This window comes from Rosa chinensis, chromosome 3 (genome assembly GCF_002994745.2).
Source record: "Rosa chinensis cultivar Old Blush chromosome 3, RchiOBHm-V2, whole genome shotgun sequence".
NCBI lineage: Eukaryota > Viridiplantae > Streptophyta > Magnoliopsida > Rosales > Rosaceae > Rosa > Rosa chinensis.
This window is the reverse complement of record NC_037090.1, coordinates 16,627,543-16,695,439: the sequence shown is the minus strand read 5'-3', so window position 1 is coordinate 16,695,439 and position 67,897 is coordinate 16,627,543. Positions and strand designations below refer to the sequence as shown.

General features: G+C 38.1%; 3 protein-coding genes, 1 long non-coding RNA gene and 1 other non-coding gene across 7 annotated transcripts; 3 read left to right on the top strand and 2 right to left on the bottom strand.

Annotated features, from left to right (window-relative positions):
* The first annotated feature begins 14,484 nt into the window (after positions 1–14,484).
* TRNAH-GUG lies at positions 14,485–14,556 on the top strand. Its single transcript has one exon. It is a non-coding gene; the product is annotated as a tRNA-His (tRNA).
* Positions 14,557–23,162: 8,606 nt separating this feature from the next.
* Positions 23,163–24,365, top strand: LOC112193037 (aquaporin TIP1-1). The gene is made up of 2 exons (XM_024333047.2): positions 23,163–23,660; positions 23,751–24,365. The coding sequence occupies exons 1-2, from the start codon at positions 23,277–23,279 to the stop codon at positions 24,126–24,128; spliced, it is 762 nt and encodes a 253-aa protein (XP_024188815.1). The 5' UTR covers positions 23,163–23,276; the 3' UTR covers positions 24,129–24,365.
* A 15,660-nt stretch (positions 24,366–40,025) lies between these two features.
* On the top strand, positions 40,026–43,102 carry LOC112193810 (E3 ubiquitin-protein ligase RZFP34). 2 transcript variants are annotated; one of them, XM_024334054.2, is made up of 13 exons: positions 40,026–40,183; positions 40,273–40,393; positions 40,491–40,578; positions 40,729–40,788; positions 41,202–41,234; positions 41,328–41,405; positions 41,525–41,568; positions 41,758–41,798; positions 41,888–41,970; positions 42,066–42,157; positions 42,287–42,356; positions 42,444–42,485; positions 42,573–43,102. In XM_024334054.2, exons 2-13 carry the CDS (start codon positions 40,296–40,298, stop codon positions 42,723–42,725), a joined length of 882 nt encoding a protein of 293 aa, XP_024189822.1. In that variant the 5' UTR covers positions 40,026–40,183; positions 40,273–40,295; the 3' UTR covers positions 42,726–43,102. The 2 variants fall into 2 exon arrangements, with proteins under 2 accessions (XP_024189822.1, XP_040373205.1); XM_040517271.1 differs by having other exon boundaries at positions 40,044–40,183; positions 40,280–40,393.
* A 3,993-nt stretch (positions 43,103–47,095) lies between these two features.
* On the bottom strand, positions 47,096–50,879 carry LOC112194192 (alpha carbonic anhydrase 4). The gene is made up of 7 exons (XM_040517221.1): positions 50,567–50,879; positions 50,239–50,456; positions 49,819–49,925; positions 49,622–49,727; positions 47,825–48,025; positions 47,661–47,714; positions 47,096–47,530 (listed from the first exon to the last, which is right to left on the bottom strand). The coding sequence occupies exons 1-7, from the start codon at positions 50,658–50,660 to the stop codon at positions 47,456–47,458; spliced, it is 855 nt and encodes a 284-aa protein (XP_040373155.1). The 5' UTR covers positions 50,661–50,879; the 3' UTR covers positions 47,096–47,455.
* A 15,002-nt stretch (positions 50,880–65,881) lies between these two features.
* On the bottom strand, positions 65,882–67,607 carry LOC112194830. 2 transcript variants are annotated; one of them, XR_005808830.1, is made up of 5 exons: positions 67,135–67,607; positions 66,566–66,716; positions 66,346–66,433; positions 66,098–66,182; positions 65,882–66,009 (listed from the first exon to the last, which is right to left on the bottom strand). It is a non-coding gene; the product is annotated as an uncharacterized LOC112194830 (long non-coding RNA). The 2 variants fall into 2 exon arrangements; XR_002934162.2 differs by lacking the exon at positions 66,566–66,716 and having other exon boundaries at positions 66,346–66,565.
* Positions 67,608–67,897: the final 290 nt, after the last annotated feature.

Here is a 67,897-nt window from a genome sequence, read left to right as displayed (position 1 = left end):
AGGACAGTAATTTGGGATTAATTTGTCAGGTACGAGAATGTGAAATTGGGGGTTAGGGTTTCTGTTTCTCAATTTGAATTTAGGTTACTGATGATTGTTGACCGTTATCTTCTATGTTTAATCATAGATTGGAGATATTGTTAAAAGCAAGACGGTGAGCATCGCGGAGCCGCAGTTCGCGACAGCAAAAACGTCAAGGTACCCGGTCTCATTAGTGGACAACCACACCATTGCTCAGAACATAAGATGAGCCCTTGTCAAATTGAACTGTGGTAACACCTAAATCGCATCTATAGTCTTGTAACTTTTTTTTCCCCTTCAATATGATTTAATTGGTTATTTCTAAATTTCAATTGTTTATTTTTCTTCTCAACCGGGACGCAAATTGAAAACCCAGTTAACTAATGTGTTTTGTTTTGATTTATTTAGAGTGTTCAATGATGGTTCTGATTATATTGGGCATAAGTTCTCTAAATTTTTTCTTTCTGTTTTGGTTTCTTCTTATAATTAATCCCTTTTGTGTTCTTGTTATGCTTACACCTTCAAGGAACACGTACTAGTGAGTCAATAGAGAATAATTTTTTCTACAACACATTCTAAAACTTCTTATAATTGGGTATTGTACAGTTTTGTTGCTATTGGTTGATTATCAAGTTGCTGGAAGGTTCAAGGATAACTACGTTGGCTTTCTCTCTCCCTCCCTCCCTCACTTCTTATTTTATGTTCTCTTAGTTGATTTGTTGGTTTCAAATCAGTAGTTATTTACTGATTTGTAGGATTTAGAGTTTTGGCTGTATATTCTTCACTCTTTTGATATATTGGTTATGTGAATGAGGCAATGATTATCCTTCACAATACATGTTCATTGATGCATGAATGTTATTGCTGGAATGTTCCAATGTCTTATTTAGAAGCAACTTTCATTTGGTTTTCATTGAATCACTAGTATCATGTTGCTTCCTTAAAAGAGTATTAGTTTTCTTAACTAATTTGATAATATGTCTGACGATTGCCTTTGATGTTTGCTTTATTTGACTAGTTAGCTGAAGTGATTCATCTTTTATATAAACATTTTCTAATGTATTTAATTGATTCATATGACAGCTACAAAATAATATAAGCAAGGAGCATTTAAATTTGTAAATGGCTCAGCAATCTCTTGGTACAAACTAAGTCAACAAATTGATGAAGGAAAATTTTCTGCTGACAAGCTTGGTTTCATATTGCTGGGAAAAGTTTAGGTGGATATTGCCATGAAATAGAAGCCCTGTTATTTGGCCGATAAGCTAGCAGCCTGGCACCTGCAGGTAAGAATGTTATATACACTTAAGTTATGATAAAATATATATGTTGTATGGAGTTTGAGATAAGCTTTGTTTTGTTTTTTTTTCTTTGACAGTTTTGAGATATCTTGCAAGCTTTGGATACTGCTTTGGAGAAGAATAGATTAGTTTAGTTATATAGACTTTTTCTTTCTCAGTAGGATGTGTTTATAGTGGAAAAGTACAAAAAGATTCTTTTTTTCTCTACCTGTGACATAATCTTTAACTAACAGTACAGGGAACATGTTATTCTTCTAATACAGAGAAACTTATTGTTGATTTGCAGGGTTAAGTGAACAAAACTGAATTTGATGCAAGGGGGGAGTTTCAGCAGTACATAAGGTAGAAAGACAGCAATCTATCCATTTCTTTACAACAGTTTCTTCCTTTCTCTTCTTTCACCTGTTTATCAGGTATCATGTTTCTGATTGTTCTTCAAGGCTACATGACTAAAGAACATGTACTTCAGAACTGTTGATGTCCTGGCATCAAGGCTTTACTTCTATTACTCTCTTAGCTATGAATATACTGGTGATCTCGCAGAAATTAGTGGGTGAGTTGTATCTTATGATTCTTTTTTATGTGCAAATGTCTCGATGTTAAGAACAAGGTCTAATTCAGTTTGTTTTGCTGAGAAAGTTGTCTAAATGTGGGTGGTGTTTTGTGCAAGATCATTATGTCTACTATGTTGGTCGTACTTCACTGATTTGATTGTTTTGTTAATTGGTCTGGATATTACGTTATTAGCTGTTTATCGATTTGGGTGATGAGGAGTAGTTTTTATTTGATTTCAGCAAACCATTTGCTTATTTTTTTGAGTTGATTTTCTTTACTCCGTCAAAGAACAAGTTTTGGCAAATTGTATTTCCTTTAGTGTGAAATCTAAGCTTTTGTTTTAATTAATTTAGTTCTTTGAATTTGTTTGCTTCTTGGTTGGTTATATATGCAATTGTTGTTTGTTTTCTTTTCTTTGATGTCCTTGTTCTAAATTGACGTTTGAGGAAAAGTTGGGTATAAAGTTGTTTATTTGTTCTAGTTAGAATTAATAGTGATTAGCTGTAGTATTTTTGATTGTTTAGCACGCACCATCTTGTAAAGCTATTTTGGGACAGGTTGTCGATTATACATTTGAAAAGTAGTTTAATTCACCATTCTGACTTAGACAAAAGAGAAGTAGAGAACCTGTTATTTCTTTCCCTTTATTTGATCTTTATGTTCTGCTTGTGGTCTTGCAATTATCTATGTTGAGAGCTTTTTGAGAATATACATTCCTGTTATATTTGTGAACCGTGTTAGTCTTATTAGAAGCTTCAGTTCGTTAATGTCACTTACATCGGATTCGTTCTTTTCTTCCTGATTTGTTGTTGGGTCTTAAGGGTCTCGGCTTATGGCTTCAGGTGGTTAGTAGTGAAATCAGATCTCTGAAATGCGATACTTTTGTGTACTTGTTCATCTGTAAGGAGTAGTAAATAGTTTCAGTCTTGATTAGTTTTAGTCTTGCTTTTGTAAAATATAACTACTTTTGCGTGATTTGTTGTGTATGTGGTGAGAAGACTGCTCCATGCATGGTTGGTATTTTGTATTCTACATATTGATAAGCCCCTTCTTGACACAGGGGACAAAAACCAAGTTTGTCTTTGCAAGCCCAGCCAAATCTGCAGAGATCCTTTTCACGTTAGTATAGTTTATGTCTATCTGACATTGCATGATTTGATCAATAGGGGTTTCTGTAGAGTATATCCCCTTTTATAGAGTTGGTTGATTTGAAGTTAAAATTTCACATGATGTTGTAGGTATATTTCTGTTGAGCATGTTCCTCTAAAATAAGGAGGTTTGAGTGTGGATTACTGTGAGTGGCTGAGTGCAACCCAGAATTCACCATTGCTGATCCAGTCACTAAAGTAACCATCAAACTTGGGACAAAGAAGACTCTGGAAATTATAATTTATGAGGTTAGATTGCTTCTTCTTTGTTGTTATATTATATTTGATATATACTATCTATTTGCATTCTGAGCACAAAATTTATAGTCCACGACTTGGGGCCTGTTTGGCAATACTTTCAGGCTTTTAGTGATGGTAAAAAAAAGCTTTCAAATACTCTTCAGAGCTTTTTGGAGTGGTTTGAAAGTTGGAAGAAATAGCTTATAGTGCCTTCATATACAAAATGATTGATTGTTTCATTAAGAAATGTTCACGGTGCATTTACATGAAGCGCCTGCACTTTATAAAAAAAATTATGTCAGTGAGAGAAGGCACTTTTATAAAAGCACTGCCAAACAATCCCACTCATGCATGTCTGATGATGAATCAAAGCTTACATTATTGAATTGGATGTCAATAAATTGCAGAAGTGCACCATCATATGGGAACTCTGTAGTTGGGTGGGATGTGAGCTATGGAGCTGAATTTGTTCATGTTCCTGACTCTATACTGATCATTCAAACAGAAAGATGACTCCATCTGATGAACCATTAAAAGGGATTTCACAGTTTGTTGGAGCTTCAACAGGAACTTGGAATCTTAAAATCCCTGTCAAAGACACAATAAGTGATGGTCATGGTCACAATTCTCCTCCTCCGAGAGCTTAACTTCTTATGTAAAAATATGAGTCTGGTTTAAACACCACTTCTGTAATATGTAAAGTTATAACATTTTCAATTAATGTTTCTTACCTTATGATTATGACTGTTTTACATACAAAATTTCAATGCAAACCCGCAGCATCACGCGAGGGCTATTGGTTAGATTTCTCATTTGATGGTTTGCAATGTTTGTATTTCATGGCGTACTCTCTAATTCAGGAATGAGATGTTCAAATGATCGCACAACATATTAATTTTTATGGCTGCCCGTTGTCTGAATGGCCAAAAATGGGATAGAAACACATTGCAATCATTCATATCACACATCGGTTTTTAACAAAACAGTGTCTTTTAATTTATACTCAGACAACATGACCAATTGAACTCTGTTGTCCTAAAGTTAATCACACAACAGATATAGTCTAAGAACTGAAGTTTGAAGAGCAATCAGACAACAGACAAAATAAAAAAATGTTGTCTGACATGCTTAACATACAACTGTTCCAAACTGGCACTGTTGTCTGAAGACGCCCCTCAACTGCTGCGCAGCTGCTCACTTGGCATCTTCCGAGCCATCTGCCGTGCTATCACACAACAGTTATAACACATACCTGTTGTCTGTGTGTTTATCACACAACTGTGTTCCACCGTTGTCTGATTTTTCATCAGACAACGGCTCACTCTACAACGGTGGGTCTTCGAATCACACAACGGTTTTCTGCCGTTGTCTGATAACAAAATTGGTGTAGTGCTCTCTCAAATTTCCCCGCTGGCAGACCACCTCCACAAATCTTGCCAGTCAAGCTCACCTCTCGAGAGATACCCAATCAATACCGCAAGCCACACTAATACACCTGCTTGTCGTCGGCCGGATCCAGATCTGGAAACAAATCCACTCCAATCCAAACCACCGAGAAACAAGAAGGGAATCACCGTGCCCTTCCATCTCGAAACGAAATCACTCCACCCATCTGTGTCCATCCGCCTGGGAGCCCGAACCCACCTCTGCAAACATCGCCGAGCGACCATCCTCCGAACAGAGACCAGCGCCACACTATCCATGGCATGCCGCCACCATGATCTGGCCTCTGGCCCGTGCTCCAAGCCTGCGCCACCGTCGAATCCTCCTCCATGCCTGCACCTCTGCCTGAAAGTAGAGAAGAAGCATGCAAAGCCCCGACCAATGAAGAGAAGACAAAACCCCCATCTCTCGTCCGGCAACACCTGCCATACTTCACTGAGGCGGGAAGCCACGGTCGACGAGGAGGCTCTGCCGGATAAGCGTCAAACTCTCCTTCGCTCTTGCAAAACCCTAGCTTTCTCTCCTGTTTTTTCGGTCTCTATTTGTTGTTGAATAATTGTACCTTTATATTTGATATGCACGCTAGTAAGAAAATAAAATTATAAACGAGCAAAACTATAAACAATCATGGTGACCCGTTTATATAATTTAAATGGTCATCGAATTCAACCCAACATGACTTGTTTATTAAACGGGTTAGATGGGTCATCACGGGTTGCCCGTCCAATATATATGTTGCATGAGTTTGGGTTTGTATTTGTATTTTTTGACATGATTATTAAATGGATTAGCTTTGAGTCTATTTACTATGACTCGTACGTTTAATACCTTGACACTACTTACACGAACCCGGCACAACATGACTCCTTGACGATCCTAATTAGTAGTAGCCTTCTTCACTGTATGTCCGTATCTATAAAATCTTCATGTTTTAACCACATAGCTTCTAGTTTAAGAAGTTTTCTTCTATGTTGAGTTTGTGAATGTAAAGAAAGAACAATAGGAGCATATATGGTCAGAATGAAAAGAATGGTAAGTTATTTAGAGTACGTTTCTGAAGGATACATATGGATCTAGTTAAAATTAGCAACTACGATCCATATAGTCATTCATAAATACGAGAATGAGGTTCTTGGTTGTTACACTAAGGCCTCATTTGGTTCGCGGAAAGGAAATCCGATGGGAAAGGAAAACGAACTTCCCACTAACTTTCATTTCCGCTGTTTGGAAACTTTGGGAAAGTAAGGAGGAAATATGTGTTTGTTTCCATTCTAGTGTTTGGTTTGTGTAAGGAAAGGAAACAAAACCATACTAACACTATAGGAGAAAATGAATCAGACGACGGGCTAAAGCCTGTTGTCTGATTGAAAATGAGGTTGTTGTCTAGTAGCCTGTCGTCTGATTGAATTCAATCAGACGACAGGCTTTTTATGTTGTCTGCTTACTCATTCATACAACGCCTATATGTAAATATGTGTTGTCTGAATTTATGCAATTTTTATTAATTTGGTTAAACTGTTGTAGAGTATAGAATCACACAACAGCTTGCTACTTCGGTGTTGAGTAAATTTATTTTGGGACGACAATGCTTTGATGGGTATGTTGTCTGTGATTACCTCAGACTACACTCGCTATTTCTTTTTGTTGTCTGAATTGCATTTATGATAACAATTTGCGGGATGTATATGTTGTCTGAAATGCAATTAAGATAACAGGTGATAGATGCATGTGTTGTTTTGAATGAACCTCATACTACACTTGGTATGCCTTTATGTTGTCCGAATTGCATTTATGATAACAATTTGCTAGATATATATGTTGTCTGAAATGCGTTTAAGATAACATGTGATAGATTCATGTGTTGTTTTGCATGAACCTCAGACTACACTTGGTATGCCTTTATGTTGTCTGAATTGCATTTATGATAACAATTTGCTGGATGTATATGTTGTCTGAAATGTATTTAAGATAACAATGTGTTTGATGCATATGTTGTATGAATGAACCTTAGACTACCCTTACTATTTGCTTCTATTGTTTTAATTGAATCTTAGTCAACAAATTATTGAATTGCACACAATATATGTTGTATGACTTCCTTTTGGACAATACACAAACTGTCATTGTCATATATATTACTTCCATCAGTGAACAAAGTATACCCCATATACATATATAAAATTTTCAAATAAAAGTATATACTCAATCCAACCTAGATGTCATCTTTCTATATGAAAACTATTACCAAATTGGCACTACGCCTTATGAAGTCATATCTTGAACTTATGAAGCTTATCCTTGAATCGTGGGGTGGGATTATGTATTGTTTCCATTGCTGTGCAATCTTGGTAGCCCATGTGAAGTCTGCTTTGGTTCGTAAATCGATGGGAGAGCTCATGTATTAGAGAAGGAATACTACATAAACTGTAAAGGCAAATTAGAAACAAGTGAGAGCTGTGACAAACTTAGCAGAAAGAAGTATCGATTCCTTGTTAACTGATATAACCAAATTCATACAAAGAGCAACTCCAGACAAGAAAAGAAAGTACAAAGAATGAAAGCATACTTGTCCATCTTGCATCCCTTTCTCAATATCAACAGTGATAAAATATCCTTCCCTCTCACTACCTCTGACATTGTTTGCACACCTGAATAGCATAACAAAATATTTATTTGGGCTGACATAGTCACTGGTGGACATGAAACCAGGAGGATATGCAAATCCCACCATACTCCCTTGTTGGATTAAACCCTTCAAATCTGCTGAAAACACAGTTAAGATCAAAACATGTTCAATGAATGGTTACCAGCATAGTCTCACTTGGTTAGCCAAGTATCCTAAAAAATCTGGCATAAGCCCTTTAATATGTGCAGCTGAATCTGAATTCAATTTTCGAGAGAGGAGTTGAGGGGATGCCTACCATGCAAATGCAACATCTTATCGGAGCTAGAAGAACTAGGCTATTCACCCGTTGATTAAGTGGTGAAGTGTGTTCAACTTCCACCATCACCCTGCAAATTACGAAAAAAAGAAACTATTCTAAGCAGCTCCTTTAATTTTAGTTTGACTGCAGATATATGTGGACATAATAAACTGCTATTATATGTATATATAAAACTGATACTCAAGTTGTACTAATTGCCATATGCATCCATAACCAATAAACAATACAATTATAAGCTACGAAATTAAATGCTTTACCTCAATTCTCTGAGAAACTTGTGATTGAAGAACTCCTGAAACAACAGTCACTAAACTGCATTGAACGTTTGGTGTACTGTTAGCTATTTAAAGATATAGTATCTCTTTATCTTCCTGAGTATTAGAGTCTACTGTGAAATCAAGTTTAGTTTTCACTATAGGCAGGAATATGCTAAACGGAAAACAAAAGTTCAAGAGATGCAATTGCTATTGGTTTCACAGCCAGACTTTTGGCTGATCAACTTAGAATAGATAAAAAGGAAAAAAAAAGGGTGGAAAGAACAGGCTATTTGAGATAAAATATGGAAACGACTTTTACAACCACTTAACGTTATCTAGCAAAGATATGAGTAGATTCATGTCATACCATCAGCATGAGTAAGACGGGTAATTCCTCCAATTGCTTCTTTTGCTTTGCGCGGAACAGCTAGGGAGTTAAAATGGTACTGTCTTGTAGCACTAACACCCAATGATCCTGGAATTGCATATAAAACAAAGAGGTATGAGAACATAGATTTTTTAATGTGCAATTGAAATTGCAATTAACTCCTTTTTCAGGTACCATGGCCAAGGAATGATCATATTACCCATGTTTCCACAAATTAAATGTATATTTGCATCTTTGGTTAAATGAACATTACTTCCTCTGCAGGGTGAACTGGTGATTTAGTTTCCAAGAGCTTTGAACTCTTCAAGCGGCCTTGAGGATTTGTAATTTCTGTCGAAGTCATTGAAATGACTGGGGAGCTAGAGAAAGATATATGCACCTTTTATGAAGAACAATATAGATAAGGAACTTGTGTCCAACATTGCAACCTGAGATGGAAACATCAAATTTAGAATCCTTCTGATTGGTAAAAGCATAAGTTATGGCCAACGTACAAACTATTAAAAACAATGAACAAATGATACTTACATGACCGCATTCAAATCCCACTGCAAGTTTACCTCCATGCTTCACAAACTGAAGTGCTTGAACTCAGGAATTAATAAGCCCGAAAACAGCTCTGCATTGAGGTCCTTTTCCTTGAGACAAACTGAGGTCTAATAATCAAGTTATACCACTTTAAATTTAATAAAATAGAGGCTCTAGAAAAACTATTTCAAGATCAGCATAATATGATCTGGTCATAGAAAGTCAAGGACATTAACAAATACCTTCACATTTGGTTTCAGTTACAAAGAGGAATTTTACCCCATCTGAGCACCCTTTGAGGTTATAAATACGGACCTATACATGTTGGTAGAAAGAAAATCAGCATGGTAAAACTTAGAAGTGAAATTTAGTAGTCAATAGTGAAAGATATCTGACCAAACCAGATTCACTGCCAACAGCCAAGTTTAAAGAGAAGATGCAGAAATCCATTCTCGATACCGGAGAACTTAAACCAGCAACTTTTATACCTTGCACCTGCCAATTAGATGGAGATAATTTGGTATCAAATATGTCTACGTCATAGTAAAGACAAGTTTTATGTTCTTTCCTTTCCTTTTTATACAAGAATAGTACAGCAAATCAATCTCCAAACCACACAAGCTTTTCAAGTTCTGAGATGCTTTAGTATCAGCACATCAATTTCCAAACCACAAGAAGATGACATGGTCACATGCCAAATTAGTAAAGAACAAGGTTTCTTGAGCTTGAACCCAGGTAACATAAATCAATATTCTTGAACTAGAAAAATGCAGAGCATAGTAGAAACTATTTACAAGTAGAGAATCAAGATGTCAAAGTCATGCCATCATGTCCAGCATAAAACAGCACTTTGCCATGGGTACTAAAATTTGAAGCTTGGAAAATATAACCAACCTACATAAAAATCACCCTAAACCCTCCATCTCTTCGTCTTTGTAGTCCAAACCTCCGATGAACCCTGTTAGAAACCAAAACCATAATTAAAATCCTAGTAATCATCAATCAGCTTTAAGCCCTAATAAATCGAACCAATCAACCCCAGATTTCCTTAAATTAATTCTAGGGTTCCTGAAACCCAGAAAAAAAAAATGGATTGTTCTCGAGCCCAATTAGAAAGTAAAGAATCCATAAAAACCATTCTATAAACCTAAAAGAAATGCCAATATTATAAAACCCAATCATATCGGAGATTCGGAGAACCCAATCAAGACCCGATGAAATTAAAAACAAAGAAGTTCTCTAAATCTGAAAGAGAAGCAGAACTTACAGGGAGGGGAGAGAGAGAGAGAGAGAGATGAGCTGAAAAAGTGAAGAGTCGCGACCAACGGAGAGAGAACCCGTGGTGACCAGAGAGACTGACGGCGCTTAGAGACAGCTATACTTCGCCGGAATTGATCCTGAGCTTACCGACAGCTTTCGAAAATCTTTAATGATACTGAGAGGGAGGATGAGAGCAAGGGTGAGCTTGAGAGGATGAAAGGGATTTGAGGGTGGATTGAGGGATTGAGGTTCATGAGTGAGAGCGTGCGAGGGTGAGAGTGACTAAGTGTGAGAGAGAATTGTTTTTTCAAGATCTAGGGTTGAAAATAGCTAAGGGAAAGGGCATTTTAAAACAAAACGAGAGGGAAAGGCCGAGTCTTTTTTTCAAAGGGAGGGAATACTTTACATTGGGGTTTTCAGGATTTTCAACCCAAATTAATTTGTTTTTTTTTTTTTTTGGATTTGTCAGACAACATATGTCATTGTATATGTTGTCCCAAATTTTGTAAATTTCAATTTTGAGCCTGTGTTGGCTGAGGGGCAGAGAAATGACTAGTTTAACACGTATGTCGTCTGACGTACTCAGACGACATATAAATTCAATATGTTGTCTGTTATGTGTTGTCTGATTCACTTTCTCCTATAGTGTAATATTCCATTTTTATCCTCATATATAATTACAAAATGTCATAAACTTTTTAAATAAAATTGTCAATAATAATTTTCAACAAGGATATGAATGTACTTATACCATGTAATTAATACAGGGAAAGTGGAAGGGAAAATGAATCCTTTGGAGGATGAGAGGATTCACTTTCCCCCATATTTTCCCTTCTTAAAGGAAAGTTGTTCCTTTCCTTGTACACACCAAACATAGGAAATGAATAACTTTCCTTTCCCAAGCCCTTAATTCTGTGAACCAAACGAGCCTAAGTGAAAGAGTCACCAAAAGCAGGCAACGAGATCAATGCACAATCATTCAAAAAGATAATAAAATCAATCATAAACCTAGACACTTTCTAGATTCCTCCATTGTATTTTATTTAGGTTAAGGATGCAATTGAAATCACCTAGAATCATCCAAGGTTCATTAGAAGGTTTTAAGCATCTTAATTAGGTCATTCCGGATCATAAGTTGTTGATTGTTTCGAGAGCTCATATAAAGAAAAGCTGCAAATCAGGGACTTATTAGTCTGTGAATCAGTAATGAAGCAATGAATAAAATGAGCATGCTTAGATAGAATAATTTCCAGGATATTAAACTTGTTCACATTCCAAAAAATGATTAAACCACCAGAGAGTCCATTTGAAGGAATACAAACAGAATTATCAAAAGGGAACGAAAGAGGCTGAACTAAGAAAGTCATCCTTAGAGTAGCCTCTACAATTGCATGCAGCTAATCTCATGGAGACACATCATGTTCAGAAGGATCATTGGTATCGTTTAGAAGAGCCAGGTTCATTTGCAGGATCAATGGATCATCCAAGTCATCTCTGCCTCTCTTACGTGGGCTGCGGTATGCATTGATATTAAAAGCGGCCAGCTCTCAACATCCTCTTGAGAGGGAAGCATAGAATCAGCAGATAGAGCAGGTTGGAAATTCTCATCTTCATTCTCCAAACCACCATCGGAAGGGTTTTGAGTCTCATTGATCACTCTCAAAACAGTTCCCTACGAATCATTCAGAACGAATTTTTCATGGTCTTGTGCATCAGGGACAACATTGTCATGGAGGCTTCTTGAAAATTTATATTGTGTCTTTTTTTTTTTTTTGTGGGTTATTTATTGTCTATTGTCTTAAAACCCAGTTAAGATCGAATAGATAAGTGGTCAAAAACGAGATATAGAATCAATAGCTTTTCGTAGATCGAAGACCTACAAGTAAAAACACTATGAACGAAATGCAACATGCAATTTGTCTAATTCTAACAAAGACGCAGGGAGGTATGGTCGAGAAGGGTCATTGACCATTTTGAAGATTTGAAAACAAACAAACAAGTTTCTCATGCTTCAGGCTATGTATGCAAATACTTTGATTCATTTGACCCTTCTAAACAATGAACTTTGGTGTCCAATGACTTACAACGGTAATAGTAAATTATCTTTAATTCACCAATTAGATCTCAGCACCTCTAGAATCATTCTAATATAGCTCTATTACTCTAGAACAATAATCATGATCTTTCTAAACCATTAATATTCCCTTTTCTTTTAGTAAACGATCCATTCAGCAAATCAAATTATTGGTTAAGTGATAAATTTTAATGTCTAGCTGCCTAATTTCTTTTAGTATATACTTGAACCATAAAACTCCCTAAATTACTACTTAAATATTTGGGCAAATAGATAAGTTTTCTTTAATGTAAAACTTATTTAAGTTTAACCATCCTTATCAACATTTATAGCTGCGCTACTGTATAATAATATTATATAAATTTACGTGATAATTTATAACTCACGTAACTCACATGAGTAATGAGTCACACATCCCATTGAGTTTTCGGAAAAATAAATTTACAGTTTTACACCGGAGAAGTCGGGACTCAGGACAAGATCAAAAAGTCGGGACTCAGGACAAGATAAATGGAATCCTACCCATACGGCTATAGTTCCCTATCATATCATATGTACTCTGCAATAATGCATACTCGATCCTGGGTTTGTATAGCAAATGGCGGGAAACTTTGGCATTGGCGGCAATTTTATACGCAATACTGTACCCGCTTTATCTGATTTTAACTTCTTCACTGCAATCAAAATTGACTAGTTTGACTCGCAGATGGCACGTCCGATGGTCCCCATAAAGCCCTGTCAGGTCCCACCAATTACATACTGTCTCACACCCCACTCCTGAACCCTTGATCGGGACAACTGTCGACAAAAGGGCTCTTGCCAGCCTAACCCTGCATCATGCTTCACGTGCCCCCACCTGCACGTACTCGATCGCTCTAATGCTCCTCCCTCCCCATCCAAAATCTGAGGTATAATGAATTTCAAATAATTACATTATACTCAAGTTACAATTTTCGATATTAAGTTACATCAAACATCATTCATCTGGTATATGCTACTGTCGAGTCAATTCTTGTTTTGTTCCGACCAAAAAAAAAAAATTTTGAGTTGTTGTATATGCAAGTTTCAATAATGGTAGGTCTTATTGTCGAGAATCTTTGAACCGGTAAAGTTCTATTTAAGAGAAAGCTTACTTGTTTTTTTTTAAAACTATTTTATGCACGTGCAAATGACCCAACACTTATAAGATGATCTCAACGTTTGATATTTATAATTAATATTTTTATTAATAAACTAATAGTGTATTTAATATAATCTAACCATCCATTTATGTCGGTGCACTGAATTTTCCCCCTGTTTTTTTACCTCGCGTCACTTTGGCAGCACTGGTGGAACTATTAAAGCTACTCCAACAGCTTTCTTATCATTTCTATATTGTAGGGAAGTAAGAGTTAAAGTTTTGGCCTCATTTTCTTCTCAAACGCTAATAGATTTCTTATTTTACAGCAATCTCTAAAATCTTTATATTATTCCTTAAAATTTTAGAAATTGCTATAAATTTAGGGAATTTTTTTTTTCCATATCCCTAAAATTGGGATAATTATAGGGAATCTGTTGGAGCAAAAGAGGCTCATTTTAAAAAATATGGAGAAGTTATTAGGGTTGCTCTTAGTTATTTGATAGCATATTCATGCACTTAGTTCATAATATAACACTACTAGGGCAACAACCAATTTAATCAATGTGAAACAAGGCTAATACATATGCATATTACTATATAAAATGCATTATATATCTACAATGTACTCAAGGATTGTTATCCAATATAATCTAAATAGGGTGACATTGTTATATTCACGCAATTTTTAACCAAGTTCGTATCAAACTTTTCATGCGATTGTTTCTGAACTGTTCACTTACGTACATTATTCGAACACCATACCCAAATTTCTTATGGGACAATAAACCAATACATAGAGGAGATTAATAAGATTTTAACCTCTATACCTACTTAATAAGATTTTAACCTCTATACCTACCAGATATTCAATTCCTTCGGACTTGTACTCATATTTTGAAGTGAAATATTACTAATAATTAAGAAATCTAGAAAGAAAGCTAAATGGATGAAGCACTGCATACTCATAATATAAATCATATGCCGCTAATTTATAAAACCTGCATCCTTTTGTTTTTTAAGTGCTGACTTCTGGATGGTTCTATTCATGGATCTCATTGATTGATATCTCGAGTGTTTATTTTCGACATTGAGAGGTCGGTGGTTGGTGGTCCCGCCAGTCTCCACTATCTCGGCCCTTTTATCATTCTGCTCATGCTGGTCCAAGCAGCGTATTAATATGCACAATTTTCAGAGTAAACCATCCGTGGCTGTAGTTTAGTGGTGAGAATTCCACGTTGTGGCCGTGGAGACCTGGGCTCGAATCCCAGCAGCCACATTGTTTTTTATTTTATTTTTTATCTCTTGGCAAATTAATAATGTTCCTTGTTTCGAACTTATTAAATAGATCTGAAATTCAGATTATGTTATGCACTTCTGATCATGAAATTTAAAAAATAGGAATTCAAAAATCCAAATACATCACAGAAAAGTTACAATTATATGTCGCTCTCTTCCTTCATTCCTACTTCATGTTAAAATGTTTGGAAATAAGTTGGTGCTCATAAAATTGCATGTGCTTAGTTTCTTGTTCTTGAATGACTAAAACCAACATAAATATCTTGTCACGTCCTTATATAGTGATTTGAGAATAAACTGCTTTGATAATGAAATTCATATTAGTATGAATTCAAATATTTAAATACGCAAGGAAAACACTATACTAAAAATTATTTGTCGCTCTTTTATTTTCTCTTGGAAAATTAAACTAGTTCCTTATTTCTTTACTATTATATAGATTTGAAATTGAACTTCTATTATGATCATGAAATTTAAAAAGTATGAATTCAAAAATTGGAATACACCATAAAAAAGTTAGAATTATCTGTCACTCTCTCATATCATTCATACTCCATGTTAAAATATTAGGAAACAGGCTGAGGCTCATGAAATCACATGTGCTTTTAGTTCTTTGTTCTTGAATGACTAGAGCTAACATAAATATATTGTCACGTTCTTATATAGTGATTTGAAAATGAATTGCTCTAATTATGAAATCCATACAGCATTAATTCAACAATTTGAATATGTACACGAGAAAAACATCATATTACTTAGAATTATCTTTCGCTCTCTCTTTCATGAGTAGGGCGGCCATAAAATTAGTTCCTTGTTCTTGAATGACTAACAACAACCGCAAACGTATTGTCACGTCCTTCGACCTCGTGAATACTCATGGCCACAGATTGTATAAGTACAGTCATCAATTGAAACCACATCCTTGTTCTTGGTCCCATTTGGATGGAACACATTTTGCATAATTGTATTTGCGTAAGAAATTGAAATTCATAGAGCCAGGGCGGCTGTGCCGGTCACCTCCGATATACGATTACGTGATCAGTCGCCTGTGGTCGGTGATATCTAGGGCCATCACCAAGATTTTTATCATATCTGGATGCAGGTAGAGGAGAAATTTTTCTGTCCTATAGTAGCCAGGTCTACATTAATTGTATGAATTAATATGTGATATTCGAAAGACAAAGGCAAGGCATATGCATATCCTGATATCCCAAAATGATGGTTCAATGGTCGAACTGTCGAAAAGATAACTCGTTACAACTGTTACAAGGCCCACAACTCCTGCCTATTCCTATATTGCTTTGCCAAATATTAAGGTTTAGTTGAACTCTTTGAAGATTTTCTTCTCGATCTTAATTACTTGTGAATCTATGTGAAGAAAAAAGTAGGATAAGGAAAGTATGTTCGAATTTTAGATTTTGAAACTCAAGGTGAATCATGAAAATGAGCATTTATTATAGTAAAATAGAAAGAAAAAAATGGTGAAAGAATTCAAGTACCAAACTTGCTAAAAGCATGTAAGAGACTTCTACTACTAATTACGCTAAATGGTAAGTTATGAATTTTGTAATATTTATCATGTTTAGAACATAGAAATTTTTTCTTCGTACCCATACAAAATGAGGTACGTAGGCATGAGGTGACGACCTCTTAGGTCTTATATCTTGTCTAGCTATGCAAAAAACTCGGCTGAGTTCGAACTCTAACGTGAGGATGCGAGGAATGCTTCCTGTCAGCAAAGTCATTAAGTACTAGACAAATAGTGAAATTTGTCTCATTTTATATATTAATTCTCAGTTAATTAAACTACAAGCTTTCTAGACACAAATATCTTATTAAAATTAGATTCTAGACAATATAGACATGTTAATCTCTTTCCTAAGTAGTAAGTATAGAAGAAGATAATGTTTGGATATATATCTCATCCATTGGAGTCTTCCAGATCGCGTTATCCAAAAAAAAAGTGAACCATAAGTCCATAACAAAAATAATTATAAAAACTGCTTCGATGAACTGTACATTAATTAAATATATATGCAACACGAGCTGCAGACGTACGTTACCTATCAGATCGATAATGTTTTTTTATTTTTTATTAAATACTGGTTACTCTCTATAGTTATAGAATTTCGTCGTTTCAGTGTTTGACCTTTGAATTTCACCTAAAAAGTTCCTGAACTCTCAATTTCCTCCCATTTCGTCCCTGCCGTCAAGCTCCATCCAAATTACCCGTTAAATTGCTGACGTGGCATTCCTCACGCTCTGAAATGTCTAATTTACCCTCACTTAATTTTTTTTAATTAATTTTTTTTCTTCTCTCTCTCTCTTCTGTTTTTCTTTTTTTCTTTTTGCGTTTTCTTCTTCCATCTCTTTCCTCCTCTATTTATCCGAGTCGCGTAGGTCTTTGAGGGGGAGGTGGAGAGAGCCGACTGAGGGTTTGGGAGTATTGGAGGGTTTGGAGTGGAAGATTTCGAGGGTGAGGAAGGAGTCATGGAGAGAGAAGGAGAGGGGGAAAGTGAAGCACTCATTCCAGATGGGTCGAGTGGAGCCGGAGTCGTCGGATTTGGTGGCGAGGAGGAGGTCAGGGTCGACCCAGAAGACTGCATAGGGCTTGAGGTCGTCGTTTTTCCAGTTGACATTCTTCAGGTGCTTGGCGGAGACGATCGTGAGGTCGAGATCGGGAGGCTTCAGTGGCGGAGGGCAAGAGGAGGCAGCTAGGCGCTCTCTTAAAACTTAAAAACCAAATCGACGAAGAATCGAAGATAGGGTTCTTGGGTTTGAAATCAAAACGACGATACACCGTCTCTCTCTCTCTCTCTCTCAGAGGCACGGCAGCACGGGCCCTCTATTCTCAACCTCTCTCCCAGTCGGTGAAATTGTTGATTTGCTGCCTTGCTGGTAAGTCGAATTTCTGGGTTTTAGACTTTTAGTTGATTTGCTGCCTCTCTCATGAATCATGATTCTCACAATCTCACAATGTCTGGGTTTACACTTTTCAGTCGAAGGCTCGAACTCTTCACTCTTGGTTTGCTCTCTTTGACTCTTCCTGAAGCTGTGATTCTGTGAAGCTCGGTGACTCAAGCTTAGAGAAATTTTGGGTTCGATTTCTGGGTTCAAACTCGGTGATTCTTCAAGCTCAATTTTTGGGTTCGAATTTCTTGAATCTCTTGTTAAGTTTCTCATTCTTAAGTTTTTGATTTTGGGCTATGGTGTTTTTGGGTTCGATTAAGTTGCTGGGTTCGAGCTATTTTGGATGACTTTGCTTACTGTATATGTTTTGAAATATCAATATTTGGCCTCTGTATCTATTTTGGATGTGAATTGAATCAATTGATCATGGTTCTAAAAATCGGCCTAGGCGCCACACTACCGTTCGGATTTTTGTCTAGTCCTTTGAGCTAGGCGCTGGGCCGATTTTCTGCCGCCTAGTCGGGCGGGGTGAAGTCTAGGCGTCCTGGGCGGGTCTTCCTCGGTGCTGGGAGCTAGGCGACTAAGAGCTGCCTACTTTTTTTTTTTTTTTTTTTAACTCATTGATAAACTCAACAAACCGATCGTAGTAAACTAAAAATTGAACCCAAAATCGACTCTATGTTAGTCTTGCAGTGACTGCAGCCGCCATTTCTCCCCCCGCTCTCTCTTTCCGAGTCTCTAGCGCGGCCGCGTGGCCTCCTTTGCTCTCCATCCTCTCCTCGACGATGGTACTTGCCTAATTGGTAAGATCGAGTTTCTGGGTTCGATTGCTCTCCAGCCTCCTTTGCACTCCAGCCTCTCCTCCTTTGCTCTCTTCCATATTCTGGGTTCGATTCTTCAATCTTCAGTCGAAATCTTGCTTGGACGCTTGGTAAGTTGCTGCTTTGTTGGGTATTCAATTATTCTGGGTTGCTTTGGATGAGTGTATGGATATTTGCTTTGCTGCTTTGCTTTACTAATTTGGCAATTGAATTGTATACGTGTTTAGTTGTATAGTTGATTAGTTGCATGGTGTTGGATCGTGGCAACATTGCAGCAAATAATCCAAATAAATATTTGTTATTCTCTTTTGAATTTTTGAACTTGTATCCGGTTTTGGGCATTTGACATTTTGGCATCTGGCACCTGTTTTTCCAATTTTGAAATTGTATCTGATAATGATAGGAATCATGGGATTTTAAGTATTATGTTTTAAGTATTTTCATTATTTTCAAACATTATAATACATTTTATAATTTTTATTTATATAATTATATGTTATAAAAATTATAAATAAATAAAATAAAAAACCGCCTAGGCCCCTGGGCCCTAGTCCCCGGGTTTTCGCCCGACTAGCGCCTAGCGTTTTTTAGAACCTTGCAATTGATTAATTTAATAATTGAATTGCATATGTTTTGGCCTCTATGAATGAGAATTGAATCGATTGATTGATTGAATTGCATATTTGCATCTGTTTTGGCCTATGTGAATGGCCTTTGGAAGTTAAAGTGAAAGTTGATGATGTTGTGGAGGTGGGTTCGAAGGAGGAGGAGAAGTGGAGGAGGTTGAGGGAGAAGGAAGTGAAGATGGAGAGAGCTGGGTTTGTTTTTGGCAGAAGAAGACATAGATAAACAGAGGAGGAGGAAGAAGAGGTTAAAAAAAAAAAACGAGAGAGAGAGAGAAGAAAATAAATAAATAAATAAAGTAAGTGAGGCTAAATTAGACATTTCATCCCGTGAGGAATGCCACGTCAGCAATTTAACGGGCAATTTGGACGGAGCTTGATGGCAGGGACGAAATAGGAGAAAATTGATAGTTTAGAGACTTTTTAAGTGAAATTCGAAGGTCAGGGACTGAAACTACGAAACCCTATAAGTATAGAGAGTAACCAGTATTTAACACTTTTTTTATTTATTAATTTCAGTTTATCCCCCTGAGGTTTGAGGGTGTCATCATTTCACCCCCTCTACTTTCAATTTTAAATTTTTACCCCCTAAACTTTCCAATTTTAGTCTTCCATGTCCAATCTCTCATGCTCCCTCAAAATTAGACGTTAACTCCGATAATGATTCCCACTTTGAGGGCTAAAATGGTCATTTGAAGATAAATTAAAAAAAAAAAAAACCCTAATCCGACGTCGTTTTGACCTCTGCTCCGCCATCACCATTATCCTCGTCTCAACCCCTTCTCCTTCTCTATCTCTCTTTTCTTCTTCTTCTTCCTCCACCGTCACCAAGAGCCTCAGCTTCGACTTCCCCGCCTCCAACTTCTGCAACTCTGGATCATCTACAAGATCCTATTCCGCCAATCGCCGTAGCAAATCTGCCCCGGCCTTGCCTCCACGGGAATCATCCCCACCCCCGCCGTCGTCATCGAAGTCCTCCACCTCTCCTACGACTACCCCTTCTCCGCCGTCAAGTTCTTCCAATGGGCCACTTAGCCCACAAGCACTCCCCCAAGGGCTGGTACCTCATGGTCGACCTCCTTGGTCGCAACCGCCTCTTCGACTCCATGTGGGATGCCATCCGCTCAATGCAAGACGAAGTGAAGGCTCATGTTTTCAGTTCAACGCCTTCAGCTAGTGTTCTTCATGTTTCGATATAGAGTTTCATGTACAAATATGCTTTTGTTTTGTTTAATTTCATTGCATACAACACTAGATCTGTAGCAAATCGTTTTTGTTCTGAAAAACCTGTTATGTGTTGAGCAGCTGTGGCTAAGGAGCTCATCTCTAATCCAGAGGGATCTCATGCCTTGGAGCTTTTGTTGTGGTTGAGTTTGCGATTGCGATTGCTATGTGGTTTTCGATCAAGATTTGAAATCTACGGTGGCTAAAGAAGGTTGGAGTTCATGGAAATCGGTTATTCGGTGTGCGTAATTGTAAATTCTTGAATGGGAAGATAATGAGGAGTTTTATGTGTGATTATTGATGTGGATGTATAAGATCTAGGTTAGGATCGGCTCAGTTGATGGGTCAGAAACCTGGATTGGTCTTTTTCATCTGGCCTTTGCGAAAGAATGTGGAGCTGTGAAAGTATGTGGGCTTTTGGGGTTAGAGAGAGGGAAGAGAGAGAAGAGGAGGGTAAGATCTTCCTTCTCCTGGACGGAGAGTAGTTGTCAGCCGTGGAAGAGTCGACGACCGTCATTCACTTATAGTCCGCCATACTTTCTCTCTAAAAAGGCCGAGGAGAGAGAGAGGGGTCGAATTTGGTCTTGGTTTTTTCTTTTTGTCTTGAAATGACCATTTTAGCCCTCAAAGTGGGACCTATTATCGGAGTTAACGTCTAATTTTGACTAGGCATGAGAGATTGGACACGGAATACTAAAATTGGAAAGCTTAAGGGATAAAAATTTAAAATTTAAAATAGAGGGGCTGAAATGATAACACCCCTAAACCTCAAGAGGGTAAACTGAAATTAATCTTCTTTTTTTTTTCTTTTTTTTTTCCGATAATGTTTACTCTAATAAACTCACTACTTTTATTAGTAATATCTTTTGTACTGACTCTTTACAATGAAATTGGACAATTTTTTCACAAATAAAAATAACATACAACAAATATGATAATATGTGGATAGAGTTATATCTTTTGTACTGACTCTTTACAATGAAATTGGACAATTTTTTCACAAATAAAAATAACATACAACAAATATGATACTATGTGGATAGAGTTATCATCCTTCACTTTTTCCATAATTTCCAACACATGACTTTGGCACTTGAATAGGAAAAAACATAAATAAGTTGAAATTGTTTCAAACATTACAAAACAATAAAAAGAGAAAGATTTCAACCTTTAATCCCGACATTTCCCAATTCCTCATTTCATAGAAAGAGATAGAAATCAAACCCTTCTTCTGCCTGTCCTAGGGTTTCAAGTTCACAGCAGCGGCGCCATCCTTCCGGATTCCGACCTGCATAGCGACGCTTGCCGTCGAGTACCTTCCCCTCACCGTTTCTTCAAGGGTTGCGGTATTAGCTGGCCGGATTTGGTGAAAGTCCGACGAGTGTAACAGATCGAGGTCAAGGTTAGATCGAGACTTTAGTGTAGCAGATCAGCGCTGGGATCACGTGTCAGCGTTCCATCTCTGTTTGGGTTGGTGTGAAGATTCAATCGCTGGGTTTGGATCGGAGTTGATCATCAGTTGGTAGAGCTAGTGATTGGATCAGACTCTTGGTTTCCAGTCTCAGTTTTGGTGGATCATGTCGTGGAAATGAAGGCCGCCATAGATGGTGGCGGTATCATCAACTGCAGTTTGGCAACGGAGGCGTAAGGGTGCTCCTGTCAGCTTCGTTGCCTTGGTTTTGGCCTTAGGGTCTGGGCCCGTTTGGTTGGTTTGGATTCTATTCAGAATTGGGCCATGATGGAGGGTGTCTTGACACATTCAACAATTACTTAGTACTTTATGTTGGCCTGGCCCGAGAGTTTGACCTCCTTGGGTGCTATTGGGCTTTATGGTCTTTAAAGTGTCAGTCGTAATTCAGATCATGGTTATACAAAATTGGTAATTATTTCAAGTTGGACTGGAGAGAGCGGCTTATGGATAAAGAATTTACTCCTATTTGTTTGTTGGGAAGTAGCTTTCTATTTCGTACTACAATTGCGTGATTGGCGGATGGTTGACTAGAAGATGATTTTGCCTCAGAAGACACGGAGTTGTTCTTTGTATATGAGTCTGCTTAAAAAGTGAGCTCCATTTGAATTGTAATGAGTTTGCAGTACTTACATAGGAGCTTGGTTGTTATCCAGCCGTTTTTTTGTTTTTAAGGATATGTAGACTCTGACTTTTTAGCTGCTCATCTAATGCAATGAACCTTCTATTTCAAAAATAAAATAAAAAAAGAGAAAGAAATCATGTAAAGGAAAACAAAAAATCATTGTCTTTCTGTTTGCCACCGTTTGCCTTTATGCCTCCTTAAAAAAGTGGCTTTAAATTGTAGGGAAACTGACCCCATCTCCATTACAATCATACAATTTGCACCTTTAAGTAGTATAAATACACATAATAAGTTAATAAATCTCATTCAGTAGACCTTTATTTGTATCTATTAACTAATATACATAGTGTGTGTGTATATATAACAATTCTACTACATGCCGACAGGAGAGTTTGGCATTTAAAAAGAGAAAATACAACAATTAATTTTTTTTTTTTAAACTCTTTCTCCGAAGCTCCTAGGATTAGACAAACTGAAACGAATTGATCGAAAATTGAGCAAAGATCAAGAGTTGTATCCCTTCCAAAGAAGAAGAAGATCCACCAGGAAGATCAAGAGTTGTATCCCTTCTTCATAAAATTAAAATGCCCTAAAAACCACAGAATTCCATCATTCCGGAGACGAAACAGAGGAAGACAAAATCCAGCAATCCACTGGCACGCTAGGTGTCCCTATCATCGGTGCCACGTGTCCCATCAAGGACACATCCGCGGCGCAGTGCTTCGCTGTATGAACAAAGAGAGATCAGATGGTCGAAGAAACTAAAATTTTCAAAAAATTTCCGAATTTCGAATTATTTCGCTATTTTCACAGCCTGTCCACCAATCAGCTTCTCCATTCCAATCCCTTCTGCCACCGGAAACCGCCTGTAGCCGGTTCCCCATCCCCTGTCAAGTTCAATATATAAGTATCGACCGTGAGAGCAAGACTCACCACACGAAGCCCTCCCTCAGAACCAGTAGTGAAGTAGACACTGTACTACACTCCATTCTCAGCTTCAAACCTCCGCCGTCCGATCTTTAACCCGCCATGCCGATCAGGAATATTGCCGTGGGCCGACCCGAGGATACTTACCACCCTGACGCCCTCAAGGCCGGGCTTGCCGAGTTCATCTCCACTCTCATCTTCGTCTTCGCCGGCGAAGGCTCCGGCATGGCCTTCAACAAACTCACCGACAACGGCTCCACCACTCCCGCTGGACTCGTCGCCGCTGCCCTAGCTCACGCCTTTGGTCTTTTTGTCGCCGTCGCAGTCGCCGCCAACATCTCCGGCGGACACGTCAACCCCGCCGTCACCTTCGGCGCCTTCGTCGGAGGTAACATCTCTCTCCTACGTGGCATCCTCTACTGGGTCGCTCAGCTCCTCGGATCCACCGTCGCTTGCTTGCTTCTCAAGTTCGCCACCAACGGCCAGGTCAGTTTGTTATTACTAAACTTCTCTTCAAGTTAGTTAATACGGTTATTAATTATATGACCTAACTGGTTTTGATTCCGTGCTCCGCAGACCACCTCTGCTTTTGCTCTGTCCTCCGGAGTTGGTGTGTGGAACGCGTTCGTATTCGAGATAGTGATGACGTTCGGGCTGGTGTACACCGTCTACGCCACCGCCGTTGACCCCAAGAGGGGGAACGTGGGAACAATCGCGCCCATCGCGATTGGTTTCATCGTTGGCGCCAATATTTTGGCGGGTGGGGCATTCGACGGAGCCTCCATGAACCCGGCCGTGTCTTTCGGACCGGCTTTGGTGAGCTGGAACTGGGAGAACCACTGGGTCTACTGGGCCGGACCTTTGATCGGCGGCGGTATCGCCGGGCTTGTTTATGAGTTCTTCTTCATCAGCCACAGCGGCCACGAGCCACTGGCCGGCGGTGAATACGCCTAGAAAAAAAAAAAAGAGAGAGAGATTTTTCATGTATGGATATCTTGTGCTTCGATTTTTCATCCCAAGAAATTAAGTTATGATCATCATTGTCATCCTCGACTCCTCGTTGTTTTGCTATGGGAAAGCATTTTGTGTTGTTCCTGGAGCGATTGGGGTTGGAACTGATTTTATTATTATGTATGCTTCGGTTGTATGATTAATTCAACTTTCTTTCAAGTTTTTTTTTGTTACTTTAAATTGAAATGCTCTTGGATCTTCAACTTTTACTTTTCAATAATTAGTGTAGTGTACTGTTGATTAATTGTACCCTAGTTATGGAAAAAGCTAGAACTAGCTGGGGGTCTTGATTTGAATAGTCAGCTGTACTATAGAATTCACTTGTTTTTTGTGTAGGTAAAAAACCTATCTTTTAAATTATGCTAGCACAAGAGACTAATTGAACCATTGTTACCGACAAGAATAGTTCTTGATTTGTTTCTATATTTGTACATTAATTTTTAAATTCTGTGGTTGGCATGTTCCGGATATCTCTAGTGCTTAATTGATCTTGTGGAAAATAGGAGCTTGTGGAAAATAGGAGCCAGGATATTCACTCTAGAATATGATAGAAAATATTATTAATTTGATTTTCTTAAGAATTAGTGAAAAAAATAATCTTATAACCACGTGATTTGGTGATCTAGTAATCTTATAGTCTTATTGCAATCTAGGTCGAAGAACTGAATTAAGATCGTGCTCAGGGGCAAATTGTTCATTAACTAACATACCAGGACCATGCCATTTATATTTTGGTGCATTCGTGTAGGTCGAACCTCTAAAATAGATATAGCACATAAAGCTTTCAAACTAACTAAGAGCATGGATAAAATGTCGACCCATGACTACGAAATTCATGGAGGTCAATTTAAGAAACTCTAACATGAGTTGCATGTTCAATCACGCATATGCAAACATGCGGTCTGGGAAGGAAAAGAGTTTGCAATTGTTTGCGTACGTGATCGACCAGTTCACATGAAAATGAATGTGATGGAAATTCACGACTGATCGAGTAGTGCATATGACATTACCCTACTTTTACCTTTCACATAGAGATTCCTAATAAATTGATCACCAAATCATGAAGTTTCTTGAAGCAGATAAGCACGTGAAAGTTCTGGACCGATATGGAGTAAACTTGCATCATTATATGGAGTACCGGCCCCAATGAACCTTGTCGTCACCTCGCCTTTTTTGGCATATACTGCAGCTGCTTTCGTTTTCGAGTCCTAAAGCTGAAATCTTTCACTCAACAGCACGCCTTTTCGTTTTTAACCACTATTTATTCTGGAGCCTTCCATAGTGCTCCGGACTTCTGATCGATCTAGAGCCAGGAGTTTGTTAGTATTCTCAAGTCATTGGATTAATTTAGAGAAAAATTCAGCTATCCTCCTTAAATTATGTTGCTACAGCTAATTTAATACCTGAATTCTCAAAAATATCAACGTGATACCCAAACACATATTTTGACATTAACGTGATACTTCCGTCCAAAATTTGTGACAGCTCCGTTAAAAATGATCACGTGTCGTACATGTGACTAGATTTTAAGGGCAAAGTCATACTTTTACACCAATTTTGTTATATATAAATATATATATATATATATATATTAAAAAAAAAAAAAGAGAGAGATATGCTTTTCATCTTCAACTTAGACCTGACAACAAAAACTGAAGAACCCCCAAAATTACAACTCTCTCTCTCTCTCAAAATTAAACTGAATAAGCCCCAAAATTTTATTCTTAAATCGGAAACCAAAATCAACTATGGGCGTAAGAGGTCAAAACCCTACAAATCTAAATTTAAATCGCAGAGAGAGACCGTAATCTCCAATTCCCAATCCACGTACAATCGCAGCTCTGTCCATTAAAAAAGGTATCCAACCCAAATCTTCTTCTACTTCCAGATAATTCTTAATTTCAAATTTCCCCAAATTTCCAAACTTAGGGTTTTTGAACTGACTTCGTCGTTGATTGGGGGGAATTAGATAATCCATGGCAAGTTAGAGGAATAGTTACGGAAATCGCTCCCATTCTCAGTCCGATTACTCCGACAACGGCGGAGGAGGCGCCGACGACAAGAGAAGAAACCCCGGCAGGAAAGACAGTAGTTCATCATCGACGTCGAGGACATAGTTTACTAGTACTTCTGCCCGGTGAAGAAAATCATGAGCATAATCAGAAGAGGAGGAGAGATTGTGAAGCAACTTAGGGTCGACACCAAGTCCAAGATTAGAATCGGCGAAACAGTGCCGGGTGCCGATGAGAGAGTCGTGACTATCTACAGCGCCAGTGACGAGACCAATGGGTTTGAGGACAGTCAGAATTTCGAATCTAGGCAGCCCATTTAGCTCCCCAAGACCACCTCTTCATGGGGATAGGAGACCACCTCTTCATGGGGATAGGAGGAGCTAGGGTAGCAGTAAAGTAGGCCTCCTGATGATGATGATGTCAATTTTTCTGGGAAAGTTTCCAGTAGGCCTGGGACTTTAGACCCGAGAACCGAGCCTAGTCAAACTGAAAACGCTGGTACGGTCCAATTCCTTGATACAAAATACCATATTTTGTTAAAAACCGAATAGTTTATTCTCTTTCGGTTCAGTTCTGATTCTTGCTTTTTTTAACTGTTAAGAACCGGTACATGTCGATGAGTATATTAGGACCCTGACCTAAAGTCTGTGGCTTCGACCATTTTCTGAGTTTTCTGCTTTCAAATTTTAGCCGCTTCCCTTTTCTCCTCTTCTCCCACACGTTGATTCAATCATTCAAACATTCAATCATTCACAGATTCAGTTCACACTTCACAGATTCACAGATCCACGATTCTAGACAAAAACAATTCCCAATTCCTCATTTCCTTGTTTTTGATTCAGATAAAAAAAATACCCAATTCCTATCGGACCTATCCTATTCTTCGATTCAATTCTTGTTCATCCCTATTTCAGTTCCCAATCATCAACAGTTGAATACTTAACATGATTCATTGAATCGATGAGTTCGAATTCAAGTCAATCAAGCTCTGCTGCTAGAAATGAGATTGTCCAAAGCAGTCCTGCAGCTCCTGCTGAAGAAATTCAAGCTATAGCCTCACAACGTTCCAACACCAAGAGTCAGAAGAAAGATGCAAAGAGAAAAAGGGCTGAGAAGAAATGTGTAACTTCAAGGGAACGAAGCTGGGTGTGGAATCATTTCACAAAGGAAGACCACCCTCTGATCGAGGTTATCAATGGAAAGGAGGAGGTTGTTGGTCACACCACTTGAGCACAATGTAAGTATTGTCCTACTCATCTTGCAGCTAATTCAACTAGTAATGGTACTAGCTCATTGATGAAACACATAGAGCAGGTATGTATGGGGTATCCGGGGAGGGCTGATTTAGCAAAAAGGCAGAGTGTTTTGGGAAGTGATGGTGTGGATGATCCTACTGCAATAGTTAGGCATTGGAGTAAGGAAGCATGCACTGAAGCTGCAACTCTAATGGTAGTGATGGATGAGCTCCCTTTTAGTGCTGTAGAAAGACCAGAATTCAAATACTTTTGTAGTGTAGCTGTTCTGAAGTGGAAAAATCCATGTAGGAAAGTGATAGTGAAGAATTTCTTGAGGATGTATGCTTCTAACAAGGAAGAGTTGAAGAGGGAATTAGCAGGCCATTGTGTATGTTTGACCACCGATACTTGGACGTCGGTGCAGAACATAAATTACATGGTCTTAACTGCCTATTTCATAGATAATGGGTGGAAAATGCATAAAAGGATCCTTAATTTTTGTGTAATTCCAAATCACCAAGGAATTACAATAGGAAAAATACTTGAGTCTTGTTTGAGAAACTGGAACATAGAAAGGGTTCTCACTATTTTTGTCGATAATGCTTCGGCAAACAAGGTGGCCATGGACTACGTTAGGAAAAAATTGAACAATTCGGAGAAAGGACAGATTTTTGGGGGGAAGTTTTTACATGTCAAATGTTTAGCTCACATAGTTTACATAATTGTGAGGTCTGGTCTTCATTTGCTTGATAAGTCTGTGGCTTCAATTAGGAATGCAGTTTGATATGTAAGGAGTTCATCTGCTAGATTAGATAGTTTCAAGGCCTGTGTTGAAAGTGAAGATGTCGGTTGCAAAAAAATATGTGTCTTGGATGTGCCAACAAGGTGGAATTCCACCTATATTATGTTGGACATTGCATTGGAGCTCAAAGAAGCATTTGTTTTGCTGGCCGACGATGATGACTCTAAGTATAAGAGTTACTTTGATGAAGATGAGGTTGATGATGATGAGCTAGGTGAAGAGGGTGATTATGTAGAGGTGCAAACAAAGTCCAAAGCGTCTACGAAGAGGGTAGGGCCTCCAACAGAATCTAATTGGAACAAGGCAGCAGTATTTGTGAAGTTTTGTAGGGTTTTCTATGAAACAACCTTGAGATTGAGTGCTACAAACCACCCAACTTCACCAAAGGCATTCCAAGACATAGTTGGCATCCATTGTCAAATCGAAGAACTGTTTTGCCAACCTTATAGGCCCGATGGAAGTGAGGCTGAAAGGGTTTTGATTGCAATGTCACAAAAGATGAAGGCCAAAGTATACAAAATACTTTGCATCCATCGATGACATTAACCAACTCTTTTTGGTTGCATTAGTGCTGGATCCAAGGTACAAACTGCTTAATGTCGAAAGAATATGCACAATGATGTTGTGTTTTGAAGCCGAGGAGTGAAGAGGATATCTAATGAAGTTAAAGAACTTGTCATCGCTCTAATAGACTTGTATGCTACCTCCAATGGCTGTTCAACCTCACAAAAAAGCAAAAGTGCATCATCTGTTGTTTCTGGGGTCAGCAGTAGTCGTTACAGTCACAAAAAGGTTTCTGGAAAGGTAGCAGACATGTTAGCAGACTGGGCTAAAGTGCTTGAAGATGGTGATGCTGTTGTGTTGGGAAATGATGTTGACCGATATCTTTTGGATCCTATAGAAAAGCCACCAAAAGGTGAGAAACTTGAATTCAAATTTTTTGGCTTGGTGGAGGTTGAATTGATCAAAATACCCTAACCTGGCAGCTGTAGCTAAAGATGTTCTAGTAGTTCAAGTTAGTACAGTGGCTAATGAGTCTAGTTTCAGCACAGGGAAGAGAGTTATTGACCCACATCGGAGTTCTTTGACTCCCAAATCAGTTGAAGCACTCATTTGCCTCCAAAATTGGCTGAAAAGTGATAGCATTACTAGCTTGGCTTATGTGCCTACTCCCGAGGAAACGACCTGGCTTGAAGATGTTGAAAAAAGTTTGCTTTCGGATTCTTTTCTTTATTTTACAGAAAAGTATGTTGGCTGAATGGATCTAATGCTCCATTTATCTTTGTTTTCAATTTTCAGAACAAGAAAAAGAAGAAGAAGAAAAGAAGAAGAAGAAGGCACAAGAAGCTGCTTCAAAGGCATCAAAGAGTGTGAAAACATCGACAGCTACTGATGCATCAAGATCAGCAAAAAAAAAAAAGATCTCAGGTATGTTCTTTGAGTTACTTATTTCAGATTTTGTTGGTATGCAAATTCAATTCAATCTGGTATTTCATTGTTGAATGTCGAAGGAATCTGGTATGCATTGTAAAGTTGGTATTTCTGTACTTTTGCATGTTTGATTGAATTATGGAAGTGTATGTCTGAATTGTGGTCGAGCTGCTCCAAATCATCTTTGCATTTCTGATTGTTGGAAATTTGCATTTGTGTTGGTAATCTATTGATTTTATCTTTCCTGTTGGAAATGCCAGGATTCATTTGGTATTCTGCTCTATCCAATTTTTAATTTTCTGCCAGTAAGCTTCAGTTGGTAATGTTTTCGTTGATAATGTTCAGTTTATCTAAATTTGTAATTTGCTCTGTCCAAGTTTATAGACTCCCTTTTAGTGCTCATTTCTTTGCCAGTAAGCTTATTTAATTTTGCAATTGCTAAAGCTGGTATGTATGACTTGTCTTTGTGAGTAATAAGTATGCACTAACAAAGTCATGAATTGATGTAGGGTCTAGGACTTGTGAAGTCGTTGGCTGATGAACTGATGAAGAGTTGCAGATTTGAAGAGCAGAACTGCAGAGCTGGAAAATTTGAAGACTTGAAGATGGGATAGACTGAATTAGTGAAATAAGGACTTATTTGACTTGGAGCATTTGGTGACTTTGTTTCGTTTGTTTATTTGTAATTTGTTAGACTTGCGGTACTTGTTGAGTTGTTGCTACTGATTTGATTTGGTGAGTAGTGAGTTTGAATTTGTATAATGCATTAGTGCATATCTGCACTTAGTGAGTTTGCATTAGTGCCTGCATACGTTTTTAGTTCTTTATTGGAATTTAGATTTTCATTGTAAGTTATTAAGTATTTGAGTTTATAACTCCACAGTGCATATGTGCATAATTGCATAGTGTGTATCATTATGACATTTTTTTCCCAAGTTATAGTGAACTAGAAGCAGGAATGTAGAAGCCAAAAGTCTGAAACTTAAGTCTGGAATTGGAATATTGCTTGTTTCTGGGATTTTTTCCAACTTCACCAAGGAACCGTTACAACCGGAAAACCGAACCGAAGGTTCTCCGTTCCGGTTCCAGTCGGTTCCACCCATGTCAAATGCAACAACTGAACCGATGTTCCCTTTCCGGTTCGGGCAAATTTTTACATTTTCAAAACCGGTCCCAGACCTAGTTCCCAGATCATCAAAGAAGATGAAGAAGAAGGAAAAAGAAAAAGAAGAAGAAGAAAAAATGATGAATTAACAAAAGAAAAATGGTAAATTGGTATTTTTCTTTGTTTTTGGTGTTCATGTGCTTGCCACGTCACTTTTTTAACGGAACCATCACAAATTTTTTACAGAAGTATCACGTTGATGTTAAAATATGTCTTTGGGTATCATATTGATACTTTTAAGAGTTCGGGTATCAAATTGTCCTTGACAACATAATTTAGGGAATGTAACTGAATTTTTCTCATTAATTTATTATGCATGACACATCGTAAATAGTTACTAATTTAACTATTTTGACTTTAAAAGTTTAATATTGACAAGAATTATAGAATTTTTGGTTGTAAATAGTTACTAATTTAACTTAACTGTTTCGACTTTAAAAGTTTAATACGATGAGAACTATATAATTTTTAGTTTTATCATCACTATGTCTTATTAAAACCTTAAATGAAGGGAGTATTCATTCGGTAGAGTACTTACCATTGAGCCATTATCGACCAAAACTTTGCTCGCTGGTTTTCCGCTGTTATATATATGATACCCAAGCTAGCCCATTAATTCATTAGTTATAAACAAGGGAAAAAATTCACCAACAGTGTCTGGACACTTTGGTGACTTTCACAATGATACCTGAACTCTGAATGTTATCAATGTGATACCTGGACTCATTTTTTCATATCAACGTCGTACCTACGACCAATTTCAGTCACGGAGCCGTTAAATTTTGCACGTGCAATGCACGTGAGTTACTTAATGAAGACAAAAAGACCAATTTACCCTCAGAAAAAATTCACCAACGGTGTCTGGACACTTAGGGGACATTCAGAATGATACCTGAACTTACAAAGTTATCAATGTGATACCTAGACTCATTTTTTCATATCAACGTCGTACCTACGATCAATTTCCGTCACGGAGTCATTAAATTTTGCACGTACGATGCACGTGAGTCACTTAATGAAGAAAAAAAGACCGATTTACCCTCAAAAGTTTTTTTTTTTCCTTTTCTTTTCTTTCTTTCTTTCTTTATTCTTCTTCTTCTTCTTTTTCGGTTTCTTTATTCTCTCATTCTCTCCTTGCCAACACCACCGCTTTCAGATAACCCACCATCGAATATGCAGGAAGAAAAATGGGGGAGAGCCACAACAACCTCCACCATCGCGCAATGACGTCATCCTCTGCTACTTCTCGATTGGGTTTGGGGATAAGGTCTACTTCTTCCTCTACCGCCAGCGAAATCGTGGAGGCTCGAGGCCACATTTTAAGGGCCACCGGCCGGAAGGACCGCCACAGCAAGGTCTGCACCGCCAAAGTCCCCAGGGACCATCGCGTCCGGCTCGCCGCCCACACCAATTCTACGATGCGCAAAACCGGCTTGGATACTACCGGCCAAGCAAGGCCGTCGATTGGCTCATCAAGAAAGCCAAGGCCTCAATCGATGAGCTCGACGAGCTGCCGCCGTGGAACCCGAACTCAATTTCTGTTCAGACAACATCTTCTCCGACAGTGCCGATATCTGCAGTGCAGGACACGCAAAACGCGAGCCTCCATTTCTCGATGGTGGAGGCCCCGAGTTCTTTGTCTGCTAATCGGCGAGGCGCAATGGTGGGTAGCAACGGAGTGGCAGAGTTGGTGAATCAGAACAACTCTAATTTTCTGCAGGTGAGGATGGTGTGGAGGCGGAAGTTGTTAATATTTGTCTGCCTACAATTGCCTCTTATCGAAGCTGGGCTAGAGGCCGAAGTTGTCAGCTAGACCGATAAAGTTGCAGGTGAGGATGGTGTTGCATGTCGGGAACAACGGAGAGGATGGCGGGGTGGGATTGGAGCTGTGATTTGAGAGTGGAGGGCTGGCGGGGTCTGAGTTCCTGATCAATGGTGTATAAAAGGGGGTCGAAGGAGAGAATGATAGTGGTGGTGGCTAAGTCATCGGCGGCAGCGGCGGGGATGAACTCGGAGTGAGCGGCGAAGCCTCAGTGCACAATTTCAATTTGCTGTAGGATTTGAAGTGGGGGGGGGGGGGGGGGAACCAAAAACATCTGCAGTGCATGAAGGTGGATTGAGACGCAGTGGCTGTGTTTGATCGGAAATCGGCGGTGGGAATCCGACAAGCAAGATGATTTGAATCTTGATGATTCAAATCAGGGGAAGAAGAAACCAAAAAAGAAGAAGAAGAAAGAAAGAAAGAAGAAGAATAAAGAAAGAAAAAAAGACTTTTGAGGGTACATCGTTCCTTTTTGTCTTTATTAAGTTACTCACGTGCAAAATTTAACTGCTCCGTGATGAAAATTGGTCGTATGTACGACGTTGATACAAAAAAATAAGTCTAGGTATCACATTGATAACTTTGTAAGTTCATGTATCATTATGAAAGTCCTCTAAGTGTCCAGACACTGTTGGTTAATTTTTCCCTAAAACAAACTGAGGGCAAAATGTCTTTTTTGCCCTCATTTTTGGGCTCACGTGCTCACAGTTGACGGAGATGTGACCGAAGTTCGCCAGAGGTACGACGATAATACGAAAAGTATAGTTTAGGTATCACATTGATAACATTCAGAGTTTAGGTATTATTGTGAAAGTCACCAAATTGTCCAGACACCGTTGGTGAATTTTTCCCTATAAACAATTATAAAGGACCGAAGTCATAGTTTATAAGTGGCAATCTGTTGACGACAGTTCCTTATCACTTGTAGAACTGCAGGACGTGGTTTGAAGCTGACAGCATTTAATATTTTTGCTACCTTCCAACGCCGAATATTTTCGATTTGAAAGAAGATTTGGGGTCCATTGCTCACCGTCCATGTCTCCATCGCCTTACTGTAACTTTATACAGCAGTGATCATATAGTTCAAAACTATTTTTATATGAATTTGGTGTTTGCACATTTGTTATCAAAATCATTAATGGTAATCAAAATTTTTCACGCAAGCAAAGCAAGGATGTTATCGATCAGTAAATTATTAACGTGAACGATCATCAGTAAATTGTGGTCTCTTTTTAATGGCGGACCATAATCGGAGGACCGGGTCGATGAACCTCGACGTTTTTAACCCATGCAAGCAAAGCGAGGATGTGATTGGTCGAGTCTGTGTGTTATTCCCACTCCAGTCCAGTTGGGTAGTGTCTGCATACGTTTATCATTTGCTCATTGCACGTTACATTGTACTCTTTTCTACTTTTAGAAAAAGCTCGTGTCCATATATCTTCCTGAGGAACACTTTCATCAAGTGCTTTAACACAATTCACCTATGCGCTTAAAAGAAAAAATGCTTCTGATAGAAGTGCGTACATTCTGCTCAAACCCAAAAAATACAAGCCGACCAACTGCATATGATTCGTCAGTGTCGTCGTGTGTCCCATGCACCCAATTGCCAGAATTATTGACCAAAAAAGAATTGGTAGAATTATTAGAACACGATCGATGAAGTTGGTAAAGAGATGAGGATGGAGAATTATTAAATATCCTCACGCTCCTTCTTGCTGCTGTCGAACGATTACATGTGTAATTGTATAAAATAAGCTTATATCTATCATCTATGGAATTAGAGCCATGAGTGTACGTTGAGTTAAATTCTTGATAGTGGATTACCGTCCAGTTGGGGCCTTTGAGCTAAGACCTGTTATTTCTTTACTATTTTCTGCTTTATTTATAGGAAAAAAAATATAGTTTTAGTCCGTCAACTTTCACTTAATCGACACGTTGGTCACCTATGTTTACAAAATTTCACTTTAGTAACTCAACTTTAACTCCAACTATTACGTTAGTCATCCGGTAAATTTTTTCCATAAAAAATGTCACATGACGCATCACATGCTATTTTTTAAGGGTTATTTTCATCCTTTAAATTTAGAAAATTTCAATCTATATTCAAACCAAAAGTCTCACACACGTCTCTTCAACATTTTAAAAAATATCTCACGCTTTTGAAAAGACAAAGACAAAAGCTACGGCTTTAAAATCTTAGAAACGGAGAGGTTAGATTGCGAATCTCTGAACGTGGTATGAGTTAATGGTGGTGAACTATTGACGAATCTCTCAGTACTTAAGTACTCAAGCAAGATGCAACCTTGCTTCTTTCAAGTTTAAGTTGGCCTTCTTTGGACCATATACCATCCAGGGAAGTTAGAGACCAAACTGTAATCTTCGACCTCCAAACAACCTAAAGAGTCAAAATAATTTTACAGAGACTACCTCTTCCATTATTACTACACAATTGCAATTGCATGAATGTAAGGAATAGATTATATTTTTTCTTGTTTTCAATGATCATGGATCTTGCTCTGAACAATGAAGGAGATGAGGCTATTTTTAACGATCATGCTCTTACAAAAGTAGTACATTTCTTTCTGCTTTGTGATTCAAATAAATGACATTAAACATTTAAGGAAAGAATTGAAATGAGACCTTCAAATTTCTCTTAAATCTGAAAATTATAATTGAAATATTGATCTCCTTGCTTGCTTTTGATCTTGTGCTGTAATTGGAGAACTGCAAAACAGAGGTAATGATATGTAAGAATCTGTTCTGTAAGTTTGGTAATGATATGGGACTATTAACCAATAGCCCAGACATGACAATAACTACGAGAAGGTCCTAGCAAAAGAGAAAATGTTGGATGTGTTTAAAGAATTTAATAAGATAGATGCAATGGCAGGTCAAAGGAAAAGGAGAAGGGAGGAAAATTAGAGGGAAGCCATAGATTTTGGAGGGAATTGTGAAGAGTTAGAGGAAAATGGCGGGTAAAAGGTGAGGGATGAAATAGTATGTGAGGCATCATGTGACCTTTTTTATTGGAAAAATTCACTGGCAGACTAAAGTGATAGTCGGAGTTAAAATTGAGTGACTAAAGTGAAATTTTATAAACATGAGTGACCAAAGTATCGATCAAGTGAAAGTTGATGACTAAAACTGTATTTTTTCCTTATTTATAACATTTATGTCTCTACTCAAATACCCAGCTTTTGAGCTAAGACTAGTTTTTTCCTTACTCTTTCGCCCAAGTTGTTGGTACGTAATTGGTTAATTTGTGTCCAGATTATCCTATGTCTTCCTCTAACCCTTTCAGTTCAACTTTATTTCTTGCTCCCTCTTCTAAACCAAACAATAGGTCTAGGTCCAAACATTAAGTCCCAGGTGAGGCATGAGCGGATGCGGCTTAAGCGGTGATTGAAGAAGCTTTAAGTTTCAAAGGTAGGCACTAAGTTTAGATTTCAACACAGACTCTTCTAAAACACTTTTGTTTAACTTCCAAAGCCTTGTTTAGATGAGTAGACTTTGTAGATCCCATCCAGTTAGTTCTAGTTCTAATATCTTATCATGTTAAAACTTTGGGTTATCATGTCTTAAAAGGAACCTAACCGGTATCCTTAGCCTTAATTTATAGGGTTCATTATATAGTCACCGGAACAAATATCAAACTCCAAGTCATATAAAAAAATCCAAAAGATCAAGCTTTATTAATTCAAAGTAGTCAAGAAAATGCTAATATCTGTGTCCCACATACTATCAAATGGTCAAATATTGTACTGTTTTACCTTCTAAATGGTCTTCATCAAATGAAACTCAACCAACCAATATCCAACACAATCTTCCAAATCTTGATTGTATCTAGTAGTATGTTGATGGCATTGAAAAGATCAATTTTAGTGAAGAACGACCAAACAATCCGTTCCTTTTAAAAAAAAAAAAAATCCTTAGTTCATTCCACTCTTAGCAGGCCACAGCACACCTGCATTCCTATTCAAGAATTTGCTCAATCTTCAAGACATTCACATTCTATTGCATATTCTGCATATGGAGGCAATCCGTCAAGAAGAGATTCTGACCTAGATAAAGAAATTTAAAACATTAAAATAAAGGAATTAGAAGGTGAGTTATTAAAAAGACTCAAATTGAAGACAGTAAAAACGGCTTCACAAGTTAGTTACCCATACTACGAAGATACAAATAAAAGTAATCAAATACCTTATGAAGAACAAACTTCTCCCACATCTACTGATTTTGAGATTGTCACTCCTATTCACCCTGAGTCAAATACAATTAACAAAATATTAAAAATAAATTGAAAACATTTAAAAATATATATAGAGTCAAATGATAATGTTCCCAAAGATAAAATTATCGACAAACTTATAACCCTAGTCAAAGGAAAGGCATCTTTGAAAAATGAAAAAAAATTATGCTACACAACCAAATCAACATGTTTCTTTTTTATTTTGTTGAAAATATTATCAGAACAATGAGTTAAAAACTTTAACAAAAGGAAAATGAAAAAAAAAATGTGATAGCACACTGTCATTTCTACTCCGATTGAAACAATTTTGATCACGCATTTAGATAACCAATTAATTGCCTCACCTTTTTCAAACCCCCCACTGAAAATTTTAGAAATTTAAAAAGTAATTGAACAAAATAATTACGCAAACCAAAATTTAATTACTGTAGAAGAAAATTAGAAGCAATAGAAACTAAAATCGTCACACTTTCAAGTCAATCCCAAATCATCAAAGAAAAACCTTTAGTCAACTTTTCTGAAATAAATAAAGGACAAAAAAATTGAAAATACCAATATAATTGAAAGAATTGAACATATGCTAGAAAGTTAAAAAAATGAAAGGTGGAGTCCTCTGATGCAATTGCAAAGTTTGTAGCCCGAGGGAGTGGGCGGGAATTATGGTTAGAAGATGTGCCTTCTTGGCTCATGTCCATCACTTCTAGTGAGAGGCCTTTAACTGATGCGGATAGGAGAGATTTGAGTAGAGGATGTATTCCCAGGTTGTTGGGAGATACTGAAACTACAACGGGTCAATCCCGATATATGTAATCGTTGGTTTGATTGAATAAAAGTTGACTTTTCTAAAAAAAAAAAAGAAAAAAGGAAGTTCAATCATTAAGGTAACAAATCTTCAAATTGATTCAGAAAATAATTAAGTTTTGAAACTGCAATATCAGTAAAATATAACAAACATTTAAAATCTTGGATTGAAAAGAATAAGCAACAAAGGAATCCTATATACAACTAGAGATTGGTATAATGGCCTCCGAACATACAATTTGAAGAAAGAAATCTTCAAAACTAATTCTCTGTCTCCTCATATAAACTCTATGAATGGAACATAGATGGTTTATCTGAACAACTAAACAAGGTGCAACACATATCAATGCTTGCTAACAGGTAACAACTATACTACCAACCACCACTAGTCCCAAATGGAGATATCTCTTAGTAACAGGTTTTACTAGAATGCTTTCCCTGTGGACATGCACCTCACTGATGATTCAAAATCAACAATCAAAAATGCAGTAAAACATGATGAAGAAAGAGTCCCAATTTTTGATGAATTATCGAGATGGGAATCGGCGATGACATTATTTTTTTTCACGATAATTGAACAATGTATAGGAACAACTAGTAATGTCATCTCTACGATTCATGACCAACTCAGTAATCTTACTTGTCCCACCTTAAGTGTGTTTGTATACATTTAGGGGGTCAAGCATGTAATAAGAACCAAGATGGGTAGCTATAGGAAAAAAAAAAGTACGTTCATTGTGCTCTTGTGCCAAAGCAATTGAAAGTCTGATTCATTGAAACTAGTACTTCAATATATACAAGAGACGACGTACAATCGAATTTACAAACAGGTCGTGAGGAGAAACTATCCTCTAGTTGTATAAAACAATGGGTCAATCATCATGTCTATAATTTGATAAATCTTCAACACAATGTTTAATAGAAAAGAGCAAAAACCAACAAAGCATTGTAGATACAAGTATACATTTTATTTTCTAGAACATGCATTTGAGCATTTGAACCTTAATAACAGAATTTCCTTTAACAATTCATACATGCGTGCTTTATTGTGGAACAAAATAAAGACATAACAATAGTAAGTAAAGAACAACAAACTAGAATTGACAAAGAGCCTGTATATAGAGGCTAAGAATATGAACCTCTATAACTATTAAATCAAGATCCCCAAAGAAGAGGAAGATCACAATATATGTTCAAATAGTTGCACGTCCTATTTGAATCTTTCAGAAATGACTGCATATGATTTTATGTAGAATGAGATGCAAGTATGTGACAATGTAAACAGAGGAGTGGTATTGCATAAATTAGAAGATCAAACTAAAAGTATTCAAATTCTCACAAAATCAAATTATAGCTAACCATAATTAACCTGATAACGAAATAAGAAAGAAAGAAAATCCCTAAAATCCTTTAACGAATGAAGAAGCACAGAGACGGCGCCACACCACGCAATCATACTTGCAAGCTAATAAAAGAACTTCTAGTTTTCAATCTCAACATATATACGTTATCCATCAAATTAAGTTTTAAGTTCTTCAAGAACCCTAATTTATTAAACCCTAAACACTGTACCTTTATTTGACCACTAAATTATAATTCAATTCTAGAAAAGAAAAATAAAGAGATTATTGATGTACATACCTTGAACACACAACAATCTTGGTCCGTTGTTTTTTTTTCTTGGCCCATTTCCATTTCTTTTCTTCCGTCAATGTCTCTGTTCAACTAGGTCATAGCTAATTCAGGCCCTATTACATAACGGGCTTTGAATTCTCCAAACAGTTTCAGCCCTTTAGAGACTATTAACTATTCTGATCGGCAGAGTTGACCAGATGACTTTCCAGCTGTCACTCTGCATGCATGCCATAGTGCCACGTAGGCATAACAGCTACTGTACATTTGGATAACCCTCACGTCATTGACCACGTGGTCCATTAACTCAAAGTTAGCCCGACCCGTCACGAAAACGACCTCTCCCCCCAAAAAGCGTTACAACTTAACACATACCCCACAAAACGACAATCAGCATGTCGTTTCCGGGGCCCCGCCTCATTTAACCCCATCCAGTCAGCAACCCTTATCCGCATCATTACCCCTCCTAAAATCCCCTTATTACCCTCCAAATCCCGCCTCATTAACAAAACTAACCCAGCTATAGTCGTAAAATCCCTCCGGCTTTCCCGCCAAACTATCGGGACCCGCACACTGCACAAAATCCAATTCCTACCAAAAACCACCCGGACCCAGAAACGACGTCGTTTGGTTCTGGATTTAGACGCATCCTCTTCACCTGGAGTAGTGCAATTATTAGAGTTAATCATGAGGGGATTAGATTACACTAATGTCGACCGGCCAAAGCTGGCGTGGCGCCTCGCCAACAGTTTCATATAAAAAAAGGGGAAGAAGGAAACCATCGAATTTATTTAATATATCAGCTTCTGAGGGCTTTCCACTCTCTCTCTCTCTCTCTTTCTCTTTCTGGTAAGCTTCTTCTTCCTCATTCTTCTTCTGTCGCCGTTTTGCATATGAGCTTCGATTATCAAAGCTTCGTGATTGATACGTATATATAGGTAATAGGTGGGTTTTGGAGGAAATGGAGGGCGGATTTTTGGAGACCCAAGTGACTGTTGGGAAGGAACATTCTTGTGTGGATGAACAGTCTGTCAGGGAGAAGGGACCTGGGGAATTTGGGTATTAATTTCTAGCTATATATTTGTTCCGTCCGTGATTTTTTGTTTCATGGTTGTATGAGCTGATTTTTTTTTATTGTAATCTTTTTGTTTTGAAGGTGCATGCATTACAGACGGGGATGCAAGATCAGAGCACCTTGTTGTGATGAGATTTTCGACTGCAGGCATTGCCATAACGAAGCCAAGGTCAGTTTTGTTTTGTGTTTTTAATTTTAAATCCTGCTCGTTTGCTTTTGGGGTTTTATGTTACTTGCGATTACAGAAACTTTAATGCATGATAGTTATGATTCAGCTTGTTGTAATTTGGGTTTTTTGGTTTCTTTGTTTTTGGAGTAGAATGCTTTGGAAGTTGAACCAGTTGATCGCCATGATATTCCTCGCCATGATCTGAAAAGGGTCGGTTGCTTTGCTTATAATCTGTTTAATTTTTGTTTTGGAAGAATATTTTCTGTTTACAGCTGTCATTTTACGGCAAAGAAAACGAAAATTTAAGGAAAATGTGACTGAAAAAGATTGGGAATAAAAAGTTCATTAAATTGACCTGGAGTCTGCAGGGTATACCCTGCATACTTATCAATGCTGACTTTTCTTTTAAGTCTGCTAATGATGTGTAGCGTTAAGGGGTTTGTATGGCAAAGATCTAAACTTTGTGGATAAGGTTCAGCATCTTTCTTTTATATCTCTTTTGAATACTTGGGAGATATTTTGCCAACTTGGAACCCGTCCTTTTCGTTTTCAATTGAAGTTAACTGTGCATGTGGTAAAGGTATACTAATTCAGTTTTATTTTTATTTGCTTGTGTCTTTTAGGTCATCTGTTCATTGTGCAACACAGAACAAGATGTAAGCCGTCTTTAAATTATTCTGACAACTGTGATTGTAATTATTCAAGGTTCTGGTTGATGACTTCTAGCTGAATTTATTATTTTCCTTCAGGTTCAACAGCACTGTAGCCAATGTGGGGTTTGCATGGGAAACTACTTTTGCCCCAAATGCAAGTTTTTTGATGATGACGTAAGTCTCTCAGCTTTTATTTGATGAAAAAGGAGATCTGCTTAAGTTCACATTCTCGTAGATATAGTGCATTGTCTTCAATACACTTGCGTCATTAGAAATCTACTTTGTTATGTTAGGTTTCGAAAAAGCAGTATCATTGTGATCAATGCGGCATCTGCAGGTTAGACTCTTTGCGGCAATTTTTGTTGTTCCCTATCATTAATTTTTGTCTTTGGCTTTGAATATTGTTTGTTCGTTGTTCGTATGTTGATTACGTTTCATTGTCGTGAGTAGGGATTACGAATCGTTGTCGTTTTGTTGTCTTACATTTAAGCAATTGCACGTGTTTGTGTTTTACTTGGTGTTGCAGAACCGGGGGTGCGGAGAACTTTTTCCACTGTGACAGATGTGGTAAGATATTAACCTTGCGCTTTTATTACTTCCAAATCATTTGTAACGATGTGCTTTTCTAAATTGGAACATCTCTGTATGTGCTTTAGGGTGCTGTTACTCAACAGTGCTGAAGGATTCACACAATTGTGTGGAAAAAGCAATGCATCACAATTGCCCTGTGTGCTTTGAGGTAATTTGTGGAAGATATTAGGCAACTTATTTCTTAGTATTAATTTGGTATTTTATGCTCTCTAGTGTACCGACTCATATAAGTTATTTGCACAGTTTCTTTTTGATACGACAGCAGACATTACTGTCTTACCATGTGGGCACACTATACATTTGGAATGTGTGAAAGAGATGGAGCGGCATTTTCAGTAAGCCAATTTTTGTTCCACATATATCTATGGATATATGGATGAAACTTTAGAGTCCAATATGAATTGTTAGCGAGTTATATAAAGAAGCTTCTGTTTTAATTCATCAAATTGTATATTGCCGTGCAGGTATTCTTGCCCAGTTTGCTCAAAATCGTACTGTGATATGTCACGTGTGTGGGAAAAACTGGACCACGAGGTAAGTGACCTGATGATTCCTTACAATATGAATCTTAATTTTTGCCTATCTGTTGTAGCTTACTAATCTCTTTCATACCTATTTCAGATTGATGCGACTCCAATGCCTCCGATGTATCAGAATAAGTTGGTAAGTGTATTTGTATGATTACTTTCTACCACTACTGCAACTAGGGTGATTATCAACATATCTCTCACTGTATTTGTAAATGTGTAGGTCTGGATCCTCTGCAATGATTGTGGACAAACGTCAGAGGTAAATTTTCACATTGTGGCACTCAAATGCCTCAAATGCAAATCCTACAATACGAGGCAGACACAAAGAGGGCCAGCATCATGCTCATCAAGGGTTTCAGAGATGGTGAGATGAATGACGTGCAGGTCATTACCTTACACTGTTTTAGGTTCTAAGTCGGGTTGGTCACAATCACAAAAGGCAGCTTTTAGTTCTGGGTCAGGTTGGAGTCTTAGTTAGTGCTTGTCCCTTATTCATTGCCTGCTAGTTTCTCTGTAGGTTCACTGGTTAGATATTTGCTCGTATTTGAGCAAATTTCTAGATGCCAGTGGAAAGGGACAAGGGTTGCTTTTTGTAGTGTGAGAATAAATCGTATGACGCTTTATCATAAATGGAGTATGTTCCATTATATCACATGTGCCATCATTATAATCCATTTTTGATCCAAATATGAATATAGGTTTGCAACTGATACTAGAGATTGAAAAGATTGAGATTTGAAAGGGGCCAAAGCTGAAGACGTTAAACCTTTGGGATAGAGACGTTAACCTTTTGTGTTCCTCCAACTTTTCTCCCATTTGAAATCTTGAAATGAAATTGGTGTCACTTATGCACTTTGGTGTATACCAGAATTTTTGCGGTTGCTAATGGGTATAGGGTTTTCAGTCTGCTGATTGAAAGTTGCATCGGCAGGCTTATAGTAACTTTCTGGAAGGTCCTTTGAACCTGAGATCACTTTGGTAGCACGCTTCGAACTATTTTTCTTGCTTTCGTGTGCTGCAGTCAACCTTATAAGATCTCCCCATTGTCCTGGTCCCTTCTCCCCCTTTAATATTCAAAATCCATCTTTTCTGCACTGATAGCCTAAATCGACTTGATAAGTACAACAACGATGAGAAGAGATGAAGGAGTGAAATGGTTATGCATATTCTGTCCAAACCTGTATTTTTTTTTTTTTCAATTAGTAAATGAACATTACAAAAATAATCCCCTAACCTATTTCATGATAATTAAAATTAAAGGCATGTGCAACAGGTAGAGCTCTGTTCCAGCTAAATATTAACAGAATGTCCTCGGTTGGTATGTGCATATGCAACAACGTTCGCCTCTCTCCGAACATGCTTGAATTCAATAGCTTGAAATTGATACGCCAGGGGACGGCTATGGCATTATTTACGCACTTAATCAGGATTTTTGAATCTCCCTGTATCTGAATTTTGGAGTGACCATGAAAGGGCAGCATGGAAGCCTGCTCTGAGGACTACAGCTTATGTAAGAAGGACATTTGAGTGACCAATCTTTTTGGCAGAAGCTAATACAGGAAGAACATGATCATCTCTTACAACAATTCCAGCAGCTCCTCGATTGTCATGATAAAAATATCAATCAAAATTCAATTTAAGAAAATCCTGAGGTGATGAGGATTCCATCGAATAATATTAGTAGGAGAGGGCATCCTTTTAGTGTGTTTCGTTGAGTAAGGGTCATAAGATGAAATCATATTTGCAGCTGAGTAGACAATTTGGAATGGATCTTTCCTGATGTTCTTGAAGATCAACTGGTTTCCAGCATACCAAATATTATAACAAATAAACAGAAAGTTTGAGAAACAAATACGATGCTGAGAATTAGTTAGTAACTAGATAAGAACTTCTTTAGCAATGCTAATCATTTTTGAGTCAAATTTTAGCCAGAGTAGCTAAAAAGTTATTTTGGCTAGCCATTTTAGAAATACGTTTGTATCAGTGCTATCTATTTTAGCTAGTTTTGAATTTATATTATTTTTTAAGTAAAGATTAAATAGTTTAAATGTATTTATAAATTATATAAAATTACTCAAAATGAATGTATTAAATTATAGAGAGTCTCATCTCGCTCTCTATATTTAGGAGCGAGATAGCTAAAAGTTATAATAGAGAGCCATTTAGAAGTCTGGTGAGCTAAACATGCTCTCCAAAATAGCTAAGGAGTCAGAATAGATAGTCTGCTAAAGATGTTCTAATCTAACCAATTTAAAACGGAATCATTCAGTCAGGAGGGTTGATGTCGAACTCAGAGTAGTGCCAAACCAGTTTTGTAAACTGGCAGTAAGAAAAAAGTGATATAAAGATTCTAAAGCATTATTATATATAGAAGGGATAAGAACAATCAAATGATCAATAGCTAAGTTTGAGTAATAATGTCTCTGCTTCTTTATCTGCCTTTAATGAGCTGCCAAACAAACACTTTAATCTTTGGAGGGATAGGTAAAGACCACATTTTAGATACAATTTTGAGGAATTTTAATAAGGTACAATTTTGTAGTTCAATAATAATGGATGCAATCCAATCAATGTTTCTTTGTTAAATGACATTTTATGGATAAGTAGCGATCCACTTTTCGCGGAGCTGCATTCCGAAACCCTAGTTTCGTGAAGTAGGGCGGCGGCTTCGTCTGCTTGCTTTTGACACTCGGCGTCGCCTTCTCGGTTCTGTAGCGCAGGCGGGTAAGACTTCTCCCGTCGATTTGGGTGTTGAGGCCAAGGTCGCGGCTCAGAGGTCGAGCTTTGTCTTATGGAGGTGGTATCAACGTCGAGTTCTGTATGGGTGTGCGTGCAGTGGCAGCAACCCTCGACTGGTGGTGGTGATCGGATCTGTGCAGCGGATTAGGGAGTGAAGTCGGGGCGAGGCTTGGAGGACTTGATTGCCTGCGAGGTTTGGTGAGCACCCACACTAGGTTCCGCCGAATTCCTCTAATGGCTGAAGGGCGTGGCCGACCGCCGGAGATGTTGGAAGGGCAGAAGTCGGATGTGTAGGGGTAGCAGCGGCTCCGACGAGCCCTCTAGGTTTCCGGTGCTCTCTGGTCCAATCTCAGAGTGAGGGCAGTGGGAGTTGGGCTGGGCGTTTGGGCTTAAGCCCACTTTTCCTCCTCTCTCTGTTTTGGGCTGAAGTTGGGCCGGGTCTCTTGGTATGCTTGTTGTGGGCTGTACTCAACATGATCCTAGATCCAGGCTGTTTCACTGTTTTGACTGGTGGAGGGGTACACCAAGATGGTCTTAGGCCCCAAGCTAATCAAGGCAGATGCGGAGATTTAGGGTTATGTCAGAATAAATTTAGTTGTTAGTTTCTTTCGGTTTTTAGTTTTTGTATTCCCTTTGGGTTTAGTCTGATTGCTTGTGCAGTCAGTTTGGTCTTTAGTTTTTTTGGATTTCTTCGGATTTAGTACTCTTCAAGAGCATGCATTGTAATATGAGGGGTGTTTGTACCCTTCATGCTTGACCGAGTGAGGTCGTATGATTTACCATCAATGGATCAGTCTTCCGTTGCCCTAAAAAAAAAAAAGTTTCTTTGTTAAATGCAGTCCATTGACTATTTGTTCTGTTCAGTTTACCCATTTAGGTCAAGAAAGGAAATAAATTTAAATTACATGATATTGTGAATTTTTTATTTTTATTTCTTTTAATTTTTCAATTATTTTTTTTTAATTGGGAAATTAGGTTAGTAACTCACACACCCATGTAGTGGTATCCCAGCACCTGCACCGTCATTGCGGCGAGAGCCAGACTAATCCACTGCACCGCAGATGCATGAACCCAAAGGGTTCCTCAAATCTGTTGTTGATAGTATGACAATGTAACATTGTATAGGGAAACGTTTTTGAATATGTACATACAATTTAATGCCTCAGAAATAGAGAACTCTCCATTACCAAAAAAAGAAAGAAAAAAGAAATAGAGAACTCTCCTAAGTTCCTAACAGTAACTTGTTTCTCTTCTGTGTTTACCATTTTTAATCAATGGTCAACTGTTTTTTCGGGGATTGTATCGAGAGCTATGACTCTGGTCTCTGGATGTGCTATCAAGTATCAACTGGAGTAGCAGGAAACTACAATGGAGCCTTGCAAGTGGTATGCATAGTGTTTCGTAAGTTGTATACATATACTATTCTAGACAGTTCTCCTTTGTCATGAAAATACGTGTATTGTACTTTGGCAGGTGACAGCGGTTTATCAAGTGCCAATGTATATACATAATTGATGGAAGTAGATAGATACTATTGATATATGTTTTCGGCCCTAATAAATGGTCGGTTGCATTTAGTCCCTGTCATTTGGTCACTTGATTTCCCACATTGCTATAACTTGTAGACTTGTGTAGTGTCTTGTGTTAACGTGCCCTTGATGCTAGTTTCAGAGTGGGTATCCAATATTTTGCACCGTCTGTTTCAATTCAACCGTTCTGAGCTTTTAAATTTTGATTCTAAATAAGGAGCAAATACATTTTCTAGTTCTTTCTGTTTGGTTATAAGTATGTAGGTCCTATGAAGGTTGCACGCAATGGCATTTGTATTGTGATCCAGTTCCATATATACTAGCGGTTAAGCCTTGTACTTATATCCCGTACGTGTATTGAATTATAAATTCAATTAAGTTCATACTTGGTTTGCAGTTGGTAGTGGATTGATTGAAAAAGATCCTATATTCTACGGAGTAAAAATTGAAGACATATAGACCTTCTGATATAAACTAAACTTAAACAACAGTCTTTGAAGTACGTACATTAAGACTTTGTTTGTTTCACAGATTTTGGGCATTGGGAAATGAATGTCATTCCTTTCTTGTGTTTGGGAGTGACAATGGAAGGGAAAATGCTTTCCAGTGGAAAGGAAAAAGAGGTGGAAAATGATTTCCCCCAACCCATTTAGGATCCACTTTCCCAATGAAAAGGAAAATGATTCATTTCCTTTCCACAAACCAAACAGAGCCTAAGAGTTTCCTGGCTCGAATGAAATGAGTTAATTTAAATGGGTAAGTACTTATTGTGGTTGGTACACGTACATAATGAAACTAATGAGAATTTTATCTAATCATTGAGCTCGTCCCTAGGTCAATGATAGTCCCCATAGAGCTTGATTCCTCGGCCGTTGAGAGGTTGTAATGGTCTTGCGTTGTTCGCCGCAAACTGCACCCAAGTTTATCAGAAGAAGTTTACATGCGTTCGAACTTATATATTGATAATTTGATATGTATACAGTGGTTGTATAGTTAGTTTTATCAAGGAAATCACTAAGCAAAGATAGGCAATAACTTACATCAAAAACTGCATCTTGAAGTAGCTTCACTTGTTCTATCGAAGCAGTTTGTACCTGAGGGAAGTTTGTAATTAGCTTTGCTTCTCATTTTATGCTACGAACAATATGCATTAATTACCGAGCGTTAAAGAAAAATGTTTAGGTCTGATGAAGAGAGGTTGTACCTTTTTGTTTATGTGCCAAATAACCTCTTCAGCACAAGGAGGGGTTGTGAGAGAGCCCATGTATCTGTAAAATTTAGAGCCAGCCTTTTCTGGCTTCGCAATCTTGTAATGGAGTTGACCCTTTTTCACCTTCCTTGGATCAAGCACTCCCAAGGGTATCCCCTTTTGTACATCAGTCAAAGAAGTGATGTGTCCTGTCACCTGAAATTAATTTGAATATAACAACACCATTATCCTCCTGTCTTTTTTATTGTAGGTTTATACACACAGTCACACACCCAGAGTGAGGTCATCATGGGCCGGTCATATCCTAAATTTTGGGGCTTAGGGTCAGGCCGGACCTAGTCAAAATCAACAAAATTTAGGGCCGAGTAGGGTCGGGTCGGGGCTTAAATATGTTAACCCTTACCCACCCGAAATGCTCGAGCCACTAGGACCGGGTCAGGCCGGCCTTCCGAATAGGGCCGAAATGGGCCTAAAAAGGCCTTAATTTGTTTAACAAAAAGAAATATATTATTTTTATTTCAAAATGTGGCTCAATGGTTATATAGGTAATACAATTCTCATTGTTTTTTGTTGATCATATATATATATATATATATATATATATATATATATATTAGAATTAACTTATAAGTTATAACATTAATAAATATTAGTTAAGATGGTTATATTCAAATTTCAATTAACTATCTCTCTAAATCTCCCAAAATTAATTGTTGTTTAACAAAGGAAACAAAAATTAAAGAAAATAAAGCTTAGGAAATCAATTACAAAAAAGATGTATGTCATAGACTAAAGAAAAGGGCCGGGCCGGGCTTGGCCCTAACAGGTTCAAACGGGCTGGGCTTCATTTGCATGACCCTTACCCTACCCTATTTGAGAAATGGTAGGGCCGGCCCGCCCTAATGCAAGGGCCAGGTAGGGCTTCGGCCCTACGGGCCGGGCGGGCTTAGGGCCGAAGGACTAAATGATGAGGCACCCTTCCACTAAGGGATCTTTTTTTTATTTTTTATGTATTTTCTAGAGATAGGGCATTAGACCAACTTTTCGATCACATTTCGGCATCTCAATTTTTCAGTTTTTAGGTCCTAATGTGTAGATCACTTTTACAAATTTTCAACCAAATCGGTGATCGTTAAGGTATCAAGCTAGATTAAATCAATGGACCAACCAAATCTGTCAAACTTGAACTGTTCATACTTATAATCTGAAATCACCATTTTGAATGCCTTAACAATAATAAATTTGGTTGAAAATTTGCAGAATTGATCTACACATTAGGATCTAAAAACTGAACGGTTGAGATGCCAAAATATGATAGAAAAATTGGTCTAATGCCCTATCTCTAGAAAATACCAAAAAATGAATCTCTCACTAGAAGGGCCCTTATATATATATATATATATATATATATATATATATATATATATATATATATAGCCTTCTTCATACATGATACATGCTCCTGCATGTGTAATACTTTTTTTATTTTTAAGAATATTAAAAAAATAAATGAAATAAAACAATTATTGCAGATGGAAAATAGTGGGGGAGAGAAAAGTGAGCGTTGTAGCCTTGTAGGATAATTTCTTTTTAATTTTTGTAATGAAAATTCATTTTGTGATTGTCATATTTATCTTTGTGATTTAATTTATTTTCAAAGTTTTTTAATCTGTCAAGGTTAAATCTATCAATTTTTTTATTTTGATTAACAAAACCTCTCCTTTTAATAATAGTGTTTATATATATATATATATATATATATATATATATATATGTTTCATAGGATTTTACCTTTGTGAGAAAAGAATTAGGTTCACCAAAGTTGTAGAGGAATCCGATTACAGCTATTTTGCTCATGTCCTGAGTTTTGTGAACCATGTGCAATTCCAGATCAAACCTAATAAAGATAAATCTAGTTTAGACATAATAAATATATAATTCAAGAAACACCTTGGATTTGTGAGAGAGAGAGAGAGAGAGAGAGAGACCTTCTGCCATTAACGACATGCTCAGAGGGGTGGTGCCAATGACATTGTTTGAGGAGGTAGGTTGTGCCATTGATTTCAATTGAGCCAGCATCACCCTCCCATAAAACCTGCACCAACTCATTTTAATACAATCAAGAAAGGAAATTTCATTCGCAGCTCCTACATAGAAATGAATTTGACACACGAGGTTGATTTAATGAGGAAAAAGTTATAAAGCCTCTCTTCACATTTGTTGGAACGAAAAACAGCATTTTCTAACATTTATATATTCCCCGAAAAAAAAAGAAGAAGAAGGAAGTATTGGTTCGTTCAAATATATAGGTCGCGTTGATTAGATATTTACAATGGGTGCTGTACAATTACAAAGCAAGACTTCCCTTCTAAACATGAACAAACTACATAGAATCTTGTGTTTCTTACCGATATAGCATGTTCTTCATTTTTGATAGTTGCATTTGCAGGCTTATAACTCACTATAAGATCCTTTGAATCTGTGATGTCTTTGGTGGCATTCTTTTCCCATATCTCTATTGGTGATTGCCTTTTTCCATCCTTGCATAAGCTCCATTCTTTCTTAAGGTATCCCCAGTGTTGTGGTCCTCTCGGGTGGTCTTCCCGATAATCAAAGTCTACTTCCCCTGGAATGGCACCACGTAGAACCCAAAATCGTTATGATGATAATGATAGCCACGAAAAGAATAATTAATAAGAAGAACGTAGAATGCAAGTATATGGTATTTGACATTACCATCGTCGTTTGCTCTGATGGGTGTCGGGTTCCAGCAAAGAAGGAAAAAGGTAAAAACAATGAAGCCAAGAAGGGATTCCTTTGATACAAACATTTTTTCAACAATGGCAAGCTGATCAGCTCTCTCTTTTGCTCTTGTTCTAATAACCCCCAAGGAAATTTGCAGAGCTTCGTCAGGGTACCATTTACGGTAAATGTAACTGGTACTCTAATCCGACAATCTTATTGAACAATGTTGTCAACCTATAGAATGGCTATATATTAAATGCTCTAACAATGTCTATGACTTGTAACTGTAATTCACTTTTCTTGGCATGCCAATATTTCATCGGTTTATTGATGCTAAGTATACTTTTTTCTAGGAAATTAAGCTTTAGAAGTTTGGTTACCTGAATGAGATCAATAAACCAATTACTTACAGTAGTAAAACCACCGGCCAGTCAGGCACGTAAGTAATCAATTCCTAGATCTGTTCAAGTTTTGACATTCATTTGTCTGTTTGCTAACAAGAAAACTATATATAGGCTGAGAAATTTCTTGGAGTAGTTTTTGTTTTGATTTAAACACCCTATCCAGGGAACCTAAAACAATGACATCCCCGTCTTTTCAGAGATATATAATGGAAGTTAAAACAAGGAACTAGAATCTAGAAACTGTTAGCCGATAGCCTAAACAAATTGGCTAAATTTCTGTAAACAAATTAGGTTCTAAAAAAATATGTGGAAAGTTTGATTTATTTCTATACACAATAAATTTCTACTCAGTGTGAGAGTGGGTAGTTTTTTTTTAATCGAGCCTGAGGGCGAACAAATATATTCATCATAAGCTAAAATAGGCCGTTACATACCCTTCCGTTGCCATCTAGACAGACAAGAAGATAGTGGTAATATCCACACTGGTATATAGAAAATAGACATACCCATTGTACAATTAAATACATAGACATAGCAGGATCCCCCTTTGGTATTACGCCGGAGGCGCTAGAAGAAACTAAAAAAATAGAAGGATCTGGTCCTCCTAACCTAACTTATAAACAGTAAATCTAGTTGCCTAGAGACCTCAATTGGTGTGCAACTAGAAACACTGAGAATTAAGTCGACAAACACCAAGACCAAATGCTAAAACTAGATGCATAAAGGTGACTAGACTGTCCCAGAAACTAGGGAATTATTGGAAACAAAAACGTAAAGTGAACTAAAGAATAAGGTAGGGCCCAAAAAAGAGCCCCAACCTAAAGTTCAGCCCATAATGGACCCACAGCCAGTGCCCAACTCTAGAATGTCAGATCAGAAGGTGGGCCGTACCCAGCCCTCCTGGACTAGGCCAGCCTCACTGCGCCTCCATCCCCGTATCCACCACTGTTGTTGGACAAAAAAGACGTCGTTGCCGTCTGACCCTCGGTGAGGAACGCCACTGATCGCCATCCCTATCCCATACTAGACGGCACCCTGAGCTCTACGTCAAAATCTAAATTAGCAATCCGATCACCGCCATCAACTAGTCACTAGACATCGCTATGCCCCGACAGAGCCCCGAGTCCACTCTGATCCCAGTCCGCAGCCACGACTCAACTACTCCTTTCAACCGAGAGAGAGGAGTAGGTACATCCCCTGATCTCCTCTTTCGAGCCTGCAACACGGCATCAAAGACGAATTACCCGACCGACCGCACCCACATTGCGTTGGCTAGGCCAGAGGTCGTCGCCATTGCCGGGGCTTAGCTGGACAGGCACTAGTGCAACAACGGCGTCTAGAGCGAGAGAGTATTCTCTAGGGTTTCTAGAGAGAGAGTATTCTCTGGTTAATTGGTAATGGAGTGGGTAGTTATCTAAAGAAGCTGGGCGGTTATGCATTTTTTTCTTTATTTTTTTTGTTTTCTGTTATTTGTGGTTTTACTTGTTTACTTTTTCTAGTTAATTTGAGTTTTTATAATATCTTGAGAAAATTTTACAAACAGTACCCCAATTAAAAGTCATTCACCACTTTAGTACTTCAATTTTAAAAAGTATTATATTGGTACCCCAACATCAAAATTCAAACAACGTAGTACATGTCGTCTATGATGACATCATTCCTTTATTTTCTTTGGCGTATTTTCGTCTCTCAATGTCTTGACTCCATTTTTTTTCTTCCATTAAACAACTATTGTCTCAACCTCCCACCACAGCCATCATCCACCACTAAACCCTCATCAACGCAGCCACCAATACCTCAATTCTCTTTTCCACAATTTCATCAAATTTAACTTCAAAATGTCCAAATTCTCTATCTTCATCAATTCAATCCAAACATAAATTCCCAATCCAACCCCAAAACCCAAATACCCTCCCACCCAATTCCCATTTCCCCGTCTGATGCAACCCTAGAACCAAAATTGCTCTGGCCCGTCTACTCTAACCAGCTACTGCTTCTTCAACGGCGAAGGCCATTTTGCTGCCCACTCTCTTCAGCTAAATGTGAATGCCATTTTGGGATGGACCTCAAAATGGGTTCCATGGATTGCAAGTTAGACAAGTCCAAAAGGTATATCATTTTCACGTCAAACTCTTTCAATGGGTACTAGCTTGAACCAATAACCAATCTCAACTATTTTGGATTAGGAGGGGAAGAAAAGGGAAAAAAAAAACTGGGAAAATGAAAAGACGAAATTGCTCATGAAATAGCTTACGTGACAATAGACTTGACGCTGCTATAGATGGAAGGTATGAAAACTATGTTAGGTTTAAATATCGAGGTACCAATAGATAGTTTTTTAATATGATGTACCACAGTGATGAATGAACTTTATTAGGGATATTGTTTGTAAAATTTCTCTAATATTTTAATATATAAAGGGTATTTAGGTAAAAAAAAAAAAAACCTATTTTGGCTGGCAAATTCTCTCTAATAATTAACATAATTAAGACACTTAAAAAGAAAACGGCAAAATGGCGTTACTTTTTTTTTGTGAAAGGATTTGATTTTATTAGATTTCAAAGCCATGAACAAACAGGCCAGAGTCTAACAGAACTTACATAAGAAGAGCCGGAACAAACCGGATGTCCTATCTAAGTCACACCTAAACTCATTTAAGTCTAAATGGTCGCTCGCTGAAACAGCAAGCCAACAAACTAAGCAAGAATAATCTCACTTCCTAAGGCAAAATCATTCATCTAGTCTAATCTTCCAGCACTCAATTGTGGTACACATATCAGCTAGAAAACATCTAAGAAAGTATATAGAGATTACTCCCACTTGAGAAGGCTTGAAGTTCAGAATGTCTTGAAATTTTGTACCTTAAGCAAGTACCATCTCTATCTTTCCCCTTAGGGTTAGAGCTAGTACTAGTTTCAGGCTCCTCAGCAGCTAACAACCTCGGCATCAGGTTGGTCTTTTTGCTCTTTGTCTTTTCAGGTTCACCGTCTTTCATTTTTCCATTTCCTGCTGTTCCATAAGGCAGCTTATTCACACTTCCAACAGGGTGTCCACTTTTTCTCTTTGGTTGATCACTATTGTTGGAAGGTCCCTCCAATAAACCCATAGTCACTGCATCCAAATTTTTCTTCCCAATAGCAAGACTTAAGCGTAATTTTTTTGGAGTACCTCATCATTTTCCCTGTTTCGCCTTTGTCCTGTAATTGGATCTCCATTGAGTCTTGGCTCTCTCAGTTCCCTAATTTGCACCTGTCTTTGACAACGCATGGCCACCACAGATTGGGGAAGTAAAGCTTCCGGTATGCTATTTGGTATCTGAGCCTTGAAGATCAAGGTTTGATTGTTTACCACCACCCTATTGTTATTAGGGTTTTCCTGTCCCCGTAGTATTGCCAAGGCCGTGGGCTGCGCCACCACTCTAACTGGTGTAGCACTATGTTTTTCCAGATCCAGCCCTGAACAAGGAAGGCCAACGTGGGTAACTAGGCCACAGGTACCACATCTGCCAAACAACTTATCGTACCGAAACTGCACCATGAATTGAACTTCGTCTTCCACCCAGAACCGGCGATGAAACAAGAGAGGCTTTGCATAGTCGATCTCGACCCTGATGCGCAGGACTCGGGTCCGGAAAGCCGGACGAAAACTCCTTGAAATCTCCCAGAGTACTACCGATCAGGAGCATAATATGCTCAGACCTGAACGCCTTGTAGCGTCATCCAGTAGGATGATTTCTTCAGTGGTATCTCGCTCGCCGGACTGATACCGTCGTACGGCTCTAGTGCTACAAGAGCCCTGTTGTAGCCCCACGGTCCACATTTCCAAACCCTATCCACATCAGAGGGATCTGTGAAAGTGAGTAGAACCCTGTCATCTTCTCCAACTTCTTCAACACTCAGTCTGCCATTGATCAGCCATGCAGATCGGAACATGCCAAGGAAAGAGCGACGGGAGTATTCCCGCACCGTGAGCAGCTTTCCCACCATGAAAGCTTCGGGTTGTCTCAGTCATTTGGATGGACGCAGGTCCACCGGTTTCTTGCCATCAGCCAACGCTAGGGAGGAGGCCAAGCGGGTTGCCATTCCATCAATTGCCATTGACGTGAGAGAGAGGCTACGTAGTCAAAAACCCTAACCCTAGTTTAGAGAGAAGAGGGCGGGTACGTCTTGATTCTGCAAAATGGCGTTACTTGTCTCCTATTTCTTCCCCTTTCTCAGTTTATCTGCTCACTATACTTTATCTTTTTATTTTTTCCCAATATTTTATTTTTTGTAATTCTCTCTGAAAAGTATTCCTTCCATTTTCTGTTTAGATCCTCTTGTTTTTTTGGGTCATGATGATGAAGATTTGCTCCTTATCAATAATCTTATTATGGTCTGGTTTGTCTATTGATTCTCTCTCATTCATATTCATTTTGATTAATTTCTGTAGTTTATGTGGGACTAAAAATCCTCTATTTTGCACCTTGAATTCCATGTGGTTGGAACCCTTTTTTATCTTTGATTTTGGATGTTTGTTTTGTTTTAGTTTTTGTAGAATTGGATTATGGAAAGACCTTAAAGATTTTTCAAGACGATCTTCCTCTTCTTGTGTTTTTTTTGGCACAGAGGGTTTGTTGATCTAGGTTTGTGTCACTGCAATTCTTCACCATCCCCTTCTCCATGGGCAAATTCTTCTCACCAAGACTCACATATTCTGTCTTTCTCTAGTTTCTCCTTCTATGTTTTCCTCATTTCTGAGCTCTAAGACTATCCTGGAGGTTCCTCTGAGTACTTCAATCTCTTATGATTTGTAAGACAAAGAAACATATGGAGAAACATCTCTTTGTCCTAAACCCTATACATCAGTTATATGGGTCAGTTTTTAATAAGGACATTATATTAAAGAACAAGTGAGAACTTTTGAATAAATGGTTGGATGAGTATTTTAAACGTTAGTTGATATTTTACAATTTCAACATGCATGTCATCCAACCGTTTATTCAAAAGTCCTCACTTAGTAATGACACAATATTCTTGCGTATGAGAGCAACTTCTCTCTCTCTCTCTCTCTCTCTCTCGTTGTTTTTCGATAGCCACAAGGGCATAAGTTGTGTTTTTCCAGATCAATCTCTTCGATCAATCTCCTACCTCCCCTTCATCTTTGTGATCATCCTTTGCCCCACTCTGCCTTCGTGTTCTCCATCTCCATCTCCTCCTTTTACTTTGTTCCAATCCCTTTTATTGTCCTTGTCTCTTTGGCTCCCTAACATTCAGATTATGGTAGGCATCAAGGGGATTCCTGCTATATTTGTGACGGCGGCGTCACTTCTGGGCGGCGTCAAGCACTTGGATCCGGTTATGAAGTTGTTACATAATTGGATTCTGTTATGCCAAGACAGATTGGATGGTCTCTGCTTTCTTCCTTGGCTTCTTGATCCTGGGGGCGACATTGCTCCTAATCATGAGGTAACTAACGGTGGAGCGGTCACCGACAGTGATGGTGCTGGTACAATTCTTCTAAATGCTGAAGCCTGGCTGGCGTCTTTGGTGGCTAGGGTTCCTCCTGTGCCCTTTGCGGCTTGTTGGGCCTAGTTGTGGGAGCCTGGGTCCAACTATTTTTATTTCTTTTATTTTCTTTTACTGTACCCTTTGTTTTCAGGCTTGGAAGTGACATGCCGAGCCTAGCTTATTGGGTCTAGGTTTTCTATTTTTGTATGCTAGTTGGACAATAATTAATGGGGCGTGTCTTTTTAGTATGGTCGTGGTCGGCTTAGGCATACATGTTTATTGTTCTGTATATGTGAACTCTAGGAGCTAGAGTCTTTGTTACAACTTAGGGGGCAGGCTTATTTCCAGACCATGTTTGGCTTCTTGTAACATTTCATTGCTATTTGCACCTAAGTCCGTTTAATAAAAGTGTTTTGGTCTTTTCTCAAAAAATTAAAAAATAAAAGTCCTCACTCGGACCTTATTATAAGGTCCTCATATATCATGATGAAACCATGCAATTTAATGCAGTTCAAGATCAAGTTCTCCCATGTCTCTTTATCATGATGAAATTTTCCATAGGACAGAATTGACAACACTAATAAAAGAGTTGCAGTAAAATCCTTTTTTTGCTTAATAACCAATTTGCTTCCCTGAATTTTATTATTAGCATATAACTTGATCCATAAGTATCCTTTTAATACTTATATTATCAATTAAGTCACCATTGTTTTAGGGAATCAGAAATTGAGAGATAATCGCTGTGTATTCTCATTGATAGTAGGGGCCTCTTTATATAGAGGATTACAATGCATAGAATCTCAATCATATAAGGAAAGTAATTCTACATTGATTAGGATTCTAGATCCTTCTAATTAAATCCTATTACCACTAAGTCAAGTAACCTAGAGTTTGGGCTAAACACAAATTAGGTTTTCCTTGAACACTCCCCTTTGTGTTGCCCAAACGGGGTGCTTCTCTCGTTGCCTCTTTAAAAACCTTGCCGAGTAACAAAAACCCAGTGGGACAAAAATAACCTCGGTCGAAGGGGGAAAAGAGCACAACACACCCTTCACGTTTCGAGGTGAACATGTAGACATCTCCCCTTGATGTCTACGTCTCCCCCTGATGACTACGATCATGGGAGTTCAGATAATTTCCACAAGCCAATTCTTGCCACATGTTTCTCGAACGTGGATTTGGGCAATGACTTAGTAAACAAGTCTGCCTCACTGTCCTCAGATTGAATCTAGTTCACTTTGATCTCGAGGAGAGTTTGTTGTTGCTGATTGTGCTTGGTGTTATCGCTTTTGATGTAGCATTGCCTCATTTGTTCAAAACAAGCAGCATTATCCTAAATGCTCGTAGGCTCATCTGTGGTAGACTTCAAACCACAATTGTTCGAACATGCGTAATTATGAATCCAATCCATATTCATTCACGAAGCACTTCATGAAGAGCAATGATCTCTGCATTATTCGAAGATATAGCGACTAGGGTCTATTCTGTAGACCTCCAAGATGTCACGGTCTTTTCCCATGGTGAACACTTAACCGGATTGGGAATGACCTTTGTGTGGGTCAGAGAGATACCCAACATCAGCAAAACCTTCCAAAACACATGTCGTTTTGGGATGGGGATAGTGGATGCAAGCCAAGGTTGGCGGCGTACCTGGTGTGTGATGGGTCCGAATCCATCATCTCTTCGTAGGGATAGAACAAGCCTATATCACTCATACATCTCAAGTATCGAAAGATATCTTTTACACCAATCCAATGGCGTCGCGTTGGCGCAAAGCTATATCTAGCTAACAAGTTCACAACATATGAGAAGTCCGGTCTTGTGCATTGGGATAAGTACAATAATGCGCCTATTGTACTAAGTAAGGCACTTCTGCCTCTAGCACATCTTCGTCATCATCCTTTCCACGAAGAGGATCCTTTTCAGGATCAAGACTACGGACGATCATGGGGGTGCTTGAAGGCTTGACCTTGTCAAAATGCCTAAGCATCTATCGACACGATGCTCAAGTTCCAAACAGAGACATAATCGTGTTTTCCCAAAATCCTTCATCTCAAACTCGGATTTCAAGTGTTCAGCGGTTTCCCTTAACTCTTTAAGGGCTTCTAATGAAGATCATGTCCAACATGAACCTCGATAGAATCCGAAACTTGCTATAGAAACTCGTGGGCATATCCCTTCCCAATCAAGTAGTCACTTTAGTGAGCGTTTCAACCTTATTGTAAACGTGCTCCATGGTCTAGAGCCACTTGACTTGGGTAAATGAAGTTCGCAGTGAACCTTCATGTATATTCCGTATCTAGATCCCTATAGAGATACGTAGTGACCATATTTGTAAGCTGCATGTTCAGTTATTAGGAAACTACCAAACTGACAAGGTAGTGGAGTGCAATGACATCCATTACGAGAGAATATGTCTCATCGTAGTCGATTCCAGGGTGTTTTGTGAGAAACCTTGCGCCATAAGGCGAGATTGCCATCTCTTTTTCTCATCACGCTTTCTAACGAAGATCCATTAGTCAACAGGTTTTATGTTAGAAGGTGTTGGCATCTCTAGCTCGAAAACCTTCCTCTTCGTTAGAGAATCCATCTTAACCTGGATCGCATCTTTCCATTTAGGCCAAAAACTCTCTACGTTGGTATTCATTCATCAACGAAGCGTGGTTCGATATCATCTAACTCAACAAACTCATGCGCAACGCAATGCGCAACTACATCATCAATTATGATGGAGATTCTATCCCACGTCTCATGTACACTAGTGTAAGTTTCATAGAGCTCTATATTCTCAGGAATAGGTTCTGATGTTGAGGCGTCCCCAAACGGTAACCATAACACGGAAGATACTCATGAGACGGATTTTGAGTCTTGGTGATCAAGGGATTGGAATGTGCCAAAGTATCCTTCGAACCCACGGGCCTCCCACGCATCCTAGCTGGGGCCATGGTCTGTAACGCCAGAGTGCCACTCTCTTTGGCATTGGCGCCATGCCTACCTCCGTGTAGGGTGGCGCTACATCCTCTCATAGGGACGTCCTTCCTTGCAGGCATGTTTGCAGCATATTTGTGTGATCTCGTCACTTTAATAGGGATCAAGATGAGATATAGTGGGGACAGACCACGACAAATCCTGTCGTTCCTGTTGAACATCTGTGTTCTTATCTCCCCCTAACGACGGGAAGACTGTCTCATCAAAGTGACAACCAGCAAATCTAGCGGTAATGAGATCGCCTTGCAAGGGCATTAAGTGGCGGACGATTGTTGGAGTCTCAAATCCAACGTAGTTGCCTATTCGTCTGTAAAGACCCATCATAGAGCGCTGTGGCGGCGCAATTGGCACATAAATGGCTCACTCAAATGTGCGTAAGTACAAAAGACGTGTACCCAGTCACTAGCTGTAACGCATAGGTACATTGAGTGGCGGTAGGTCGTAGACAAATTAGCATAGCTGCATGCGATATTGCATCAACCCAAGCATGAGTAAGAAGATTGGTGCGCATTACCAATGTTCGGACTACCATCGTAGTCGTTTCCATGAGACCAATGGGTGTGTACATGGAAATGTGATGTCCAACATCAAGCCCATTGCAATATCCATCGAAAGCCTTTCGATGTAAACTCTCTAGCATAGTCAAATCCAATTGACTGAGTAGGATGATCTGGGGAGTGAGCCCGTTGTCATATGATATGTGCTAGGAATGTAGCATAAGCAGCATTTATAGGTGGACAATGGAAAAACACGTGACCGACATGTTTGCGTGTCAACCAACATCATAAAATATTTAAGCGTCCGCAAGTTGGTTGAATTAATCCACAAAATCCCTACGGATTCTTTGTAAGAACAGAATGAGTATTGTCATATCCTTTGCATAGGACGGTCTTAGTCCTAGTTTCCCTAAGGAACGGGCTTTGTAAAACGAGCGAGAGGCCTTAGAAGCAACCATTAAGTATTTTGGTTAGGCCTGAGCGTTCGAAACGCTATGTGAAGCAAGTTGGTGATTGCAACATCACCTGGGGAGCCATCACCATGATGGACGCTATCCATGGCGTGATGGATATGGACTACGCCAGCCCTAGGCTGATGGTGGACGGAGGCGGTGCCCTAGGCAACAGCGTCGGTCACACTTAGTCTAGGAATCAACTTTTGATTCATGCTTCATTTTGCTCAAAAGAAATGATGTCCATGTGAAGTCTTTTGTAGACGGATCATCATATCATGACTAGGATGATCTATCCTGTCGTGACAAAGACAATATGTGTCTAAATCCAAGAGATCTTCTCTCATAACTTTATTGGATTAATAGCTCGAATAGTGACATAGAATCCACTAGAGAGACACATAAACTTCTCTAAGATGCATCTGTGTTCGTAATCATTAGAGGTAATGCAAAGGAACTCATTTCCGTTCTCTACATGCATGTTCGCATGGAATTCGTTGGCTATTCATAGGGTACGATTTACCCTAAGAGCGTAGAGAGTTTCTATGACAACAGTAATCAAGGTGCCATTTGGCAAGTGGAACTTGGGCTATTCCATGTCCTTGAATTAATATTGATGGCCCAGCCATTGTAGTCACAAAGTAATATGCTCAGAATCAAAATTGAGTCATAATGAAAAGAACTCGAAATTTTATTCATAAGCCAACGGAGTACATCATTGTTTCTTTGATCAAAGAAAATCTAATCCAATAAAAAGTAATATGGCAATCGCCTACATCTCTTGGAAAATAAAGACTTAAACAGAATTGGCGATCTATTGATCCCAGCCAGATTTGTAGTCTTCAACCCTTCACTCTAGATCATCTTCTTGATCTTCTTGTTCCACATAGTGAGCTTCTCTTGCTTCACAATATGCTTTGTAGGCGGTGACAAGTTCTTCACGAGCTCTACAAATGTGTGCCCAATGATCAGACACTCCACATCGAGAACATACATCTCTTTGCTCGAACTCCATTGATTGAGGCACTTTGAAAGTGTCATTTAGATGGCTCTTAGTGTTAGTGGCGCCACCAACATGGCCAGAGGCGTTGCCTCCCTCTCTCTTTCCACGTTTACCTCTTCGGTTTCGTGTTCTCCTATTTTGGCAGTTACCTTCCCAAGTAGAGCGATTATATGGATCAGAATGTCCAGAAGTACACCTAAGATTAGGGTTTCGCTCTTGGCGCCCTCTCTTAGAGGTGCGACTATAATTGGATTACGGAATATGTTATGTTTCCACGGATCTCGAATTATAGTTCTTCACAAGGATATTATCATGCTTTTCAGCGACATTCATAGCTCCAATGAGCTCATGAAACCTTGTGATCCGTCTTGCATTTACATCGATTCGATAGTTCTTAGCAACCATCAATGCATAGACGGGGAAGGTAGAGAGAGTCTTCTCAATCAACATCGCATCTGTGATGTTTTTACCACAAAATTCCATTAAGGATTTAATGCGAAGTGCTTCTGAGTTATAGTCAAGAACTGTCCTGAAATCACAGAAGCGGAGGCTATGCCATCTCACTTCTAGGTCAGGAAGCAAGGAGTCACGGAAGTTGCCAAATCTTTCTTCGAGTGAGACCCACAACCTTCTGGGGTCTTCTTCATTCATATACTCGTACTGGAGCGAATCATCCATATGACGAGTCATTAGGATGATGGCTTTCGCCTTATTTGCCTCTAAGGCTGCTCTATTTGCTTCCAAAGCTTGAGCTTGCTCAACAGTTATCACGTCCTGGCTAGGCTCGAGAATCATATCCAAGATTTCATCGGCCTTGAGATGCTGGCGGATATCACGAACCCACCTGTGATATTCAGAGCCAGTTGTTCCCAATTGAGCAAAATCCAATTTGTTCAGGCTACTCATCCTGAAAGAGAACAAGAAATTAGGGTTAGTTTCGGAGTGAAGTAGGCTACCACGAAAACATATGAAATTTCTAAGCGTAATCGCTTCCAAGAAATTAGGAATTTCCGAGCGTAGTCGCTTCCAAGAAATTCGATTCCAAGAGATATTGGATTAGATCGAAACAATGATGTAAGTGGTCGATCATAAATTCTCTACAAACTCTAAGTTTGGAGATCTCAACAAGCTCTAAGCTTGGAGTGAGCACGAACCTCCACAGTTCGGCTTAATTTGGTCTCCCCTATAATGAAGAAGGGGGGGGGGGGGGGGGGCAGAAGAAGGGAGGTTGCAAGTCCCCGAGAAAAAAAAGAGAAATTGAAATAAAAACTCAAAAACGGGAACTTTAAGTAAACCATACCTCTTAGGATTGCGGATCGCATTCGATCCTCATTGTAGGATTGCAAACAAGCTTCAGTTCTAGGTGAATCAAACTTCACTACTAGCAAAATCTCTAGTGGCCACCCATATTGGATACACTTTTCTAAGTGTATCATTTGAGTAAAGCAAATGACACCCTTTTATATTTTTAGTATTCTTTGTTTTATGGGTACTGATAACAGTGACAAAATAAAAAATATAATCAACAAAATAAGTTAATACATTTATTAAAGACAAAAATCCGTATTCATTGTTAAATAAAATACTAAATTAATATATTATATTAAATATTCGGATAAGTATCTGCTATAGATACGGTTAAGAGTGTGAAGTAATAATATATAATTATTTATTGTATTTAATTTATTCAAATTTACAAATTAATCATCTTTCCTTGCAATCCATATTGCAAAAAGTATCTGTGTCATTATTTTCTTGTGTTTTTATATTTAAAATGTTATTAGAGTTTTTGTATAATTAGTTAATGGGCATAATTGCAAAATAAACTATGCATATCGGTATCCATTAAATTGTCATACGTTTAATAAAAATTGATGGTTGTTTAAATATAATTATTAACCAGATTTACTTTGCCAGCATAATTATGAGTTTTAGTTTGCCGTATATCTATTATTTCTAATATATTAGGTGTAGATTGAGAATAAGTTTTCAAAAAAAAAAAAAGAAGTTTTAATTGAAGTGGGTAAAAGTCAACATACACTACTACAAAAAGGTCATCAGACGACGGTGATTTTCTGTTGTGTGATGACCAAACTAACCGTGGTCTAAACGAGTGTTGTGTGATTGAAAAATCAGACAACGGTGATTTCACCGTTGTGTGACAATACTTTGCTCAACAGAATATCTGTTTCCGTTGTGTGAATTCTGCGCAAGCATGTGCCTGGCATGGCATGGGCGGGGATGTGTCGATACATTCAGACAACAGAAGAAAGAATTCACTGTTGTGTGAGATTCATAACACACAACAGATATAACTCATTCTTTGTTGTCTGAGATTCATAACACACAACAGATATTACTCATTATTTGTTGTCTGAGATATATAACACACAACAGATATTACTCATTCTTTGTTGTCTGAGATTAATAACACACAACTGAAGTGAAATTATATCCCTTGTCTGTTGATTACTCAGACAACGGAGATGATTTCATTTCTGTTGTGTGTTATGAATCTCACACAACAGAACTTTGTTTTCTTTTGTTGTTGGTTGTTAGTTCACACAACTACTCTATTTGGTTTCTGTTGTCTGTTATGAATCTCACACAACAGAACTTTGTTTATTTTGTTGTTGGTTGTTAGTTCACACAACTACTCTATTTGGTTAGCTGTGGTGTGAATATTGTAATCAAATTGGGTAACAAACCAGTGACTGTTGTAGGAAAAGCCTTAATTTTGAACTCGTTTACAGTCAGACAACACATTGATTTGTATTGTGTTGTAAGACTAAATATTGGACAGTAATTACCACATAAAAAGTACTCCAATCCATATCATTCCATTACCATTTTTCAAACATCCATACATTCAAGTGACTAGGTAATGTACCAAACAAGAAAGCATTCCTAGCTAGCTACACATGAATCAAAAGCTGATATAATATCTTTTCGCTTCAACAAAACCTTCTTGTGCCATTTTATCAAGCATCATGTGCACTATATATACTCTCATTTGCATCACCTCCAAGCTTATTGTGAAGCTTCATGAGTTAGCACATATTGCAGCAGAAGAGCATGATACAGTACCAAAGGGGTTGGTTTGCCAGAGGAATGAAGAACAAGAGCATGTAACCCAAGTTCAAGTGCATTTTCCCCACTCACTAGCACCAATGAAGCTACACCATCACTGCTCAAGAGAAAAGCACAACCCATTATGCACTGTTAAAAATGAGAGACCATTATGATTTATGAGAAGTACCTAAACAAAGATGTTTTCATGTTCAACAGCCTAAGCTATTGCTGTTTAACATCCATGAAAAGAAATAACTCACACCTGGAACACAAATCTTCTGACAGATAAATCACTTGAAATAGGAACAGTAGTAGGAAGCAAAAGCTGCAAGCAAAATCTATCACAACCCAATATGAAAAACAGCATAATCAATTTTATATCTGCTATTACTCAAAATCTCACTCTCTATGATCAAGTATTAAATTTTGAAGCATGCAAGCCTTGAGTTATCAAATACAGGACCCAGAAACAATTTTAATCAGAAAATTTGTGATTAAAAAACAAAAAACGAAGACGAAGACGAAAAAATAACAAAGCAGAAGCAGAAATTCCAGAAGTTTGCAAGGAAGTTCAAGCAAAGTTCGAAAAGTACAGAAAATCCATTGTTCTGATACTAAATAAAAGATGCGTATTCAAAAAGAATTTTACTGTAATTCCTTTATTCATGTCTATTGTACAACAGTCTGTATGCTATTGTTCTGAGAGAGGGAGATAAGATACTAAATCGTAATGGAGAAAAGCCAGGACAAATTTGTCATAAATGCAGTTTCCTGTCTTTAAGTGATTCCATATGAAAGCAAGCTAAGGTCAGACTTAGCAAGTTCAACCTTTTTAAGGAACCTATGGCAGAACCTATGTTCCTTCAAATCTACTACGGGAATTAAAATGAATGAGAAAGCAATCCATAAAGGTATAGGAAAACCATTGAACAACTTTTATTTTATATTTATCATCAAAGTCATGCTCCAAATCACATGCAGGATTCCAAATCACAAAAGAGCATAGGATGTTGACAAATAAAAACTAAACTAATAGAAAACAAGCATAGGGAGACAGATGGTAATATTAAAGCAATATTATTGCAGTGCTATCATTCTTCAGACAAAATTTGATTATGTATTCTCTAGTAGATATAACATGTTTGTGCAATCCAAAATATAATGTATAGATAAAAAGTAGTATATGCACTGGTGCAAATTGAAGACAGTTCTCGAGTAGAGAAGAGAAAGAATTAAATACCAGTGATACACCACCAGAACCGAGTTTAGACTTGGTATTTACATTAACTTCGGCTATTAGCAGACCTGTTACAACCTGCAGTAGTTACAGACAAGAAAGGAAAAGATAAGAAAACAAGTGAATAACAAAATAACAGCATCACAAAAATGAGACCATTTGTTCTTACTTTCTAGATGGCATAACAGAACAGTCTTGGGTACTAGCCACAAACAATATCATCACAATCCTGATGATGAATGACGTAAGTATCAATTTCACCACTATTTAGTTGCCTTAAATATTTTCCTTCCTACAAAAGGAGAAAAAGACAGTGATATAGCCGTACAAGTATACATGATGAAGGCAAGTTGAACCAGTTTAACTGACAAAAGCACAACCTAGGTACAAATATATAACCAACGAAACAATCTGGTGTCAAACTTCCTCGCGTGACGGCTCATGATCACAAACCCCCATAGCTTCCTGAAATACAAATGATTTAAGTCCAGACACTAGAAGATATGCCTCGTCTGCTTTACTAGGCAACGACCTTAGTACATTCAACGGACCCAGAAGTTAAAAGCAATATATACGGAGCTTTGAACTAACTGCTAATCTTCAAGTTTTACATATGTCAGGAGTTTACCTGTTCAATGTTTACAAGCCATTTAGGGTCATCACCAGTGTTTCCATGGAATGGAATTCAGGGACACGTCCACTCTTAATTAACTTCTCTTTATACCTCGAAAAGATTAAGTCATTAAGAAAATAATGTATGTGCCAAAGTTATAGTTGCGCAAACTAGCAAGCAAGCGAATAATCAAGCCCCTCCAAAAGATTACAAAGGTCAAATAATGAGAAACTACCTGAGATACGTGAAGCAAAATGCCTTGCTTTAGTAAGAACCTCATCAGTCCATCAATGTGTGCAGAGTTTTCTTGATGGTGCGTTCTCATTGTTAGATAAACCTCTGACATAAAATGCTGTTTTGCAGATGGTTCAATTTCTCTAGCTGGACTACAGTTGAATGATCTTATGATGACATCCTTGAAATTGATTGGATTGTAATAGAAAAATGCAAATGACTTCAGTTTGACATGGATAAGAATATACTAATATTTGCAATTGATCAAGCATGTACAGTTGAAATTACCAATGTTTGCAATTGCAAAATCTTAAATGTTTATCTCTAACTATCTGTTTTTTATTTCCTCACTGTCTAACAATGCATAGAGTATTCGAAAGTCAACAATCTTAATATAATATAATAAGCGGTTGTTTATATAGAGGAATATGTATGAAGAAATAGACTTAAATACATCTTCAGAAGATAAGTCACTTGCAATTTCAAATTTAACTCGCAAAATGTACTTCCACACCAATTCTTGCCATAATTACTAACCAAAAAACTAAAGTTATGATCTGTGCAGCTTACCAAAGCATATATCCAGTCGTCAGCTTGAAAATCCCAATGCCATTGTAAACGCTTTTAGATTAAATCTAAGCAGTACAGTACGAGATAGTGTGAAGAATTCCTCTGTAGTTTATAAGCTGTATTAAATGAAGACAGTCAGTTCCAAACTACCCAAAGGTGGACTGGAAATTTTATTCAATATAGCACAAAGAATACTGACGGTTGGGGATCATCTTGTAGTGGACTCTAATCATCAGAACTAAAAAAACCTGACCTCCCTATTCCCTCCACATAAGAGTTTGCTTGCAAGCCTTTCTGCATTTCAATACATAACCAAATATTATCATTTTCTTGCATTTAACTATCAATCTCATCTCAAGCAATCAACTTAATTTGTTAATAGCTTTAAACAAAAGAGAAACTTAACCACTACATACTTGCATAATTTTACCATTCATAGAACCTCCTTTCTGAATTTCAAGTATTTCAAGTGAATGGATGAACAGGACCTGATGTTTAGATAAACAGACCCCTTATCACTACTTATACAAAATTACCAGGATGAAAACATAGGTTAGAAAGATCTTTTGATCACAAATTATCACATTCATTATACAATCAGATTCAGATTCAGATGTTAGATTAAAAGATTTTCACTATTCAGGCCTTCCATTCTCCCAATTATATCACTAAACCAAAACAAGCCCAACGCTAATGGCTGTAAGAGAGAAAAAGAGTATACCATGGTTACGGTAGCGTTGAAGAAAGAAGACTGAGACGATGA

Bases quoted from the DNA above. Each gene is read 5' to 3' on its own strand.
- LOC112194192 (XM_040517221.1), bottom strand. From the start codon at position 50,660: ATGTTTGTATCAAAGGAATCCCTTCTTGGCTTCATTGTTTTTACCTTT. The intron at 49,728-49,818 runs GTCTCTCTCTCT...TATCTTTATTAG, and splicing joins CATGTCGTTAATGGCAGAAG to GTTTGATCTGGAATTGCACA. The intron at 47,715-47,824 runs GTACAACCTCTC...AACTTCCCTCAG, and splicing joins TTTGGCACATAAACAAAAAG to GTACAAACTGCTTCGATAGA.
- LOC112193810 (XM_040517271.1), top strand. From the start codon at position 40,044: ATGTCGACCGGCCAAAGCTGGCGTGGCGCCTCGCCAACAGTTTCATAT. The intron at 40,579-40,728 runs GTCAGTTTTGTT...TTTTTGGAGTAG, and splicing joins ATTGCCATAACGAAGCCAAG to AATGCTTTGGAAGTTGAACC. The intron at 41,971-42,065 runs GTAATTTGTGGA...TTATTTGCACAG, and splicing joins ATTGCCCTGTGTGCTTTGAG to TTTCTTTTTGATACGACAGC.
- LOC112193037 (XM_024333047.2), top strand. From the start codon at position 23,277: ATGCCGATCAGGAATATTGCCGTGGGCCGACCCGAGGATACTTACCAC. The intron at 23,661-23,750 runs GTCAGTTTGTTA...CGTGCTCCGCAG, and splicing joins AGTTCGCCACCAACGGCCAG to ACCACCTCTGCTTTTGCTCT.